Source organism: Merops nubicus, unplaced genomic scaffold, assembly GCF_000691845.1.
Source record: "Merops nubicus isolate BGI_N331 unplaced genomic scaffold, ASM69184v1 scaffold23968, whole genome shotgun sequence".
Classification (NCBI taxonomy): domain Eukaryota; kingdom Metazoa; phylum Chordata; class Aves; order Coraciiformes; family Meropidae; genus Merops; species Merops nubicus.
In genome coordinates, this window is record NW_008624009.1 from 9,981 (window position 1) to 69,734 (window position 59,754).

The 59,754-nt window shown below is 41.9% G+C and overlaps 1 protein-coding gene across 1 annotated transcript; it reads right to left on the reverse strand.

Moving 5' to 3' along the window:
• Positions 1-2,500: 2,500 nt before the first annotated feature.
• On the reverse strand, positions 2,501-54,571 carry HOMER2 (homer homolog 2 (Drosophila)). Its single transcript, XM_008945277.1, has 9 exons — positions 54,546-54,571; positions 36,584-36,740; positions 19,286-19,417; positions 12,365-12,457; positions 10,910-11,049; positions 9,486-9,642; positions 7,130-7,240; positions 4,198-4,278; positions 2,501-2,784 (listed from the first exon to the last, which is right to left on the reverse strand). Exons 1-9 carry the CDS (start codon positions 54,569-54,571, stop codon positions 2,596-2,598), a joined length of 1,086 nt encoding a protein of 361 aa, XP_008943525.1. The 3' UTR covers positions 2,501-2,595.
• Between the last annotated feature and the right edge of the window lie 5,183 nt (positions 54,572-59,754).

Genomic DNA, 59,754 nt, shown 5'->3' on the forward strand with positions numbered 1-59,754 from the left:
CTCAACATCAGAGCAACAGCAGGCAAGAAAAACACACATTTGGGGCAAGACTAGAAGAGACAGAGCAGGGATTTCTCTAAGGACACCCCCATCATTCCCCTGGTGGGCATGGAGCACACAGAAATAACCACCCATGTCAGAACGATACTCTGGTTTAATGCACCAGCATTAAACTCCATCTGTTAAGTCAATGCAATCCCACAGAAACACTTTTCTCTCAATTTAAGAGTGGCTTAATACATTCCTAATGAACTGGATCTGAGATAGAACTGACTAAAGTGGAAAGAAAGATCTGGATTAACTCCAAAAAAATAATTTGTTCACAGTGTCTTTTGCATGCCAACACCCAGAATTATGCTAAATCTTATTTTATATCAAAACGAAGAAGGAAGCCCTAAGATTGCTCAACAGGAAAAAGGAGACAGATGATAAACAAGGTCCTCAGTGCAAAAGCAATAAACCACTGTGACGAGGAGGGCCCTGCCTACCTGTATTGCTGGCAGCTCTTAGTTGTGTTATCCCCTGGTTCCCAGCTGATGCAGGGACTGGCTGCAATTCTGGAACTCTAAAGGTGAATGAAGCAGGATAAGCCCGTTAGATGATGGTGTCTATCTGACTTGCTATCAAATAAAAAGACTAAAAATTAAGATTCCTTGTGCACAACCGCACACAATTTCTGACATCATTTTCAATTTTGAGAAGTCTGATCTAACCCCACATTATGCAACTGTTGAATCTTCCACATTGGCAAAGTCTCATTTTCACACGCCTACAGGCTATGTACCTGATTTTGATTTTTATTTTTAAATATCAACAGCCTACAGCAATTTTTCTTAAAAAGATACTTAAATGGCCATAACGGTCTTTATGAAAGGGCCCAGCTTCACATCCATTGTTTAAAAGGAGTAAATGCAAAAAACCCACAAAGTCCAGCAAGAAAACCAGGCAATGAAGATAATACAACAGCAACTGATGAAATGAAAATTTAAGGGATAACTGCATATAGACCCTATCTCCAGCACAGCAATTATATATCCATGTGCAAAAAGTATTCGATGCCTGTTTCGTCTATAACCCACCTTTATCCCCTAAGTAAACAACAAAAGCACAGTCATTTTATATCAGTCACTGCTGGAATGCACTAACACAGTGCTTAACCAAGCTTTAACCAACATTTTGCCTGAATTAAACAAATAATAATGTCACACAAAGAAGAGTTCTCTCTTGAATTAATTCAGGTCCCCTGTAAAGAGACTCTGAAACCAGGTTATGGAGAAAGAAGAGAAAGAAGCTAAAGGCAGTCGTCAGGGCAAGTGCAAAACTTGGGCTGAATTCTCCTCTCTGGCCCCTCTTACATCTCTGTCTGTGATGAAGTGAACTTGCCTCTCACTGGAGCCCAAAATCTTGAATTTCTCAAAACCTATTTAGAGCTGCTGAATAATCAGTTTGAGACACCATTTCTGCCTTTCAGGTTGGGGTTTTGTTTGGACAGTTCAACTTGATAGATTATTTCCCACCCTACTGTCAAAGACACACAAGGCGAGAATGCAGAAACCATAGGAAAGGATTTTGATTTCATGTGCTCATGACCCTGCTGGTCTCCCGGGCAGAAACTTGCTTCTGAGCAACACCTTCAAGTAACTTTATATTGCTTTTCAGATCAGCATCCCTTCTTCACTACTGCAGAAGTTAAACAACAGAGATCAAGTTGCACAAAGGTGCATGTGCCTTGGGTACAAACCAGCAACATATCACTGTTTAAAATAAATACCTGGTCCCAAGACTCAAACTGGGCATTTTTCTGACATGCACATAATGACAAAAATATATGGTTTCAAAACTGAAGGCCAAAGAGAGATGATCTTGCTAAGCAAGAGAAGCTGTCCTCATCTGCTGGGTAGGATGCATGACCTGAAGAGCTGAAATTAATTTCTGCATCATTGACTTTGTGCTGTATGGGTCCAGGCAAGCACATGCAGCCTGTATCAGGGGTTATAGGAAATCCACTGGATTTTTTTCGGTGAATTGGGCCTGATCGACATGGTCCCTATAGATACTGGCATCTGTGTGAAGTGATTCACTTGACTGCAGCTCATCACAGGCACATTTTACAAACTCCAGGAGCTCCAGCTAATCTTCTCTCTGCTCCACCAAGGAATAAAAGTGGATGTTGCTAGGAGTGCTGATAGTCCGGACAAGAAAAAGACTTGTTTTCTGTTTCTATGGTTGCAACAGCCCTTAAGAAAGATATAAATTTCCCTGCAACAACTAACTGCATATTCATTTTAAGGTAGATCTAGTTCCAGATTCCTGAGACAGAACCCTCTACCTGTTCCCAACCCCACGAAGCCAGAGCAGCAATATAGAAAGTTTCTAATCTCAACAGAATTCAGTGAGCAGCACGATTGGTTTGGAAAATAAACAACAACAACAAAAAAATCCCAGCCCCCTCCCCCCCAGCAAATTTTCAGCCTCTATGTACAAAACCAATGCAAACAAGTGGAACATTCTAGTTGTATTTTGTAAAACACATTTGGGATCAACAAAACATCGAACATCCAGACCCTAGATTACAAAAAAAAAATCTATTGCCATCTAATTGTCAACCCCAAGTTTAGACAGTCCTTGTCGGAAATCATGTAACTCATCTATCTTGCCATCCAGTACATCTAAAAAATTCTTTAATTCAGTTTTAAGGTTGGTCTGCCTATGTTTGCTCTCTTCAACTTCTGTCCTTAGTGTTCTGACTTTCTCTTCAAGATCTTTGTTCTTTTTCTCAGCATCCTTAAAGACAAAAGAGACAATCAGATGACTCATAGAGAAGAAGGATAAACAGCATTTAGTAGGTAAAGCAACAAATGGCAGCTGGGCTGTAAAAGTTTGCTTTGACTTCTGCAAACCGATTAACACAAGCACCTCTGAGAGCAAGTGACATGTGCCAGTCAGATTAAAAGGAAAGAAAGCCCACGCAGGAAAGGACACAGATTAACTGGAAAAGATGCTTTGCATCAGATTTTGTCATTTGGTTGGTATCTTAAAATTCAGCTGGATTTAAACCGTGCACTGTGCATATATTTCTGTCACTGCTACAGTTGCAGAATTAGACACTATGCCACCAATTACACAGGGAATTATCTATGCTGGTTTAACCTTGAAAAACAAGCTTAGGAAATACTGCCTGAGGAGTAATATTGCTTTATTCAGCACTTTTGGATTTATTGGTATTTTTTTAAAGTTCTACTTTGCATGCACTCAGGCAAGGAATGAGGCAGCCACGTAACACCTTCCCTGCTGCAGTTTGTTCTGTTTTCCCCCTCTCATTACTTCTTCTGCCTGTTCTCTGCTCCATGCATGTAAGCACATGCATGTTCTCACCAAAAGCCACAGATGACACACTTTACCATACTGAATCAAACAAAATTAATAATTCAACCATTTTCAGCATCTGCACTCCTCACCAGCCTTCTAAATGATTTAAGAACATTTAGATTACCAGAAAGGTGGCTTATTTGGTCGACTGGATTTTATTTCACTGATGAGACTGCTTATATTTGATCTCCCTTCACGTTTTAGTTTATTCCATTTACAGAAGCCCTGACTTGAAGAAGTGATGCCCAAAGCCCCACCACTGGCTTGGGCAGGGCTCTCACAGCCCAGCTGGCTCCACCCTGAGTGAGGACCTCCCAGCAGAGGAGCCCCATGTGCAAACCTGAGCCACAAGCGAGCCACGTGCTGCTGCAAAGGAATGACACAGCATGCAAAGGCATCCGCAGGTGAACTTTTTGTCCCCTGGTGGTGTGCAGCTACACTCATCTGTTTCTTCCCAAAAAGCCTTCCCTGGTGCCACTGCGGCATCTCGGAGCGCTACTTAACACACATGGCTGTGGTGCTGCTCCACAAGCCCAGAGCAGCAGAAATAGATACAGGATAGCCTGGAATCTGCAGGAGATAGATGAAACATGATTCCAGGCAAAACAAGTCCTGCAAACAGCCAGGCAAGGAAATGGAGCTATCTAAATTGCTCCTGTGCTGAGAAGGGCATGGTGTATTTTGCATGTTATTAGCATTTTTTGTTTATACAAACTGGAGCTCTTTTGCCTTCAAACACTGCAGTCTGACCAGAGAAAAGCATACAGTTATGAGAAAGAAAGTGAATGTATCAACTATTTTAAAATTAAATTCATTGCTAAACTGTACCTGTAATTGCTGGGATACAGATTCACATTCTGACATTAGCTGTGGTATAACTTCACCCTGCTTTCGGAGATCCTCCAGTTCCTTTGAAAACATAAAAGAAAAAAAATCAGCACAAGCTTCAATTTAAAACATAATGAAAATTTGAGAATATGAAATGGCTTAGCATATTTTATTGCATTCTGCACAGTATTTGGATATAAAATAACCAAAATAGCGTGCCTGAATCCCAAAACACATGCTAATTTTCTGCTAGAATACATTTTTTCACTACTTCTTTTACTGTGTATTTCTAAAACAGTGTAATCCAATCTCTAGCATGAATGCCATTAATTATATTAATGAAATCTTAACCTGAAATGCATACCTATGCAAAAGAGACATTCAATAAGAGAGAAATCTGAAGGACTGTAATGCTACAAGCAATTTATAGATGGTAGCAAAGAGCAAATTAGACATGAATTTTCAATGATATATGGCAGCGAAAAAAGGCCAGTTGCATTATGAGCTGCATATATAGAGGCAGCATTACAGAGCACAGCTGTAATCAACTCTCCTCCACAGCACAGCTCTGAGAGCCCTGCCTCTGAGATCTGTATTCAGTTCTGGCATCACCGTCCAAACGGAGAGGACTAGCTGAAAGGAGTTCATGAAAAGAGCAACATGACTTGATAGGAGTTCACATCTCTGATGGAAATTGAGACAACTTGAATACATTAACACCACAAATGAACACAGTAGGGAAAGACTCAAAGAAAGCCTGTATGTTTTGCAGAAGGATTCTCAGGGCATCTGAAAAGCACATTTGCAGGTCCGAGAGAATCTCTGACTTGAAGAGAGTGCAAGATCCTCCTCCACAAACTGCCCACGTAGGTGACTGTCTCTAGAGTAAACGGGTATATCCTCTGTGAGCTGTACTGCCACAGGACAGCAAAACCAGTCCTGTCAGAAAGGCAGATTTCTTGGCTACAAAAGGTGATTTCTTCCCTAACAGGTGAACTTATGGCATAATAGGAGTGTACCAGAATCCGTAAGTCAAGCGCTTCCATAAAACCAGACAACAAGGCTTTTCCTCAGGTCCGACCGATTACCCTGTTCTAAGTGCCTCAATACACAGTGCTTCCAGTCTCACCCAAAATTCACAAGCCTCCAGTGTACCCTGGAAAACATGTTGCTTTCTTCCAAGGTTTGCAAAAAGCAGCATTACATTAATAATTGTGGTGGTTTGTTTTGTTTTTTTACAAATTCTGTATTCCTGTGACAACTCTAACTGCTTTTATTGTTCCCTTCCATTTTGCAGCAATAGTTTACATTAATATCATAATACTACAAATCATAATACTACAGATTTTTTTTTTTTCTGTGAACTTCACTGAAGAATTTAACTATCATAAGAGTAACTATAACCAGGCAACGTCCCAGCTGCTGATACAGGGGAAAGAAAGGGTAAGCTGCCCTTTGTTTTGAGATATGAGCTCCCATGCATATATATCTGTATGTACATAAATAATGCCTATTAGCTCACATCTCAGCATATAAATACATATTATATACACTTACTATATACATAATTACTATATGCTTACTATATATAGTATAATACAGTGTGTATACATATACACACACTATATATGGTATATCGCATATGACATGTCTATAAAGATATAATATTTCACTAGATAGATCTGTCCTGATTCCCATGTTTTTACATCTCTCTCTCTCCTCATTTCCTGCACGAAGAGGATATCTGCAGCTCCTCTTCCATGGCAATGCCCATGAGCAGGCCACATGCTGCTTTGAATTGCAAACCTCAAAAAGGTTACTTATGGGTGGTTTAGACCTAATCAAGAACCTGCTAATATAGGTATGCAGTTTGAAAACAAGTTAGTATATTGTCAGTGCAAATGGAAGACAGGCATGTAATATTCACAAGTCAATCAATTTTCTGGTTCATTTGGTACCATAAAAATGTGAATCTTGAGGCGAAAAGCTATCAGAGAATAAGGGTTATTATACATGCTATTACCACAGAAAGGTTGGGAAGAAAGCATGACATTTTCCTTTGAAATATGGGGCTGAAAAACGTATTATAACAGTGCATCAGAATTTATCTCTTTATACTGTTTCCTTGTGCCATCTTAAAACCCCTTAACAACACTGCTTTTAAGATCACCAGCAGAGATGCTGTAATGGCACATGGCAAACTTTACTGCACCTGCTGACAGCTTTTTCTCTTCAGGCAGCAAAGAGCATTTGGTCAATGTAATGAAGGAAAAAACCAAGGATCCCATTATTTTCCCCACTGTTCAGGGTCTCCGAGCCATCAATATCATTCTCCTTGGAAAATGAACTCCCTGTATGCCAAAAATGACAAATTGAAGTATTCTGAATGAATGTGAATTTCTCACCCTTAGCATTAGTCCTGAGATCAGAGGGAGACCATAAAAGAGCAAAGCTGAAGACTACAAACCTTCCAGATTTAGGAACAGGACTTGTTAAGCAAACATCAAATTATTTCATCCATTGTACCTTTTTAATGGTGGTCCTGATGTCTGTGGGAATCGAGGCCATGAGGACTGGTAAACTAAGCAGTTCTCAGCATACATCTGTCTGGCTTTGGGCAACAAGTTTCACCTCTCCAGCTCTTCTATTAGGAGTAAAGTGTTACATATATAGAAGTATCATGTTTATTACCTACTGCCAAATTAAAGCATGCTGTCACAGTGCATGACACATCATGAAACTGAGACTGAGGAACTCTATCAGACTGTTGCTAAAGAGCCGTACATGGAAAATCTAGAAACGGGCAACGCCTTGAGACTTTGGTGTGCTTCTGGTTGGAGGTGAGCCAGTCCATAAATCCATAAGTCCAAGTGAGAAGCAGACAGACCTCCTCAAACTCTAAAGTGTGCCATTCTGTGTTCAGGGCACTTACCAGCTCTTTATCCTGAAGTTCTGTTTCCAGTTCCTGGAGACGTCTACTCAGCTGTGCATTTCTTTCCTTCTCTTTATTTATCTCATTGCACTGTTCCTCCAGTTCTTCAATCTTTAAGAAATGTCAAAAATTAGGTGAAATTTTTCACATTTCTGAAAGTATGGGACAGAACACAGCTGATGTAAAGAGGCATTGCTCCACTGAGCAGAGGGCAGCATGGATAATTTCAATTTGTCAGGGACCTGTTTCCTAAATCATAGTACTTGATTCACTGCAACCAAATTATTGCTTCTTGCCTTACATAGAGCCAATTTACACACCCAATAGGAAGCCCCTGGACTGTGTTTATTCTCCCTTGCACAGTATCTCATATAAGTACTCGGGAATATACAAAACACTGAGCTGCTAAAATAAGAGGGGCTGGCGATAAAATCTGCACTTCACTTCCACAGAACCAACACAAGACTACAAGGGACGGATTTTCTTGATGCAACAAGGAGAAGAAATCTCTCCAGAGCTTCCAGGTTTGCCTCCTCAGGGGCTGCTTATTGTTCTAGCTGGAGTATGAGGGACACAACATCAAAACTTTGAGGGGAGAACCAGTTCAGAGCAACGTATGCTGCTTTGTTCTCTCGCCTAGGGATGTGCTTTGCTCTCTCCGCACCTGCTCCTGTCAGCTCTGGATTTGGTTCCCAGGAGATGCACTTCCCACAGGCTGACAGGCCAGCTCAATAAAGTATGTACTTTAATTCTCAGCTTCGTGTTGCTTTGGGATTATAACTCCTCTCATTTGAAGGTAGAGCAATATGCAAAAAAGTCTGACCCAATTAATAAAGGAGAAGGAGCTTCCCAGGGTGCTTGCAGTGGTGCAGCGTGAGCGCCGAGCAAGGAACCTCCTTGGGGAAAAGCTCAGAAAAGCTCGTTGTACAGGAGAAGTGCATTACACCCACAGCATGGCTGCAGTCTGGCTAGTCACTGGTATGATGACTCCGCAGCTGGAGTAAGGCAGTGTTTTGATAATCTCTTCATATCTAGGCTACAGCTACTGAGATGTGGCATGTTTCACCAGTTAACTTCAATGGAAACAACTTCTCTCTGCCAGAGTATAGAAACGTAAAAAAGCTACACTGCAAATTATGCTATTTTTTCATAACAGACTGTTCTAGTCTCTCAGTTCTCCCCTATCTAAAAGAGACTGGAAAGAGAGACCCAAATCATGTAACAACTAATGTTAATTTATGAATGTAATATCAGTTAATACAGCTCTGGTTTGATGTCTGAATTATCACTGTGCACTCCTAAAGTACTTGTGAATAGATAGAGAGCATCTATCCTGGGAAAAGGTTGCTCCATGTGGATTTTCAGCACAGACAGGCAAACCAGGCCACCTCCAATGCCAAAATACTATTTGCAGCCTACTGACATACAAAAAGATAGGAAATTCCTTCCCTCTTTCAAAGCACATACTCATCAGACTGATACAATCTGATCTCTACTACAAATGTCCCAGGGAACCATTTAAGTGAGTAGGAAAAGGATGAAGCTTTTCCAAAGACATTTAGGATGATTAGGGTGACATTGTCTCTGCAAGCAGTGCTTACAGAAACCAGGCTCCCCTGTGCCCAGGTGGGTGCCAACCCCATGTTGGGTTGTTACAGACACACAGTATTTGAGGAACAGTATCAATGACTACTCTAAAATGGGCTTTAAAAATTTAAACTTCTGAATTGTTCTCTGCTGTAGCTGCTGCTCACCCTTGGTCTTGCACTACTGAGAAATGTCGTGGTCAGTAACAGAGAAGAAAAGACTTTTGATGATGCCTCTAGGCAGGTCTCTGGGTGAGATGTGCCCAGTGTTAGCACTGGAGGACCCGGCTTTGAGCCTGCAGTGCTGAGGACATAACTCATGTCCTCATTCCCGTGCCTACCATTGGGATTTGCTTCCAACACTGAGTGGTTCCCAGCTTTGTTTCCCATGGGTAAACAGGCCATAGCCATGCCTTCTGCTCATTCATCATCTGGCAGCATTTAAGTGAGCTTTAAAACGGATATGCAATAATAATCCCACTTATAAAACCTTTCTGGTTTACCACCCCAGCCAGCAACCCCTGTTGACACCAAGTCTCCCAAAGTGAGAGGCAGGGAGCTTCCCGTGACGCAGCAGCACCAGTCCTCCCACTGATCCACAGCCCTGTGAACATCCTGCCTGCTGTGTGCAGAGGGAAGCAGCTGCCTTTCAAAGACAAGGTCTGCCTCCTAACACACACAAAGATCAAGCAACAGAAATCCAAGAGAAAGAGCAATGGCAGGAGCAGCTGACTGGAAGAGACGGCTCTCCTGTGGGTGTGCTCTGCTACCTTGCTCCTGAGCTGGTCGTTTTCCTCCTTGCAGGCTGAGAACTGCTTCTTCCAGTGCTCGATGCTGGCCGTGGACTCCTGCAGCGCTGTGCTCAGCCGGGCGTTGCTCTCCCGCAGCGTCTGCAGCTCCGTCTCCCACTTCTTCACGTTGGATGAACTGAGAAAAACAGGGTGCCTGGCATTAGGTGGCTTCACCTTATAACCCTGCACATCACTACTCTTCACCTGACTGCAAACTCAGGTAAACTGTGGTGTGTGCTTACCACACCACGGGTACCTGTGCGACGAAGCGACTCTACAAATTTACTCTACATGGTACAATAATTCAGAACAGAGGATCTCAGGGGGGTGACACTATCTGTATTTGAATTTTTTTTAATGCTCAGCCTTAAATATAGAAGTGTTACATAATGCTGAAGAATTAAGCTACTCATTTCCCAAAGCTTCAAGCTGCAGTGTAGAGCACAAGATTAGAGAGTGAATGGAAGGAAGGCTGTGAAACTCCCTACAATGCTAGTTGCTACTTGCCTGTGGAGGTGTCTTCAGCAGAAGGAATGAGTAAACCTTATGATTTCAAATAGGTTACACTGTTGAAATGTCAATAAAGAGATATGATGTGCTTCAAATATAATACATGCAACCTTAGAATCGCTCACTGGGTAACACTGCTCATGATGCTGCTGCCTTATTTTTTGAACAGCTTTTTAGGAGCAGCTTGATCCTGTCAGATTTTCCTTCCATTCACAGATATGTTCACATGCAAGAGGCAGAAAAGGCAAGATCCCAGTAGAGAATCATTCTATTTTAATGCTGTAACTTTGCATATTCCAACGCCTGTATTTCCACTACAGCTGCAAATTACTCTCCTTGGCATTTTCAAATACTTTATCAAAGCAAATAGCAGAAACTGTGACTTCGAGGGGCACTGTCCACAGCTTTAGAAACATCCCCTTCAGACTTCTAAGCTGCCCAGTGAAATTATATTTCTCGTTTCAACTTTTTATGGCTGAGTTCATTCCCTTTTGTAATTTTAAATATCTATATCTATTTTCATCAAAATAAATGCAGCAAACACAAAGAGGAAGAGAGACTGGCTTCATATATTATCAGTAGCAATTGCTCCCCCATGGCTCTAACATTATTTCTGTAGCTCTAAAACTTCACAAACGAAGGTGGTTATAAGAGGTGGCATCAGCAGAATAAGAGTTCTTATCTCATTATGAACTAGATCAGGAAAAAAATAAATCGTAAGCATCTCTCAACTGGATACCAGAAGGGACTTGCTAAAATCTGCTCATTGATCCATTCTGCTGCATCACTTAAAATTAATGCAATTACATTTGAATAATTTCTGTTAATATCATTAGCCGTCAGGTAATTACAGCACACTATTCCAATGCAGTTTAGGTATTAAAGAAATTCACCTTTGGGCTAGAGCAATTTTTAATTTATCATTCTCAGACTTGAGCTGTGCCTCAGCAGGACCACTGTGTGACGCCTTCTCATCATCTGTCCCGTTCACGCTAGATGCTCGAGTTGAACACGGTGTTTCACGTCCAGATTCCTGCAGCACAACACACAAATGAACACTGGGTGTCCCCTGCAACTCCTGCAACACCACAACACCAATTTCTCTGTAATCTCAATCCCACACCACCCACTCTGCCTAGACCTAGGCTGTGTACAATCTCTTGGTTGAACTCTGGTTTGTAACCTTCAGATCTTGGTTGCAAAGCTGGTCTGTTTTAAAAAAATGAAGAAATTATAATGAGACACAAAATGGAAGTTTAAAGTGTTCCAAAATATTTTAAAGTGTTTTGACTGACAAAGCTTGTGTTTTCTAAAGGTTGTTCCATTTTTTTAAGATAATGGAACAACACAGTGCACACAAAGTCCAAACCAAAAATGAAAAGAAGGGAAGATATTGCTCCTCCAAAGAGATACCATTCATACACTGCTTGCTGCTGATCACCAACAGAGAACAGGGTGAACCATAAAGACAATGACCAACGTCTTTAAAAAATGAGAATCCAAAGTCAGCCACTCAGGCTGATATTTATGGACAAAGGGGGTTAGTTGCAAGACTAAGAGTGTTCGGCAGCCTTCTTCTGATCACGCATCTGAATTCTTCTCCAACCAAAATCTGTCAAACTTTCTTCCAAACATTAGCCCAGGCCAAGAATGCCTGCTGTACAGGGTTCATTCTTGCCTAATACAATGTGTATGAAATTACAGCCAAAGACAGAGTGGGGCAACACTCAGTTTCTTCACTGTGTAAGAAACCCAGATCTTGCTGGACATGGAGATTTATAGAGAGAGGTTATTATGTAGAGGGATGCTGGCCTAGAAAAGTGTGTTGTACAAATAAACAACACAAGCTTCTTCCAAGCACTCACTAAAGCACTGCCTCTGTTCCCACACCACAGCTTCCCATTAGTCACAGCTAGGCAGTGAAACACTATGGACACAGTCCATCTCTCCAGTGGCAAACTGAAGGCCCTCAAAAGTAGATTAGACAGATGACAAAATGAAGTATCTTGATTAATCTCATTTACTGTCTGCTGAAACTCTACACTGATTTACCTTCCAGTGACCCAAACTATGACCAACAGTACAAAGCAAAGGATGTATAGCTGTCCTCATAATATAACAGCTCAAGAAATGATGCAAAAAAGATTTAAATGAAGGCCAAGAGCATGGATGGATGAAAAATATTCCTCTGACAATGTTAATGTCCAGCAGCTGACAATTACCTTTGGCAATCTTCATTTCATATACTTTAAACTTGCTGCCAGAAGCTGGTACAGTCCATTAGAAAATTTAACTTTATTAAAATATTTATCCTGTATGCATACAGATATTAAAGCTAAACTACAAACCTGGGAATGATTGCTTGAGGTCTCAATTTTCTCTTGAGATCTGTCTCTTGCTAGTTTGGCAGCTTCTTTCACTTCTTGGAATTTCTCTGCAAACTGGGAAAAAACATGAAAGATCATTACTAAAATGATTTATGATTTATCATCTATTAAACCATTCAGATTACTGTCTTTATATGGCTCATAGATCTCTAAAAGTGGACAACTAATTCTACTAATTGAAATTTTTTTTGGCAAGAAAAAACATCTTAATTCTTTGGTAGGAAGATTCTTTAAAAAGGAATAGAGGTGTTTCTAATAGAGGGACATTTCTGTAGCTCCACAGATCACAGTAAAAACCCAGGGAGAAAAAGGAGCTATTAGTGTCTCTTGGTTTGATTTGGTTTTGTTTATTTCCTCCCTCTCCTGTGTCACATTGTGTTGACAGTCTGTTAAAGTTGAAAGTATAAAAGACATATGTTTGGATAAAAAAATTATCCATATCTTGTATTCCTAAGAGCAAGTCAATTAAATTAAAGAATGCAAATGAGCTGATCTGCAGGATGCAACCAAGGGATTATCAAGACATTAAAAAATAAGAATAAAGTACATCTGAATATACGATGAGGCCATATGAAAACACAGATTTTCTGATCTACATTTCTTATTACTGGCAAAAAATAAAGGTAGAAGACTTCAGGGAAAGGTTTGAATGCTTCCTGTAAGAGGGTTATATCAAACTGGGGGAGGCAGGGGAAATGAAAGATAAAGATGAAAAGTAACGATTCCAGTCTTTACAAGTTGCTGTAGGACATCTGCTCCGAAGTCAGTCTGGCACTTCTCAAATACAAGTATTATCACAACCAGTCAGGGTTCCAGGGCTTTAAACACTTTAAAGAGTGTTTAAAGTTTTAAATAGAGGATTGAAAAGACAGAATAGAAGGCAAGATAGAGAATTTATTTTAAAAATTAAGATATATATCCAGTATAAGAATGGGTAATTTTGTCTTTCTGCTAAAGCAGTTTGGTCTTGCTTCCCTGTGTTTTGAGTAACTTGAAATGCTACAAAGGAAAGACATATTAAAAGTAAAAATATAAACAGATGTATTTTATTGCACAGTTTGTGAATGAAAGGATTGTCATTATATCTTTGGATAATTCAGAACACTTATGACAAAGTTGTAAACAAAAGCATGACAAAAACCCGTCTCATTTTATAGGCAAGGAGTGGGAAAAATCATCATCCACTTCCTAATCTTATGTTCTAAGTTTTAGATTTGGAGCAGGTATTTAGCATGTTCTGTCTCAGTAAAATACTAGCACTATGAAGACAGATAAATCTTCAACTGGTTTAAGAGAAATCTGGATTTATATGTGGAGGTACCTGTGCTTTGTGTAACACACAAATGTACACTTCCAACAAATACATACACATAATTCTTAAACCCCACAGACAAGCACATTCCCAAAGCCAAGTGAAATTTCAGGTGTAGACTACGTCCTGTGATGATGCTTAGGAGTGAAGATCAAGCCCTTGAATCCAGATGTCTTCCATACAACAGATTAAACTGCATATGTAAAGTACGTGCTCTCAGATGGCTGTAGTTGCTATCTGATGGCATGTGCAGTCACTACACACAAATTACTTGATTACTTTTGTAGTACTATAACGATCATTAGGAACAACTACATCACATTTTCACCTTAACTCCAGCTTTACACAAAATGTATCTGCTGCTGTGACAAAACAACTATAACAAACTATTTTCTAAATTATTGTGTCAACAGCAAGTTCTACACTTTTCTTGCAAATAGTAAAGGGCTGGTTTGAGTCTCTCTTGTACAATAAATCTTTATGGCCAAGTATGAAAAATTTATGAGGGCTCTTCACAGACTGTATGAAATATGAAAAGACAAAAAGAACTGAAGGTGATCCATCAGATTTTTATTTTTGCAGCTATCTTCATAAAGTACACAGGAAACTGCTGTGAAAAATTATGTCAGCTGAGAAAAAAGGATCTTTTTCCACATTTCCATAAAAAAAAAAAAAACAAAAAAATGTGTATGACTGAGTAAAGCTTCAATATAAAACCAATACTGATCTCATTGCACAATAGATTTCAGTCATGTCTCAAATTTACCAACCCATGTATTTAGCACATTTGCTTTTAGAAACAAGTACAAATAACTGATTTTTTCACCATCTTAGGGGCAGAGCTTCAGCTTTAAGAGTTAAAATATTACCTTTCATTCTTATCGTTGTTACAAGCATGAAGATGGCTGTTACAGAAACACCAGTGAATGACTGTCTCTGGTTCTTCTTTACTCCATGCACTTGGAAACAGTCATATAAGCAGTCCATAGAGTTCTGCTGCTGCTTCTTTTTCTTTCTTAGCTAATTACTGCGTGCTAGATTTTACTAACAGTCTATTTTTGAAAGCTACAGAGTATCTCTTGGCTTGTTATGAAACTAAAGCCTTTCACTTGATTACTCTTCTGAGTACAGCAACACAGTGGTGACAGCCCAAACTTGTGTAGCATTACCAACGCTAATTGCTACAGCAGCAGACCAGGCGTTTTGAAGCTACCCAGATCCTGAGGCTGTCTCTGAGAGTGATGGCATGGCCACACTGTATAATCACTGGCAGACATTACAGAGATGCTTTCTCTCCAGTAACTCATTTCTATTGTCCCAAACATAAATAATAGACAAGTAATAGACACTACAAAATCGTGTGCCACCTCCAGGATCTAAGTTGACTATGAGCTGTCAAACCATTGCAACAACAGGGAGTGCTTTTTAAACATGAAATTCCTATTTAAAAAGTGAAACAACCTGTTTAGTAAATGAAAACTTGGTAAATGTGGTCTCAATGGGCCATGCTTGGATAAACACCCAACACCAACTAAAAAAATCATCATGAACCTTCTGCTTCCATCTCTATTCCCTTCATTTTCCCTTTCTTCCACCTTCGTCCACGGGCAAAGATCCTCAAAATTAACAACAAAAAAAAAAAGTCTAGAGTAGGAGAAACATCATCTAAACACCACTCCAACAGTCCATCATAGATTATATGCTGTGTCTTCCCATGCCCCAGGAAGCCATGAGACTAAGCTCCAATACAGAGATTTGCTGCTAACAACACTTCAAAAGCCTTTCTAAGTCAAAAGCCTAGTCTAAGGCAACTGCAGCCCATGAGCGCTGTTTGATTTTGAGTCTTGACCAGTGAAGTTTAATGGGGACTCAGGGCTGCTGCTGTTGGTTGTGCAAATTATTTAAAGGCTGTTCAAATTTGCAGCCGGCTTGTCACTGGGAGAAACAGATATATACACTTAAATAGACCTTCTTTACATTCTATACATTAAAACCCATTATTTTGTGTGCGTAAATTTTAAGCTCCTAATCTGGCATTATATTTTACATCTCCTGCTGACAAATTGTGCCAGTGTCAGATGAAACAGCTGCTCCCACCCAAAGCAGTCTCATAAATACTGCCGCGTCCTCTCGGTTTGCAGAAGGCTGGGTGATGGGTGGTCCCCATGGGGGAGCAGCACCACGCTGTGACCCACGAAGCACGTGCCGCTGTGCCCGTGTTTTTCTGGGGACAAGTCCTCAGTACGATGCAGACTGGCAGCAAACAAGACTTTACTCCAGCAAAGGGCTGGTAATTTGCTCTGGCACAGCCAGCACGCTGCCAGCACCGATGCCGGTTGGAGGGGGGGCTGCGCTGTGTGCTGGGGGCAGGCTCTGCTCCAAGCCCTCTGCCCTGCGACACAGAGCCTGGCAAACACCGTACACAGGGCGGGCACACATGCATAGAAATAAAGTCCAGTGCTTCCCAGATGCTGGAAGCAGTTGCTTTATGATGCACAAAGTCTGGGTTTATTTGGTTTCTCACCTGTATAAATCTTTGTCCCTATGCCCTTGACAACCTACAGCTCCTCAGACAGCACATCTACATTGAAGCAGCCTGAACGGTAGCAAAAATTTAACTTAACTGCTTCATGTGCAAAATACATCACCCCCTTTACAGCCCCAGCCCTGCCTCTTCATCACACCAGGCACACCGTTAATTCTCTTCTCATTCCGGTTTCGATTTGGCTGTAGCAATGCCTGAAAAATGTCTCGAGACCTTTTTGAGGCACAGGGTGAGAAGCAGTGAAAGGAGGGTCAGCAAGTCCTGCAAGAGGGGAAAAGGACGCTGAGTAGGACATCAACTTTAAGCCCTGGGATTCTCCCAATCAATGTGAGTGGTAATGAGGTTACTAGGTCACTGAATGCAGTTTTCATTAATGGCTCATGGTTAATTTAAATTCCTTTTCCCTATAGGTATGGATTAGTGCTTAAGTATCTCAAGAGAAGAAAGGCATTAGACGGAGGCAATCTCTTTTATTAGGCCAACCAATATGCTTAAAAATGCAGCTTTTAGAAGTGCTAACCCCTTCTCCTGTCTCATTACTATTCCTTGTTTTTAGCAGACATTTTTCTGCTTTATTTATTTATTTAAAGCCATGCTATTGATCTCTGGTTTAGCGGAGTTTTAGTGTGTCCTTCCAATTCCTGACTAAAAGCTTCAATTATTTCCAGTAAAACTGGCAAGCTTAAGTTATATCTTTTATAAGAGCATAATGATATCAGCATAAAATGAAACTTGATTTTAGTATTCCCAGTACACTCGTACATCTGTAATCTCTCCACCATCTCTGATCTTTCTTACTAATGGTTCAATAATTAAACTGAGGAGCATGGATGATAAGGGATATCTTTGTCCCATTGCTTTGCATAGTGGCAATAAACCACGTTTTCTTACACTTTCCAGCTCTGTCAGATTTTTTTTTTTTTAAATAGATCATCACAAGCCATTTTCAGAGGTGCCCCCCTTCAATATTTTCATATATTTTCAATATAAAGAAAAGTCTTTCTGCTGATTTGGAAAGCTCTTTCTGAAAGTAGGCTGTGTTATCACAGAAGCTGCCCATCTACAGTGGGCTCCTTTGCAAATCATGCTGTGCAAACAGATGTGCAAACTGATCTGGAGAGAAACACAGCTGGTGCTGAGGCCCCTGTGCCCACATGACACGTCTTTCAGGCTGGATCTGTCTTGTCACGTGCACATTGAAGAAATGCTTTCTGATACCACCATTAAACTTATTCTATGTACATGTTTAGACAGTTTTGAAGAATATGGCAAAATCTCTCAAATTAGGGTTCAAGGACTTCCAAACGTACCTCATGCCTGGTTATACCTCTCACCTCCTGAGTCAGCCTCAGCACCACCTGCTCCACGCAGTGCATGGTGTGTGTTTAAACCCCTCCAGCACTGGGGTACTATGTGGCCACCTGTCATGTTGCAGAGGCTTGACTTCAGTAACCTAGGATTAAATTTACTATCCAACGGTGCTACTTCTTTCATTTGGTGTCCAAAGGTTGCATTGTATCATGTTTTATCTGTTACTCAAAATAAACTATTCCCCTAGATTCACCTTAATCCTCCCACGTTCCCATACCACCTACTAGCTACCCTGCAGCTCTTTGCTGCAGGAGTGGTGGATATGCATAGGTGAAATGAGCTGTCCTCCACAGCTGAGTAAGCATCATGAAACATAACCTTCACCAGCACCTCGTTTTTAAAAAACAGTTTTGCATGTGATCGACTGGGTGGCCTTAGCACCCTAGAAGAGCAGATTATTGCCGTGACACCTTTATGGACATCCCAGGGCCAAAAATAATTTACCATGAAAGGTAAAATATGCTTTACCTTTCAGAAATATTTGCAAAAAAATGCAGATGCAGTTTTCTGGAAATTGTGAAAAGTCAGTAAGACAGACAGTAAAATAAATTCCTATAACAATTCAGTTGATGGAAAAGTCCTCCTATTGCAATGGTCTGCCTTTGTTATTTTAAACACTACAAGAAACATCTTGTTCTCCTGACTCCTTTCTTATCAAGGCATGCAAGAGGAGAGCAAGGCGAGAGACTGTGTGCCATGGGCAAGGACACCATGTTGGGTTACTGACAAAACCTAGTGCCAAGTAGCCATGCTTCAGGTGTAAACTGTGTGTTAGATAAATAGGGGCTTTTTTTACTACATATACAAACAAATATTTCAGCTGCTTGATGAGCACTTAGCAAGATCACTGATCTAATGACAAAGGATGTATTTTAAACTGCTGGTTATTCATTACAAGAGGCAGCTCTAGACTTTACAAGCCTGCTGTTGTAGCCAGTGCCTGGTCCAGGGAGGTTTTGCATTAACACCAAGCCCACGGCCAGGTCTGCCCTCCAAGAGAGGCACCTCTGCCAGCAAACCTGGTGTCAGACCTCCCCGGCTACTCAGCCTCCAGTCACTGCCACAACTCACTGCAACCTCCTCAGGTCTGTGATAAAGCAAGTTTGGGTCAGGGCTGCAAACCACACCACTGAGCTGCAATGCCAAAAATGCAGTATCATATTAATCCAGATCAGTTTACTGAGCCTCCTGAGAACACAGCTTCATCAACAGTGGTATCCGCAAAACAGGGGCACCAGCAAGCCCTGGGGGCTGGCAACTCCTTCACCTCAGCTACCAATACCCTAATGCCAGCAATCCTGGCATATCAGTGGTTCCCTCTGCTTTTGGTGCCACTTTCAGCTGAAAGGAGCACATAGACCAGGGAGATGAAAACACAAGTACTTCCAGCTATGCTGGGCAAGATACCATGAAGATCACCTCACTAGTACCATCGTCAGTGGTCATATTTCATTTATAATTTTTGACTACAAGGTTTGCAATACTGCCTGCTTCTGTATATACAGACATTGGGTAACTGTAGTAGATGGGCAGCTTGCACAGATGAAGAGGCCTTGCAGAAGCATGCAGCTCAGAAGAGGTCAGATTGGTACATGGAATTCTTCACTAAAAAGAAGCAAGACAGCCTTTGCTGAAATTCAATGAGCCCCATTACCTTCGTCAGCTGCTGCTCGGAGGGAAAGCCCAAACCAAACACAGTATTTGCTCTGCTGTCCGCCCACTGGCCAAACTTCTGCGATGTCTTAGTGAAGGTCATGTTAGGTGTGATTGTGCTGTTTATGATCACCTGTTTAAACACAGATCAAAAAATAATTAAAAAGTAGAAGCCACATGGGAAATGCATATCCTTGCAACAATATCATCCAAAGCAATTAGCAGTCTAAATTGGGAAATCGCTGTATTCAGAAGACTTTGTTCCCCAAACCAAAACAGTTTCTATCTTCTCTTACTTCATACGTAAACTTTGATGTTTTGTCTTCTTTTTTCAAAGTACTATCCCAGTCCTGCAGCTAAACACGGCTGCAGGAATATCACCGAACTCAAGGCAACGGCAGGGACAGCAGCTATAAAATTAGCCTGGCAGAACTGCAGATGCAAAATCCTCTTTTCTCAGCTTTACAAAGGCACACAGCTACTCCCACCACCCCACCAGGCACCCAGGATGGCCTGAGGTCTCCAAGCAGGGTCTCCACCAGCAATACCTGCTCTCAGACTGGAGGAGCAAAGAGATATTTCTGCGTTTCTCCATTTGGCCTCAGGCCTCCACAAGTAGGATGTCTGACAGAGACATGTCAGAAATTAAAAAACAAAAAAACAAACACACAACAAACCATCAAAAACAAGATAAGGAGAAACTGATAGCTTAATAGTGAGTGTAACTTGGGAGGGCAGTGAAGTACATCACTGCCAACACACACGCAGCGTCAAATGTGGGCCTCAAGACAAATACCCTGCCACTTTACACAAGTTAATATCTGCTTCACTACCAGCAACCCTGCAAGCAACAGAGGTTCTTGTAATTAAAGAAATCGCCAACAAGAAGGCGGCTGTTGGGATGAGGTCTCCAAGGAACTTCGTGTCACAAGCATAAAATGTAATCTTGCAAAAAGGAATGAGATGTATGTCAGTTCATTATCAAAAATCTTAACTATATTTCCAAGATACATCATTATATGAGTCTAGAGACTCCTTCCCCTGGAAATTAATTCTTGTGCAATGTTCTTTCTGCAACAAAATAGGAGCTCTCTTTAGTAACGTGTACCATCATCTCCAATATGCAAATTATGCACTAATTAAGCCAAATCTTTGGGACAGTTTAATTAACATGATCAGGAAGCATCCTGGCAACATCATTTGCTATGTATTCCAAGCAGTTTTTCTCCTAAGCTATCATTTACTTTTAGTCAAAATTGTGAATTAAATTTACCGGAGGAAGATCTTTATTTGCCTCTGTTCCCTTCCTAACTTCTGACCTCTGTGCTGAGGCTTTTGCTTTCTCAGAAACTGCTCACCTCCAGCGGTTCCCTCTCTTTGCACCATCACTTTCAAATAAACACAGGAGTTCCCGCCACTTCCCACCACCGAAATTTTCACCAAAATGATCAAACCAGAGGAGGGCCAAGTGGCTGGTACCCCTGAAATATTTTTTTTTGCATGGGGATAAACAGGGCAAGAAAAAGGGAGAGGTGACTAGGTAACTAGTGCTGGCCAACACACATCATACAGATATCAGGTTTTGGGGTCAAAACATCTTTTTAAATAGTCAGTTGACAGGCAGAGGTATAAGCAAAGCTGTCCAAACATGTTCTGCTCTGGCTAAGTCACACAACAGAAATGCAACCAATATTAAATTTAAGCATGATTTCAGAGGTTTAAATTAAAAGAAAATCAAAGATTTTATGTAGGGTTTTGACAGTGCAAAGGGAGCATGACGACAGGAGTATTGCATGACCTAGAGAGTCACAGGAACAGGAGGGAGAGCTTCCACCAACCCAGAAAAACCAGAATGCTTTCCGAAAACTTTAAGAAAAGTGCTATACGTTCATTTGTTTAAAAATCTTACATCAGACAGATGAACTACTTGCAAATGTTTAGCTTCTCAAGTTACAGAATTATTTTAGAAGCTATGAAATATCCACAATTTCAAGTGATAAAAATTATTATATCAGTCCTACTGTGCCTATCAAATTAGACATCTATGGGGAAAAACTAATAAAATGGCCTGTTTTATTGAAAGGCAATAGCTTCACTGACTGGAAGCAGACTCTGAGACGAATAAAATTGTTCCATACTTCCTACAACAATAATTGAATAAAAACAAATCTATTTTAAAAACACACCGAAGGTATCTTTTATACCACAGCCAAATATCTCAAAGATGTGATAACAAGAATAATGAAGCCTGCAAATTATAAACCAAGGAACACTACTGAGTGATGAAATGACCTGTATTAGCTTAGCATCTTAGAGGTTAATTTTTCCTATGGCCAGTGCAGAATCCAAGAAAAGGTTGTGGTGATCAACCCCCTTCAAGAAACTGACAGTTCATCTGTTAAATTTATAATAAGCTATAATTAGTGAAACTGCCTGGAAGACAGCTCTCCCTTTTTTTTTTTTTTCCTAAATCCTAGTCTGTCAGTCAGGCAGTTCAGAAACACTGCATTGCAACAGAAAAGTGAAAATCTAAGTAGGAGCTTAGGAGATTAAATCAGAGCTCATGGAAACAGTTCAAAGGAGCTGGATGGGTCTATCACACTTGTCCACCCTGTCTTCCTCCCCATCCTCACCCCATCACCCTGTCATGCTCACAGGAAGGCAACGTAACATTAAACTTTGGGAGCATCTGCCTGTACATTCACTTCCCATGTAAATCTGGTCATCGCTTCACAGCAGAGACACTACATTGGCCATGGAACAATAATGTTGGTTGTGTTTAAGAGAAAGAAAAGTTTTTATGATTTCAAAGATCAATGAAAAGCAAGATTTGCAAGCATTACTTCCAGGTAACCCAGTGTATCCCTCTTCCCAAAGCTGGCTCACCCTGGGCTACATGAGACCAGACAGAAAGTACTACCAACCACTCCTCCATCTCCCCAGCAGGAGGTCTCCAGATGGGACAGAAGGCAGGGGAAGCATTTATGGCCATCACAACAGGAAAGCTCAACCAAACCAGAAAAATTCTTTTTTTGTTGAAGGATGAGCCAGAATTTTCAAGTTTCAAAGGAAGAGGGAGCTGAGAGGAAGGATGCAGAAGGGAAAGGGCACTATTTGAAAGTTGCTATGGGCAAGATGCGCCTGCAGGCTCTTTTCCACCCCTACCTGCAATCCAGTATTGGAATTCTGTAAGAAAAGGCCACTCAGCGACTCAAATGGGCTCTTACAAAATAACCACATTTGGTTCTCATTCGTATAATACACACACAGGGCAATTCTGGCTGCATCAGAAAATTGAATAAACTTGTGGACTTTCATCCAGGATAATGGATTCAAAAGACAAACTACTCTCTAATCAAATGCAATCAATCCCTGAAGTGGTTAAAGAGTTCTCCCTAAAGACAAAGGCAAAGATGGGCATAATATAATAAGCACCTTACAGAATAATAAACTCATTCATCATACTGACTGAGTTGTCTACATGTGGTTAAAAAAAAAAAAAAACAAACTGTCTTTGCTCTCATCTACATGCAAGTGTATCAGAAGGCAAACATTCCTGATACAGCTGCATAAGCCAAACAAAATCGCATACTAATTTAACTTCCTCTGGGAGAAAAACAATCCTGACAGATCCAAATTCTTATGTGAAGATGACACAAGAACGTTCACAGTACAAGGTAGCGCTACATCAACCAGAAATGACTCCAGACATTTAGAAACACATTAAGTATATTCATCAGATAAAAGTGAATGCAAATAAGCTGGTGTAGAGCAGAACATTCACAGGCTGTAACACACCCATCCTGCTGCCTTCCCATGGAGAAAAACTGCCAAATAAATCAAGCAGAGAGAGGTCACAAGATGACCTGAGTGTGTAGAAGGGAAAAAAAAATGTACTGGCAGCTCATGCTGCTTGTAATGTATGAGCAGTGCCCATATATACAGCTGCCACTTCTTTTAGGAGATGCTTCAAGTATTTAAAGCGTTCCTCTCCCATGCTCCCCATATCACAACAGCGTACTAAAAGGGAGAAGCCAACGTGGCTCCTGAAAATACATTTTCCCAAGCCACTGCTTCATTAACACAAGGTGATCGTGCATGTCAGCTGGCTGGAGTACAGAGGGAGCAGAGATGGAGCCACACACAGGGGCTGGTGGGCTTGGCTCGCAGCGCCTGCTCCGGTCGCATCCCCCCGCTTGCCAGATTCACGAGGGAAAAGCAACGAGGAGCGAGCTCAGCTCGAGGGGAGGAGAGCAGCAACCCCAGCGGGCAGCTGGCAGAGCCACTGGCACGGCCCTGAGGAGCAGGGCCAATGCACTGGCTGGAATCGGCCAGAACGTTTCCTCTGGAGAGACACCCACCAAAGGGGATGATGAGCCAATTCAGCCAGCCCTGTCACGAACTTCCCTACCTGGGAAAAGACCGAAATAATAGCTAGGAAATAGCTAATGAATATATTAGTCAATACATTTTGGAACTGCATTAAATTATATCAGCAAAGGGCGCCTTATTCTGAGACAAGACAGACAGATCAGGAAGTACTCTGGAATTTACCTTTTAAATTCATATCACCTATTCCTCTGAAGTAACCTCACCTCCAGAAAGGCCCCAGGGCTGGAGAACATAGGATCTACTCATTAAGAAGTCACTAAATTAAAGCCTCCTCATTCACACCTCTGAATATGTCTTTCTGGTTTGCAGCCCTTTTGAAATTTAATTTCCCCAATCCACCAGGCTGCTAATCTTTAGTGTAGCTATATCCCAGTCTAAACACAGAACTGAAGAGGGAAAGAAGCTGCTAATCCTCTAGCCACAGCTATCACAGGCTCAGCAGGTTCTTCCAGCTCGTCAAGTCAAAATGAATCAGAAGGGCTTGTGACACTGGATATGAAGATGAGGAGACAGATTTGCAGAGAAATTCTCCCTCTACCCCAAATGTTTAGCAATTACCTTCCGTAATTTAACGCACCTACGTTTCCTTGATTTGCATTATCCTTTGTTATCTACCACCCTCCCTACCTCTGCTGAGAGCTTCTAGACTGAGATGTAACATCTTTTCACCACTATGTCACTGGGGATAAACTGATCATCTCATTTCTAGTCCTACAAAGACAGCACACCCACACATTGTTAATCAGGACAGTGCTATTAAGGGGAAGAAAGAGTCCCTTGCTAAGGCCACCTAACCAAGTAAGGCAGGAGCAGCAAAAAGAGCAGTGTTAAGAACTTGGGAATGAAAGAAGAAACAGCCTTTGGCCAAAACAGGGAACTTGTAACGCAGGAGGATTAATCATAGTTGTTTTACAAATCAGGCCCAGCAGATGTGATCAAATCTTTTTCCCCACCCTTCCTGCTAAGTCTTTGTAGAAGGTTCTTAAAAAAAAAAAAAAAAAAAAAAAAAAGCCTGGAAAAACTGCAAGTAGGAACGGTGCTTTTCTAGCTTTGCTTCAGCTGCTGCACCAAACACGTACACGGCGCTTTACCCAGGACAGGCTGCAGCTATGGACTAATTAGATAGAGGAGCACTGTAAATATATGATAAGGAGAGCACTGGGTTTCTCCACTTTGACGTTCCTCCTGCTCTGCTCCATCATTTGTGCACAACAGTGGGGGCAGAACACAATGTAGACAACAGTTGGCAGGATATCTACTGCCAGACTCTTGCTCTGCTTACCCATCATTTCATCCCTGCAGTCTGAAGCATTTACTTCTCAACCTGAGCTCCCTCTGCAGAGAGGATACTCACCTTTTATGCATAAAGTATCTCACAGGCTGCTGCTGCTTGCTGTATGGGGAAAAGGGCCATTTCTACTGTTGCACACAGCTTTTTTTAATAAATCTTGTATCACCTTGAATCCCCAGGAAAATTCAATGAATGATTAGGTTAATTTTTAGCCCCAAAAGCCAACAAATCAAACAAAACCCATACAGTTCTTGTCCTCCTTCATGAAAAGTGATGTAAAAATAGTCATCCTCCCCTCCCCCAATAAAAAGACTAATAACTGTTTTTCCTCTGGTAAAATATTTCTGTTGTAAAGCCCTACTGAGAACCTGTCTAAATGCAACAAAAGGGGGTTCATGATGATGTGAATTCTATTAAGTAAATCTCCTGCTACACCTACTCCATTGCACTCTTTTTCTTCCAAAGTAATTAACATCTCTGCAGAGTTGGCTTCCCACCTCCTCCACCCAGTCTAAATCTCTAAAAATCTCCTATTTTTGCTTTGACATCTGACGAGAATTTTTTTTTCCTTTTAGGCACAGCACACACATCCACCCACCCACACAATTCAAAGCACCAGCAGCTGTTTCATGAAGAAAATATACAGCAAGGGTTCTCAAACCCTCTACGTTGGAACAAATTGTTACCCAGGAATTTCATGCAACGCTCTACAAAATATATAAATGAAAATGCTTGTGTGTTATTTTCACATGAGAAGTAAGATCTCTGACTTACCAGAGACAGTGAGAAGAATGGAGTGGAGGCTCTTTATTTTTTTCCTAGTGAATAAAATTGAGGTGAGGGGAGAAAGTGGCATAATGTACTATTAGATACAATTAAAAAATACCCCATAATTATATCACATACATGCTTTGGAGGATTTAATAAAAGCATATAGTCTTTGTGTAGGGTATAACCACATCCCTATACGAATCATTAAACCACTAATAGTTTTCTGCATCACTGACAACAGCTTCATATAAGCCTGAAGGTCCCTTCACAGAGGTCAGAAATGGCATGACCACATGGCATCATTAAAGATTCCTCTACTCTTCAACAACCTACACACCTCAGGGAGTGGTCAGCAACAGGATAGCTTACCACTCGCTCTCTAAAAATCTAGAAAGACTCCCCCTTGGCATGAGGAATGGCCAAGAGGGGCAGGTACGTTATTTTTAGAAGATTATAGGAAGTACTTGGCATCGTCTAAAGCACCTCAAGGCGGTCACCGTTAGCTGACAATCAAGGACAATCAGGTCTAGCAACACCTAGAAGCAATACACTAACACACCCGATGACACAAAGCATCTAAGAGATAGTATAAAATACCAATAAATGTCTCATACTTTATTTTGCTAGGGCTCGTGTGATCATCTTGATCGCTCTCAGGGAGAATCAGCTTCAGACTCCTGACAGTATTTCATGGTTGACAGTCATTTATATTATACCATATTATTCCTCCTTTTCCATCTGACAACCCCAGTGTCATTGGATGCAAGTTCACAATCAAGAAAGAAGTGGTGTATGGTTTGTTTCGTAAAAAGAAAAATATAAAATAGGAAAATATTGCCTTAAATGATGTTTGATCCTCAAATTTTAAGAATACACAGTGCAGTGTGGTTTATTTATAAACTCCATCTGGCATGTCTTGATTAGCATGGCTGATATATTAACTCTCTGAATAGGGATTTCCAAGTATTACATACTTCTGCCACTACAGACCGGGGCGGGGGGGCGGGATTGGAACAAATAATTTATAGAGCTGTTTCAGCAGACAAGCAATCCTTAGGGTTTCATAAACTACAGCTTACAGGAATTATTCTTTATTACTTTTAGTAGCTGAACTTAAAAAAGGAGGGAGTTAAAATCCTAGCTTAGGAAACCAGCGGCTCATCAGTGCTGGATCTATCGCAATTCTTGACAGAAGTCCCCAATACCCTGGGAGAAGGCTGTAGAAAGCTTGATGGGATGGAGCATGTGCTCAATTCACCTTCGTGCACAAGATTCCTCAGTCTTCTTATAATTTCTTTTGGAAGAAAAATGCAGCAGGATGCAAAACCTGCAAGCAAGTTGAGCACCACTGTGGTTTTGCCATCTATAAATCTGCCTATTCCGGTCTTATCCCACAGGTTTTGCTTTGATCAGCTAGGGAAAACAGAAAGATGAGGCAAAGCATCTGTAAACTATGTTGTGCCTGTGTTGATGATGTCACCAAAATTTTGAATTTTCTTCTCAGCTTTTACCTAACTACAAGTATGGATTATTTTAATCAAAAATTCGTTCAAGATTCTTCTAGAATCTAGATCTTCTTGACCTTCTAGATCTTCATGATCTAGAATCAAGATTCTTCTAGATAGTTCTCTACTAAATTCAAAGACCATAACCTAAACCAGGCATCCTTTTCTTGTTTCCAGGTTTCCTTATAAAAGCATCACATGGTTTAATTAACCTCTCTGACATGTTCAGATACTCAAGTAGGGTGATCAGAAACAACTCTGTGAGGCAGTTACATGCTGAAACACTTTATTTTACAAAGCTTGTCTGAGAAAATTTATGGGGAGGTTTTAAAAAGGAAAAACCTACCCTGGCCAAAGTTTCCCTACTTGCTGGTGAGTGGAGGTGCAAGAAATCCTCTAGCACAGGTTTTTGTCTTTTCACTTTTTTACTTCCAAGAGTAACAAATTGCATTTCTGACAAGGTTTCTGCAGTCTCCTGGATTCAGTTGTGTGTGGTCTTTCCAGAGCCAGTGACACATGCACACACTGTACATACAAGCAGCAAAATGAGCCAGATAGGATCAAACAGTGGCAGATGTGCTTCTGTTCTTCTGTCAAGGATACAGCTGTTGCCAACACTTTGTTATCTTTCCTCCTAAGCTCACTAACCGGCTTCTGAAGGATTTACTTCCAGAAATAATCCAGACAACGAACAGAGGATTTTTCACATTTCAAAGCTAATAATGTGGACAGAGATTAACATAAAAACAGTTAAATCATATGAGTTCCACTGATCTAGATCGATTTGGTTTTCTTAAACCAAAACACATCCTCAGCAGATGATCATGATTTCTGCTTGATGCGGTCTCAAGGGACCCACCAAATTTCCTGCCATTTATTTTGCTCCATTTCTCAGCTTTCGCCAAGCTCTCCTCCACCTGAAGCTCCAGGTCTTGTTTGTGCAAACATTTTTAATTTCTCCTTCCATTCCCAGCTCATCTCAACTAGTAGCAGTGATTCTGACACCACCATTGCAGTTGAGCCCTAACGGTACATTACCTGTATCCTCTGAACATTCAAGGTCCTGTCCACACAAGCACACCCACTGTTACTAGTAATACTTATCCAAACCAGTGTTGGCAACTGTTGAAAATTCTCCTGCAGACAGAACTCCAGGCAATGTACTATCCTCCCAGTTATTAAGTCCTGTACCTCCCCTCAGCCTGAATTTCTGAATACTTGATATCACCTTAAGCAAATAAAGGATGAAGCAAGTGGGTAGTGTCATTGCTGGCTGACAGCTCTGCTCCTCCTTTATGCTGTATTTCTTCATCTCCAAATTCCAAAGAAAATATTCTCAAGTTATTTTAATATCTAGAGAAAAGCAAAAACTCAAGTAACTTTAGTCAAGCTGAGTACACCACAAACACAGAAAACACAAATATTTTACCACCATCCAGGACTCTTATTTTACTTAACTTCATTCACTCTTATTTCAAATACATTTTTGAGAGGAATGTGAAGTCCTGGTCTATGTAGTTGAAGTATCCAGTGCACACCTCAGTGAGCTCACACCACATAGATGCTGATCCTCATTTTAAAATGTGCATTTCGTTTTCTATTTCCATCTGTCCTGCTTTGGCTTCCATTAACCCCAACATTCACATTCAGCTCACAGGCTGTATGATTTATGTCTCCACAGGACTGCTTTCGGATGTGACATTGGGTACACCCCACACATTCAAGGTGCCCAACCTGCCACCCCACACAGACACTCTCCTGCCGTTACACCCACAGCCTGGCTGCAGGACTGCTGCTGCCCCAGTGCCTGCACCCCAACCTGCCCCAGAGCAGCAGCCTTTGCCTAGAAGGCACCAGCATCAGTCACTGATGGCAAGTTTCCCTAAACTGAGAGCTCCCCCTCAATAATTCAACCCGATGCTAAAAAATCTGGAATTTGCATCACCACAAGTCTTAACAACTTTAAGGGAAATCAGGAAACAGCTATTAAAAACATCAATTATTTACTGCAAGTTGTTTCACTGTCTGAGAGGCCAGTTCTAGCTTAGGTTAGGCTGGTGCGTTATGACTCAGGGCAGGACAGATGTTCTCCTGCTCCTTACTCTGCTCATCATACAAAACAAAGGAGAACTCTATAAAAGGAGCCGCTGCCTCACAGACAGCAGCTCAATCCCTTTTCCCTATTTACAGCAACAACAAGCCAAAAAGGAACTGCAAAAAAAGCAGCCAGAGATGCTTCAAGCATCTTTTACAAATGCCTTTGTTTAATACAGTTGGTACCAGAACATGTCTCTGGTTCCTAAGCGTCATTCTCCTGCATGGGCTGGGAAATCTGAACCAGCAAAAGTCCACACTGCAGCTGCCTTAGGAAGCAAACTCATCTGATGAGACTGATTAAGTGGCATCAAATTATTTTAAAGGCTCTGGCATGGATTCACAGTATATAAACTCTGATATTATTTCAGTTGCTCTGCCTCAAGAGTAAAGGATGTATCTGTTATATAATGTATATATAAAGATAACACCACAACTAATGTTTTTACTTCACAGTCATTTTGCTAGCATAAACACAATGAGAAGTTTATTATATACACACAAATTATGCACACTACAAGACAGGATTATGCATTAAAATTACATTTTTTACCATGTTTTTGTATTTCAAAAGATGGTCTTCCTTTTATGTGGGGGGTTAATTAGTTTCATTTGTTAGAATTACTCTTTTATGGCCCCAATAACCTCCAGTACTAGCAATCATGTTGAAATTAGCTGCAATAGTTCATGAAATACTTAACATACTGTAATAAAGTGAAGAAAAAGGCCATCAAATACTCTAAAATATCTGTACTACAGGAATCAGCCAGACCAGTAGTAGAGATCTTTTCTTATGGCATATGAAGGTTTCTTTTGCAGACAGGTATGGACAAGAATGCAGGAATACTGCTCCAGTGAACTCAGACCTCCAGAGGTCAAAACCTGGTCACCTTTCCACCAGCTTACCCTAATGCAGTCTCACCCTTAAGCTAGGATATGTCTTTTAGGCTCTTTAAGCAGTAATAAGTCCCATACATTGCCTTTTTTGAGGAAAGATCCTTTTTGTGCTGGTTCTCAGTGTCAGAAGTATAAGTAATATTGAGTTTATGCTCCTCCCACAGCTCTGTTTCATGATTGGCACTCTTTCTGGGACAATCAGAAAAGAAGAGATTGCCCACACAGCCTGGAAGAAATGGCATGAAGGGCAAAAAAAGAGCATGGCAGAAAGTTGTTTGTTTTTTTTTAAAAAAAGAAATATGCATCTCAGTTAACAAGCAGTGAAAAAAAAGCTTTGAGAAGGTGAAATACAAAATATTTTTTTGCTAATTTAATCATATTTTACCAGCAGGTACCTTCTGGAAATCATAGTCCTGCCAGTGCTGCAGTCAGCAAAATAATCTTCAGGGTGAGGAGCAGGATTTCCTGGCACTTCAGCAGGCACGGGGCAGCCGGCTCAGACCCCAGCAGCACCATGCTCCTCTGAGATGCTCACAGCATCCCTGACAAGCAATGGCCATAAATAAAACTAGGGCAGGCAAAACTGGAAATAAAAGAATCTTCGTCCCTTTGACAAAACACACATATATGCTCACCCACACCTTTCAAAACCATAGCACTCAGCTCAGGATTTCTCTATACACGTTAAAAGAAAAGGCAGGCAGCACACCACTTTGTCAGGTCACTTTTCATGTACTTTTACATCCCTTTATCTTTTACTACCCAAGGCTGTAAAATATCTTCTGATCATTTTACTACAAAATTATTAAACCTGAAAATTTAGGTAGTTAAAAAACATAGGTATTTTTAAAAACATAGGCACTTTAAAAATATAAGCCACGGTACATCATTCTACCTAATTCATCAAACGTGGGGTCAGGCAAACACACAGTGATATTCTGAATGCCAAGAGGGAAGGTGATGTTATTGCTTCTGCCACATGTTATCACAAATCAGATCCATGAGGTCTTAGAGGCACAGTGAAATGCTGCCACACCAACACAGGCCCTTGGCAAGATACACATTTGGCACTTTTTAAATTCAGTGCCAAAATTTTTGAAATAGCTAAATTACTTGGTAGGTTTTTCCTGAGAGAAGTTGTGATTAGTTCAATGGCTAAATCTATGTCAATGAAAGAAAAAAAAAAAAAAAAAAAAAAAAAAAAAAAAAAAAAAAACCAAAACATAAAGAACTAGTCAGATGAAGGAATTTCATCCATGTTACCACACCCTGCAATTTTTTCCCTTTGAAAGGCAAGCTTCTTGAATCTAAGAGTCACCTTTTGGCAAAACGCTCTAGGATATTTTTAACAACTATGTCTTAAAATAATTCCATTTCTATGGGCAAACCAAATTATTTGAGTCTTTGAACACAGCACTGCAAGAACTCCAAATTTCCTCCCTGTGTGCCAAGGACGCCTGCCTCCAGTTGTGAGAACAAAAAAAAGCCTGGTCATAAACAGGTGGGCAGCTATTAAACTAGGTAGCAATTAAGACTGGTACAGGAACTGAGAAAGCCAGAAATACATCAAATATTAGCAGATTTATACATCAATCCCCTCTTACCTCCCTAAATATCTGCTACCACATGCTGCTGGGGCTCTGCCTCTGCCAGCTTTGTTCTGCTCTGGAAATCACCCTGCCTGTTCTTCCCGTGACACTGGGTGACAGCTCCCGTTGTAAGGGCATACATGCCCCTTAATCAAACAGCTTCATCATACTATACAATGCACTGCATTCACGTTAGGGAACACTATGTGAATGCTGATTGGCAAGATCTGGCCCATATTCTTATTCTTACTAATTGCAATTTACTTGAGAAATAAACCCACTGATTTTGCTTTCCCAGCACAGCAATTTTTCTGCTTCTCTCTTCCATACTTTCACACAGCCCAACTTAGCTGCCGCCACTGTTCAATATTCAAGGTAATTGCTAGCTAATAAACTCTCCTAAATGATCTAGCAACTGGGAATGAGTGTCAGCCGACTGTTTTCTTTGTTCTCTGAAACACGAAGTCTTTGTGTCTGTATCATGTATTTACCAAAATTACTCTTACAATCTATTAATCTTTTTAACCCTGGTTTGATTTTTCTTCTAGTCATGTGTTTAAGTGTCTCACAGAGACAACTTAGGACTAGCACCTGAGATGACTCTTGCTGTGTCACTCAGCTGCTGCCGCCATCTCAGAATGTCTCAGTATACACTGTACTGCTGGCTATTAATTTTTAAGACAGCTCTGTGTTCCCTATTAACAACTTATTTCTCAAGAGCTAAAAACTATGCTGTTGTAATCACAGGTTCTGTAGAAATATAACATCCAAGCATTTGAAAATGAGGACAAAAGCTTGTTTCTGAGGGATTCTATTTTCTTCTCAACTTGTATACAGAAACAAGTTTCCCATCCTTTCCCCTTTGTCTATATTTTCTGGATAACACATTTCCAATTTATAAAAAGTAAACCCACCTAACAGGGCAGTCAGACACATTATTCCAGAAGATGATGGAGGGTATCAGTCTGAGTAATCTTGATGCTTTCAAACTTTTTCACCTCTAAAAGGCAGCATAATGTAGGTCACTTTTAATGAGGAGCCCTGTGTGTGGCTTTCCCCACACATACACAGTAACCGGGCGCTGAGATGTTCATGTTCGCCGTGCATCAACGCTGTATTTTGTAATTTTTCAACTAGGTTGACTTTTGCCCACAACACTGGGCACTTCCCTATGGTGAAGTCTCTTAGCTGCCTCATTAACTCTGAATCAGTGTGTGCCCTTGCATTTTACTGTATCATTTCCTCCAGCATTCATTATGCTGCAGTTTCAACAGCCTCTGGCTAGAAACTTCTTAAAACATCATGATGAAATTACTTTCTTAACAACATACAAGTAAATTATAATGTAATTAAAAGACATACTAACCTATTGCCTTGTTTGGTAATGGTATCTTGGTTAATATCATCCAGTGCACACTAGTAGAATATCTGAGAAATCTTTTGCTATAAATTGTAAGCTATTGTCTACAGCACCTGCTTTTCTGTGAAAGACAGAGGAATTAGAATACCTGTTCTCTTCTAGCTTTACAAACACAAGGCATTGAAGTGGTATGAGTTGTTTCGACTCTAGGGTCTCCCCGTTTCAGTGCTTGACTCCCGAGGCATTCAGTGGGGTTTTTTCTTGCTTCTGGGCTGGGAGGATTTGGAAGAAACCTGGCGTCTGGAAGGTAAATGCTCCTGCCTGGCTACCCTCCACCATAGAGACTCCTGGTTTTCAGCATTAGCCGCTTGCATGCTCCTCTGCAAGGGAAGAGTTAACCTCCCTTGACTTCACTCTGCTCCCTACCTTTAGCCTACTCCTTTTCTGTCCCATTTTCCTCTTTGCTGCAATGTCAGTCTTTGACACCTCTGCATGTACCTGCCAGGCCCTTCTGTGCTTCCTCACCACTTGGCAAATGATGAGGACCCGAGGGCAGCATCCCACTGTTCCAGAGAGCAGAGTCAAGCAACTCTCCTGCCTCTCTGCCAGTCATGCTCACAAAATGAGTTCCCAATATTTACACCTTTAAACACACGGGGTCATTACTTTAATTCCCCCCTTCACCCCACTCTTAAATCCCCCCGCCCCCCTCTGGCCTGCAGCACCCCTCCTCACTTTCCTGTACCTCAGGGGCTTGGGGACAAGGGACAGGAAGGAGAAGGGAACGGGCTATGCCTGCTGGGAGAAGAGAGGATGGGGCTGAAGAACAGGAGTCTGCAGGGAGTCCAGACCTTTGGGGACAGCACCAGCTGCCTGAGGAGGCCACTGCTGTGAGAGCCACAGCCCATCGGGTTGGGGGGGTGTCAGGAGGACACTCCTCATCAGGCTGTCAACACGCAGCCTGCCCCGTTCCGCACGACAGCAGAGCTAATGGTTTCAGCAGCCCTGTGCTGCTCCACACACCTGCAACTCAACGTGCTGCCCAGAGCGACTCCTCAAATCCCAAAAGTGAAATAAAGCTTATGCAACTGGGTAACGGTGTTTAAGTGAAGTGCCCTTTATTCTTGATCACTTTAAAATAATTTTATTGTTACTATGTAGTGACAACGTAAGGTAAAATAGCCAACAAATTATTCCAACAGCTGCATACAACTTGGATTCAAGTGAGATTTTTTTGCAAGCCACTGTGCATAATATATGCTTACCTAAAATAAACTGTTAGAACAGCCCCTCTGCAGTTCAGACAAGGATGGAATTGTAAGAGATATGTGTCCCTTGCCACCACCTTACTTCTAGGGCCAAGTCCCCTAATTTACTTGAGCTTCAGCTTTTTTGTCTCTAAAACAGAGATAACTTCTGCCTGCAGTGATGCCATGATGCTAATCCACCTGGTATTTGCCAGCACATGGAAGACTTTATTCTGATAAATAAGACATACAGAAAGCAGGACAACACTAACCAAAGCCATCTATATTCTTCCTCGGAGTCCTATCCAGTTTCATTTTTAGTTAGAAAAGTAGGTCAAAACACGAAGCAATAGATGTTTGAGGGAGAAAAGCAACTTTTAACTTATCTGGGTATAAACACACTTCTTTTTCCAAATCAGCACTCTTAAAAGGGACAGACAAATTAACTGGGGACTCTCCAGAGGCGAGCATAAAGGCACCATCTCTTCTCAACCCATTCCTTAATCAGCAAAGGTTCAATACGAGAGGAATAATTCATGTGGCCAGCAACTGATTCTTGCCTGTGGAGCCCTGGGGGAGAATTTTAATAATGGAAAGCTCACCTTCTTCTGGGACATGCTAAAATGGCGGGGTGCTTCCCTCTGAATATGTTTTGGGCAGATTACAGAGCAAAGCTTGGATGCCCATCTTGTTCTCAGCAAACACTTTGCAGTTCTAGGCAGGACCTTTGGCTGTAGGCATACACTGCCCCTGAAGCTTCCCCCTGTCACATACAGTAATTACTTTCTTTTCATTAATTGGTCTTAACGCATGCATGCACATCCACAAATCAAGCGACCCACTGCTGCAAGTACAGCAAGTTTGGCTTGGAAGTCACACTTCCCTCAGTTTGTAAAGCCAAGAATCCACTACCACCAGCACCAGCTTCACCCAAGCAGGAGCAGGAGTACCCATATGGTGTAAGCAAATTTAGGGGGCCTCAGCTTTCCCCAGCAAGTTGCAGGGGCTCTGTAGGGTGACTGCAAACCAGGGCAACTGGGGTGGTTAGTGAGCATTTCTGGAAATGAACACACCAGCACGAACAGCATAACAATGGTGATGTATTAATGCTGTACCGATGTCAGTGAAACATTACCATCAATTTAAGCAGGCAGTATGTCTGATTTATAAGCCAATATATACCCAAATATAGCATAGGAGATGTTTGGAATAACAAGCATATGAAATAAGCATGACAAATAGAAAGGCTTTATTAAGGGATGATTTCTGTGATCTCTCTCTCCCAGGATGGTCGTATTTTAACATCCTCATCCAAACAGGAACACAGATAAACAGGCTGTAAGCTTGTCTCGTTCCCCTGTGGTTTGTGCTTTGGTAGAAATGACCAATGATTTTTGCATGAGTGAAATGTTTTAACTTATACCTCTGGCTGGGGTTTGCTAGGGGAAAGCAGTCACCTTACAAGTTAGTTTGGAGAGACTAATCAGAGGGGTAAGTCCAGTATGTAATGAAAACAGTTGTCTGAGCAACCTGTTCCATCTGACAGATTTGGATTCTTACAGGAAATACTGAAGCACACTAGCTGGTAATGCAACATAAAAAGAAAAAATAATTTAAAAAACAAGAATGAGGAGAGGAAAATCTTCATGCCTAATGTGTCACCTAAGACTGATGAACTCCAGTGCAAAAGCTGAAGAAAATTAAGTGCTAACCTATAAACAGTTCAACCAGGCAAAAGTAAATACGTAGTTGGCATTTACATTAAAGCTCTAGTCTGCACGTATCTGTCTTCTCATTCCCTTCAAAAAGAATTTTTCTTTTCCTACAAAAAAGGCCTCAGAATTATCTACTTAATACAGGTGGTAGTTTCAGATACCGTGCTACAGACTCAATTTGTGCACTTAGAGCTCTTGGCTCATTAAGATTGTGAAGTCAAACGAGTCAGATAAAATTAATTAAGTTGGGCAAAATCACTTTTAAGGTGCCTTGTGTTTTTCCAGTTATCACTAGAACTGTCTGTAATGGATGACATAAAATGAGTATTTATGAACTTAAGTGCTTAACGTAGCCCCTCCGTGCCTGTCTTCGGCCAGGGCTGACAGTCACGACCCTCTCCGCACAGCAAACACGCCAGGGTACCACCGGCCTCCTACCTTGGCTCCATCCACACTGATAATCCGATAGCTGTTTCTCGTGCTGTCATAGAAGTAGGAAACAGTTACAGCCTGCTTGCTTGCGGGAACCCAGTTCTTCTTCGTGCTGGGGTCAATTTGGAAGACATGGGCTCTGGTGGTGAAGATGGGCTGTTCTCTGGAATAGGGAGGGACAGGAGAAATGGATGCATGAGTCTGTGGAAGATGAAATGTCCCAGAAGCCCAGCCTTGACCAGGCATGTTGAAGGCACAAAGAGAGAGCGCCTGGAAATCCCCCAAGTGAAAAAGCGGAGCAGTGACACTGCCAAGCCACAATCCAGCCTTGGGTGCCTCTCCTTGGCATTGCTGAGTGACCTAAAGTTACTGCTGTAGTCCAGGAAGCAATTGGCTTTTTTCTCCCCACGTTACACTAACTCAGTACCCATCTTTGCTTCAAAATACTCATTTCCAGGAAAGGACATCACATGCATTCTTTTTTTTCCCACCCCCACATTTTGCAGAAAGCAACAAAGCCCCCCACTGCCAAGCTGGATCTCCTCCTGCTGCACATTCCACCAGGGTTCCTCCGTGGATGCACCAAGGACTCCAGCAACCTACAGGCACAGTATAATTACTTAAATATTAATGTCTATCCTTAGAATCCCACTGTTCGGAGGATGTGCATGAAAATTTCATCAGATGCAAAACCAGTCAATCATCCCAGGGAGCAAGAGGGAAAACAAACACAGCCAAAACCCTGTGTTGATATATATATTACCTTTCAGTTCAACTTTCAGTGGAGGATGTACTGCCCTTGACACCCTGTTCCTAAACACCAGCCCTCTTCAGATGCTTTTTCTCATTAGGAAAATTGATCACACAGTGGAGGGGTTTTATTTTACCTTCCATATGTGACAATGCAAATCACATGTAAAAGAAGAGAAGACGCAGGACCAAAAGAACAAAATGTGTTACAAGGTCATCTAGGTCGAAGATCAGAATGAAGACTTAAATCAAGGCCAAAAAACAAAATTCACTTCCAACTATACCTTTGATCTAAGTTTAGTTGAAGTAAACTGCAAATCAAGCTCTACTGTGGTTTTATATATGTTTTTATGCTCTTAGTTCTTAAAAGCTAGTGTAAAACAGTCTACATTAAGTGTACCAGTCCATATATTCTTATCACATACAAAATATTATATCATGAATAGTTACACTTGGCAGAATTACGGCAGGATTCAAAAACAATTGTATTACAATAGAGTTACCACTGAAAAATGTTTACCACATGGAAACTGAAAAGGCTGCCAGGCTGAATTTTGCACAAAGCAAATGAAAAGAGGTAGGTGAAAGGCCATAGAGGTCTCACTCTCATATGCTATTCTGTCCTTCTCAGATAAATAATTTTCCTCTATTATTCTCAGTCCGCAAGTTTTGGAAATATGTTTTTATTAAGATTTCTATAGTCTTCAGCTCCTTGTATACCCACCTGTGTGCATTTTTAGAACAGAACAACTTCAGGTTCTGTATGTAAGAACATGATCTTAACCACTGCAGTTAAATTAAATTTGAGGGGAGTAAATTTATGAATATCAAACAGATGAAGCAATTTAAGTGTAGAATTAGCTCAGGAGTGAGCTTGCCCAGGAAGGCCTCAGGAGGGAGAAAATGAACAATGGGTTTCTCCTTGCATGACATATGCAAAGTTTTACATTTTTCCAGGAGCTGCCATGCAGTTTTCCAGATGGACACCTGTGCTAATCCCTGTAAAATACTTATATGAAATAAACTGAAATGACAATGGGACTGTTATGTTACAGCTATGAAAGAGCAGCATTTGCTTCAGCTCTTCCTTATCAGCAACTCACTGAACCTGACATTCATTGCACCCACTAAAATCTATGCCGTCCTCAGCTGGGAGGAAAGAAGGGGTAGGTCTCCTTAATATTTTTAAAGTATTTCCATCATCCATTACACAGGATTAGCAGCTTAATGCTCAGAAAGGTCATGGAGTTTGTTTACAATAAGGAATGCAGGGAAGGTAAGTTTCCCCCAAGCTGCTTACTCTTTTACTCTAAAAATGCATACTTATGTACTTCTTGAGTGAAGAATAATTTTGAATTAATTTCACCTTTTACTCAGCTGTATATTTTTAGTGGATTCTACTAATAATTGGTTTTGCTAATGGTAATATGACGTATATATTGGAGTCTAAACTTTCAGATGTTTCCTCCAAACAAACCTATTCCACAAACAACTTTGGCTGTGTTATCTTAGCAATACCAGAAAACATTGTTAAAACTATGCCTGGCCTCTCTGCAGCAGAAGCCGTAAGCATATAGAGAAAATCTGGAGATAATCAAAGTAGAGTGAACGGAAAAAACTATCTCAATTTTTTCAGGAATCCTGTAGCAGCTACTGTTGTCAATGGGAGCTGTATACATGTATCCAAGCACATAAATTAATGCATAATGAAGCTCAGGGCTTGAGATAGCCATTTATCCATTCAAATGGGACTTTCATTAAAAAGTAAAGGCAGTACCTGACTATGCTTCTAATCCTTAAGTTTATCAAAGAAAAAAGTGCATTTTGCCTTTCTAGGTACAAACAGTAACTCTATCACAGATGGAGTGTCAGTTGATAAATTATTAAAAAAAAAAGTGCAATGTGTAAACTTAAGCATTGTAACTCATTAAAGATAAGTGAACTGCTGACCTTTCATTAAGACTTGGAAGGGTCAGTTAGTTGCTCTCACTGGAAGCTGGTGCCACTGCAGTTTCCCTTCACCATGGCAGGTCAGCAAAGCCAACAGCACTGACAAACTCCAGTGGAGGAGCTTTTAACAAGGGGGGGAATATCCTCCCTCACTGCACCCCAAGCTCCTTTGCCCAGTGGAGCACACACAGGCAACTATAAAACTGTGGCGCTCAATTTTCAAACGAAACATGGAGTTAGAGGCTTTAAAAATGCTTACCACTGCCTTACAGAGCCCCAGACTGAGCAGGACTGCTCTGCATTACTCACTTGCAACTTCTGACGTTCAAGAAAGTACCTTACTGATACAGGAATTACTTTGTCTTCCAGAATGTCCTTCCTTTTAATTTTATCAGAGATGTACCAAGTTTTGAGCTTAACTCAGCAGCAGTGCTCACTTGAAATTCCCATAGCACATCCCCTGTTGTTCGAGGCCTAGCAAGCTGGCTCTGAGGTGAGACTGCCAGTTTGCCCAGGAGGCAGGGAGCAGTGGCACTGCCAGACACGCTGCAGACTCGTAAATCAGAACACAAGGAGAATTTATGAATGTTTAAAATCCCATGAATTTTAACTGAAGTTGTTAATTGTTGATTAAATAATTTTTAAAAAAAAAAAAGTTTAAAAATCAATTTGCCAGTAACATTCACTGTTTGGAGTAAAGCTGCTTGAAAAAAAGCAAACGGAGACGTAAATTATAGTGAATAGTTCTTTGTTTAGTAATGTAGATTGAGACACAAAATGCACTTTGATAAGTTTTTAAAATTATTAAATATGGCCACCATGTTTTATAAGTGTGACTCCAGGTTTCAAGTTATGGTTTTATGCATTTTAACTGACTTTTTATTTCTGTCCTTGTGTCACATGAGACAAACCCCAACTAAGAAGCAATCGTTCTCCATTGATGTAGAAATATGTCATAAGCCTTTTCTGAAGAATTTAAAAAGCCCAAACCAGAACTCCAGAGCTAACAAACTGCCTCCACAGCTGTGTGAGATACAGTAGCACTTTCTGGTTAATATACAACCATGCCAACCTACAAGTGTGAGACTAGCTGCAAGCTGTGTGTTTTATGTTACTCTTCCTAATCAAGGGGAATGAGCTCTCACTTAGGAAAAGTTCAAATTATTTAATTCAAAGTTCCTTGTTTATCATTTGAATCATGAGCACAACCAGTGATTTAAATCACTCCAGCTGTAAAGAGGCTTTGCTGACTGGCAGCTAGCAGGGGAAGGGCTGTGGGATACTGGTGGCTGATGGAGCAGCAGCACAGCGAGCCCCGGCTGGGCGGCCAGCAGGCATCTGGGAGAGCCCTGCCCCCGGATCCCAGCGTGCACAGGGCTGCCCGCAGCCAGCTCTGAACAAGGCACTGAGGAGGGGAACACTCCTGTACTGAAGCAATCTGTTTTGGTAGTAAATGTAACACTGTGACTCTTGTGGGTGCCTGCAGGATCAGCACCCAAGCTCTTCTAAATGTGCGAAGTGTCCAGTGGACATCGGGTGGACGCACTGAGCAGTAAATAGGACAAAACAGCTCCTTTACTTTTGTAGCATCTGGAACATCACAGCTATTTGTGACAGCAGCACTGGGACCCTACCAGAGGCAAACCCACTAGTTGCACATTTTCCTGAAACTTTCATTAGCATGTCACATAAAATTTCTGGGATAAGGATTCTTAGCTTACAGGACAAGATTATTTCTCCTCTCCCCACACTAATAGCAGACAGCTTTGCAAACTGCCTAATTTACCAATTAGAATAAATATATTTTTCCAAAGAACACGTCCTCATATAGCTCCAGAGAGTGCGCCAGCGTAGAGTTTTTGGAATGTGGTGCTTTCTGCTACAGGCCAGCATCACACACACATTGAGGTTTATACTGCCTGACAGCACCAGCAGATCCACAGTGATTAGCTGTAACAAGTATTAGATAAGAATCTTTCAAGAAAGAAGAATAGGTGAGAATGCAAATTCCTACACTGTGACATACACTGGTCGTGATACAAAAAATTTTATTTGCTACATGGAACATGATAAATCTGGTGCCAATAGTTACTTGGATTGAGCATCACTACTACTGCCTGACTGCAACAAAAAGATCTAAGCTTTTATGTACATCTTCACAGGTAATGTAACTTGGAGTGCCATTTGGTTTTATTTACGATAATTCAAGAAGCAGCAACACTGTTCAAAAGAGCAGCGTTGCTCCTGCAGCACCCTCCCCTCAACGCCTGTGTGAAAGCAGGATGGCAATGACACCAGCTCCCGAGGCCACCAGGCACTGTCCATGACTCCAGCTTCTCAAAAACCCATGCACAGCTCAAAAGGCTAAGAGCACATTAGCAAGGCAAAGTCATGCCTTCAGTCCCAAACAAAACTGAGTAAATATATCCTGCCCCTTGAAAGCAGGAAGCCCTCCAGGAGCCCAGAAGTCACCAAATGTCCCCCTTCAGCTGGCAGCAGGGCTGGCACCAGGTGTCCCCGTGCCTTGGGGGGTGCGGCTGCTGATGCTTTGCCTTTCTAAATTTTGATGTCACATGATTCCCCTTCAGCTCACAGATAGAGATTTTTCTCTTGTCCAGGTAAGTAATGCTGCCTAAAAATTACCTGTGAAAATATTGTTTCATTGACCCATTATGCTTCTCTCTTGTTCATACACACACCTCAAACTTTTAAAAACAACCAACTTCTGTACCCGAGACACCAAAGATCCAGCTGAAGGCAGACCTCTGATGAAGGCTATAACTGCTGTGCAGAGAGGTTACAGCTATGGAGTCGCACACAGTGAATTAGCACATTGGCTGCAGTTTATACACAAAATTAATCTTTGCTCCAAGCAAAAGGGAGAGTCTGTTATCCTCCAGCCTGTTACCTCTACCTATTGAAGGCTCATGTCATCTTGTGTCAAATCTTTCCAGGAAGTGGAAAACCACACAAGTTAGTTTCTTTATGATGACTGGGGATGAAGTTTGGAGGATGCCTCTTCACCCTCACTCTAGACAAGAAAAGTGCCCCCCCCTTCTGCTCACCACAAAGAAAGCAAATTCAGCTGTCTCAGCCCAGCTCCTTGAGGAACCGTAACCTCAACATCCAGCACTGCCCGGTTCATGGCTAAGGTGAGGGACCAGGACAGCAGGCTGGGACCAGTCCCCGTGGGCAGTACACAGAGCTGGGGAGAGGCAGAAGCTAAACCTCTGCATTTTACAGACGTGGTAGCTGCAAACCAGCATTATGAAAGCAGGCAGCCTGCTCCCTTCCCAAACTGGCATACACTAATTAATCAAGGTCATTCGGATCGCATCAGCTGCAACAGGCAGGTTCTGGTGCTGGCTGCCAAGCATGCACAACTAGTAGAAGGGCCTGTTTCAACTTGCAAGGGTGCAAAACACATAGCATGAAGGAAGCAGGTGGGTAACGTCTCCATTTGACACCTGAGGAAACAGCCATCAAGAGTGAGATGGCATCCTGGGATAACTGGAAATAAAACTAAATCACCTCATTTCCTTTCTGTAGCTTTGCTGTTGCCATCATTGCAGGGCACTTATATACCAGATCTACCCAGGGAAGTTCTTGACTACTTGAATTTAAAAGGCTAAATCAACAGCTGAATATTCACACTCAGCAAAAGAGACTATTGCAAAAATTAACAGTCTTTACAGACCAGGGAGAAGCTGTCAGAGGTTTTAACAATGACTCCCACACAATGCAGATGATGGTGGGACAGGATGCCAGCCATGCAAACCACCTGCCTGCAACCAAGCACTGGCGGCCAAAAAAAGGGTCTGCCCGGAGCTGCTTGGCTCCACAAACCCAGGCAGCTCCCATTTGTCCTGCAAGGCAAACAGTCCTCCTCACACAGGTGTTTCCACAGCAAAAGTTACTTATAAGGATGGAAAAGCAACTCTTTTTGCAACCCTAAGCAACTCTTTTTGCAACCCTAAGCAACAGAGGGCAGGAGGGGTGAATGCAGGGAGAAGGAGGCTTTAATATCTGTTGTACACAAGGGATGGCAGAACTGGTCCAGAGCAGTAGGCTGGACTAGCAGGGAACAATTGCATTTGGTTTTTGATGTTCTTTTTTAACTCTCCATACTAAAAAAAAAACCCAAAACAACCAACAAAACACAAACCCCAAAAACGCTGGCATCCCTTAAACTGCATTTGTCAGTACACTGCTAGCGCAGCCATGGGCTCCTGGCTGGTGCTCTCTGCCACAAGGTGAAACTGCAGGTACAGGGAACAACTTCTGAAAAACTGAAGACTAGTAGAACAGAAATTACACTGTCCTTAAAAGAAAACAAGAAACAGCTTTTTTAAAAAATATAATTTACTCAAAGTCCTTTTCAGTCTTTCTGTTGCTGAAATTTGTTTTGTAGGCAAACTTATCCCCTTGCAATGAGGTTGAGAAGAAGTGCTGAATCTGTCAGCAGCACTAATTGAGAGCAAGGTTGTGCAACTCATTCCAATAACCAGAGTCACGATTCTCTGGTGATCACTTTATACTAGATTTGCTATCAACTCACCTGCAGAAATATATGAAATACATTTAAAAATCCATCTTTTTAGCTCTCTTCTTTTACAGGCATTATTATTCTAACAGACAGAATGTAATTAGCAAAAGTGCTTCTTCCACTGGTAGTTCCAGTCACTTTAGACAGAAAAATTAAGGAAAAAAAATGCTAGCAAGGTAAAGAGGAATTTTCTGTTAAAAGCACAGATGTTAATTAAGCTCATTTTTGATTTGTGGCTGAGTAAGTCCAAGAGAATAAAGCTTGAGGACAAAAGTTCTCAGTATGAAAACCACAGTAACATCTGTGAGGTCTAACAATACCATTCTGACTTTATGAAGTCAATATACAAATCAAAAGGCTTAACTTTAGCAGTGAAGAAGCTCACGCTTCTTTTTTTTGGGGGGGACTATCTTCAGACAGCTATTAACCTTTCAAGACACTGGGAATAAACACACCCAAGTGACAGGAATTGAGAGGACCCTAAACTAATCTTCCTCAGGTAAGTTTGTTTATTAGGAAAAAAAAAAAACAAGTTGAGGCACATGTGTTTGAAACTGGTTGTGTTACTCCAATTACTTCGGAGATTTTTCCTGAGAAGACATTGAAAGGGGATCCATAAATTTCCAACCTTGGTTATGTTTACTCAGCCTCTCATTTGCATGGGGATAAATTCAAACCCTATTAAAGTGAAAAAAATACTTGTACTCTCTTTACCCCCAGCACTTCTCCTACCCTTGTTGACAAATATAGCTGCATCAGCACACAGATTCCCTGAGCCTTCCTATTTCCTTGGATCTGTTAAAAATTACATCCTCTGGGTTTGTCCCAGCTCCAGTAGAGTTAATGCTTTTAGCACGGCCTCCTCTGTGGCACAGTTGCATTGTAATATTTCAGCAAGAGATCACCACTGTAAATTGAAAGTGTAAATCTTGGAGTAGAGAGCCCGAGTCTGTAGGAGAGGGAGAGCCTCCCTCTGCACAGTGCCTGCTGCCAGCAGTCCCCACCCAGGGAACACCAGGTCTGTTACAGCTCCCTGTGCTCTGGCTCACAGACCTGCTCACACACCAAAATTTACCCCATGCAGCTGGGGTTAGGAAGGATGAAGCGTGGGCACACACTAGACTTGCAGTTGACACATTGGAGGTTGCTCTGGAAAGCTCTCAGGCAGACCCTCTGCCACAGCACAGGGAGGCTCGAGCAGGGGAGACCCCACAGGAGCTCACAACAGGTGTGTGTGCAGGGCTGAGCCAGCCTGGGGTACCCCACGTGCAGGAAACAGCTCACCCCAACAGGGCACACATTGGCCACTGCTGCTGTCAGAGCAGCCCAACCAAACCTGATCAAAACCACAGCTCTGTGCTACCGTGAATTTTCTCATGCACAGGTAAAACACCAAAGGGGTTGGATGGCTTGAAGGAGAAATAAGGAGCCAGTGAACTGCATCAAGCTCCTCAAGCACCATCCAAAACCAAGAAGCAGCATTTCTCAGAGCCCTCAACCACCCCAGAAGTGCTGCCCAGGAGCCTCCAAGCACTGGCCTTACTGGAGGAGATGTGCCAGTGCTTCAGTTGCTCCCAGGCCTCTTCACCCTACATCAGACACTATAGGCATCTAGAGTTAGCATTGGTGAGATATGATCAAAGAGGAGAAAAATAACATAGTCACCATTTGGGAGGAAGAGAGCTATTTATTTTGCATTTGTAAAGCAGCAGGAAAATCCTTCAGCATGCCAGTGGAGTCTTTATTTTATTATTAATCCTTTTCACTATGTTTTCTCTGTGGCAGAAGGCCGGGGATACTTTGCAGTTCTGTGTGTTATTTGGTGTTCATTTAAAACAATGAAGATTAAATGGCAGAGGATATATGATCAAAATACATTGTACCTACAAACAGAAGATTGAGGTGAAAGACCGTGTATGTCTGTGCATGTAAAATCCAGACACCATCAGGGCACTATCTTTATGTTTAGGACTTTTTCTTCTCCCATGCTGTAAGAATTTGCATGGCAGATGAGGTTATCTTCACACAAAGAAATCTGAAAAGTTGGTTTTAATCAGTAGCGTAATCAAAGCCTCACTATCGCAAAATAATATGATTAAACACTCCATTATTTCAAATGCCACAGAACTAAGCAGATCCTTGGAGGGGAGTACTTTTGTGCACTAATCCATGCATGTAATTATCGATATGCTTTCCCATGCCCTATTCAAATGCTCTCCCCTGAGGCTTTTCTTCCACTTACACTAGGGAAAAAAAGAGCCAATCAGTTCAGTTTAAAGAACAAGTTGTATAACTCTTTTTGATCTACTGCCTAAAGGATCAAATAAGGAATTCTACCAACCGTAGCGTCAGAAGAAAACGATAGGGCTGTGCTTGCCCTGGTGGCCAGCACCACGTGCAGGCAGGGCAGGCAGGGCACGGCGTGTGCCCTGTGCTGGGATATGCTGTGGCCAGAGATGCTGCCAGAGCACCTGGCCCCATAAACACTCAGGTCCGAGTGCACTATTAGACTGCAAGTAAAAGGGTACCAGCAGATGGTTTAGGATGCATGCCTTTAATGAAACTTAAGCATGTAAAAATTAAAAGCAATTAAAGAATAAGTGATTTGCTCTGTAAGCGATTAGAAAGATGCAAGCCAATGCCTGCACTGGGTTTTTGGTATATGTATTGACTCACCCGTGCTGAGAACAGCACCAGGCTGGCAACAGCACTGCCACGTTTAAAGAGATCTCTCCCTACGTGCCTCCTTCTAGGGCAAGCCACTGAGGAGACAAAAGCCACCAAATGTAGTGAAGGGCACCAAAGATGGAGTATAAAAAACCAGCAAAGAGATGTTCCAGCACAAGCCCATCCCCAGCCCTGGCAGCCAGGAAGCCCACAGCTGCTGTAGGAAAGGGCAAGGCGTCAGGCACACACAGGCACAGCTAAAGCCAGCACCATTCCCCACCCAACGCAGTTTTAAGTTAGACCATCTGGAAAAAAGCAGGTTTCCATTTTCTGGTGATTTTAATAGACTAATAGAATCAACAACCAGAGTATTTTGCTTGCTGCTAGCACAGAAGCAGCACCTCTTTAATGAACTGGGGGACACGGTTCCTGGAACTAATGTATTCACTAGCAGCCAATAAGATCACAGAATGACACATTTCTTCTGCTTCAAGTTAAAAATACAAAAGAAATTTCAAGCATTTAGAAGCTAATGTTATTCACTTTAATCTTTAAAAATATAACACCATCTGTTGCCATCAGATTTACAGTACAGATCTCAGATATGTACATTTATTTGTTGGTATAAAAAAAGCTGTCAGCAACCTCAGTGCAAAAGTGGAGATCCTCTGGTAGTCTCCTGAGCTGAAGAGAGAAAAACTACTAGATCTGAAAAACTTAACCTAAAGGTTATTCATAAGAAGCACAGTATCCACAAGACAAAAAAATACTACTCCCCTTGCCACAAAAAACTCATACCCATAAAAACACAAAACTAGACTCCACAACTCGCTAACACCACAAACCGTGCATGCATGCAGGTAATATTTGGACAAATTTATCCCAGAAATTCCTGAACCTCAACAGCCACATGCTTCTGATCCCCACAGTCCTGCTCCCTTGGCACTTCAAATTTCTGCATGCCAATGCCTCCAACTTAGTGGGTTATGTGAGGTACAGGTTATACAAGGTGTGGGCTATGGTAGGATTCAATTTCAAATATCAGATTTTTTCATGCAATACATGTTACATAACTACAGGTTATAATGAAATTTGTGAAAAAAAAAAAAATACATTCCCATATCAGCACAGTCTCAAAAATTAGTGTGGGCTGGCTGAAAATTTGTAGCATAAACAAAACATAGAACACATTCTTATTGTAAGCTTATTATGCAAGATGAGTCTCAGTAATACATAAAAACCAAATAAAAAGTTCAAGTTATTTTCTGGATATGCATTAGCCAATACAAATCTGACCCAAGGGAACAGTCCTGGGTGGCCAGGCTAGGAAACCTGGCAGGAGCTAGATTTGCAGGAGTGGTCAGAAGTCAGACCTCTTACAGTGTCACATCATTAGTAATTTTAAAATAAGACTGCTTTGGCCATTTTTAAAAATATTATTCACTCTGCTTAACGCCATCTTTTCACTTTTCTGAAGTCAAACAAGAAACCTTGGAAAAATAAAATCTTACCTGCATGGTGCTAATGATCACATCTCTCATGTTTTTAACATTTAGCTTTTTGTGCCTTGGAAGTTAATACACTAGGAGAGGATTCAATAATATTTTTTTCCTCCCAGTGACCTACTCTGTCCTGCTGCTATTTCTTGATTGAAAGACTGCAAGTAAGTCTGGCTTTGCTTTATGAAATTAACGTCTACTAGACATAAAAATCCAATTAGTGCTATGAAAATTAAGCCACAACATTTCCTCAGTCTCATTTACACCAATAGAGACTTTTTTCTTTGTCAGCGGTGAAGGACACAGCTGAATGATGGGATTTTTTCTGTCTCATTTATATATTGACCGTAATAAGGCCAGACAGGTAGGCCTGTACAAGTGCTGATTCTGTCAGCAGCCAAAGTTGCCAGGCCTGTGAATACTGTCACTTATAGATTGATAAATGGACTACATGGGCTAATTGTATTTCAGCATCTCTGGACAGATGGCAAATCTTACAGCCATATGGTGATTATTTCCACCGTGCTGAAAGTATATTAACACTTACCAAAATGTTTAAAGTGATGAGATGATCTAAAATAATTTTTCCATGAACGTGTATAAAAATGAGGGGCTTGGCTGGGCTGGCACGCCGGGGCTGGGCTCTCTGAGCCTGCAGCACAGGGCAGTCCTGGGGAGGGCCTGCGGGTAGTGCAGAGTTATCGACAAGCTGGCTGCGTGCTGGGCCTCGGCTGGAGCGCAGCGGCGCCTGACAGCCAGGGGAGAACACGCCTCATTTTAGCTATTCTGCCGTGCCCTCATTTAGTTGCCACTATTTGCTGCTTGATATGTCAGCTGCCCTGGGAGCTGGCATCACTGATACATACACTTTCTTCTCCTGGCATTTTTTTTCCTAAATCCTTCTCTGTTCTCTGGTTAAAAATGCACTGAAGTTATTGTCCTGTTTTAGAGGTAGCCACATACACAGCTCTGGCCCATTCAAATGCAGTAGAAGATTGCCCAGATTGCAGACCGTAGGGTTTCTGACACAGGACTATACATGCACTAGGTGCATTTATCTGTCCCCATCTCTGCTCCCAACAGAGGAGTCAATTGGGAGAGGACAGAACTACGACCCAGCAATCCTGTGAAACAAAACAAACCGGCTGCCTGGTGACCAGAGGCTCATCCTCTGGTCGGCCCACTGCCGACTGGATAAGCCACGGCTAAGTTCTGCAGTGCTACTTCAGCACAGAGCTGGGAGCTCATCGTATTTACCAAATGCAAACAAAGCACTTGATGGATAATACGTCAGGCTGATACCAGTCCCAGATGACACAACCCGCTTATTGCTGCGTCCTTTACTAACACTTTTCCTGTGGGGCTTTGAACCTTCTATGAGATTTATGCAGCAGTGAATTCACCCTTCAAAACAAGAGGAGTACATGCAGGAGACCTGATCCCCTTCTGCTCTAAGTTACAGCTTATTTATAGCAAAAGATGTGCACAAAATCAGCTTGTCAATTCCACGCAGACTTTTATGTTTGGATAATAACCCATATTACACAATTTAAATTATTTTTTCTTCATTTTCAGAACAAAATTCTGAATATTCATTTGTTTTAAAATAGGTTTTTAAATCATATCTTGTGTTCCATAGTAATTTGTTTTGAGTCCACTCTCATGAGAAGAGATTTCTAGCTAGTGGAAGCACACACCTCCCTTGCTGGGGGAGAAAAAAGTTTATGTACCAGCTTCACCTATTTGCTCTAAGTAAATTATAGCAAGTCAGGAGCTAGAAACTGCACTCTTCGTAGTCCCCATGATCTAAAATTAGTGCCTGGTGTTAGTATGCAGAATGGATCAAGTACTCACTCAGCCACTGAGGATAAGGTGCCAACTGGTGCGAAATTCTTACTATGCTTTTTGCACGTTCACACTTTAGCACCCTAAGAATTAAATTGACTTGACTTGTAAGGCCTCTATTAGAGATCTCTCTAAACGTGGTTTTCTTTTAGGAAGCTTCACTACCCCTGAAAGACAGCAAAAGAGCATTTCAACAGCCCATTTCTCCCTAGACAACCCAGCCCCGTGTTTTTCCATGTGCATCCCCAGCCAACACTTTGACCCGTGCTCGGAGCTGCTGCCGCCCCGGGCACTGGCCGGGCTGTTCTCCCCATGGGGAGCCACGGCAGCTCCCACATCACCCCAGGGCAAGGACAAGTGCCAAAAAAGGTGACATAAAAAGAAAAGAAAGGGAGGAAAAGTAACTTAGGTCTTAGAGGTGCAAAGTTTGGACCACTCTGTTTAAGTCAGAGAAATCAGCCATCCTTTTAAGGAATAACAGGCAGCATTGAACCATCTCGAATTGTTCCCAGCGGTCGTGTGTCTATTTTCTCTTCTGGCCAATAATTCAGAGGTCATCCTGTAAAGCAGTTGATGAGCATAAACTCTTTCCAGTACAACCTCATGTCACTTATGCTAATTTAACAGTTATTGGAAAGTGTGTTGCAAATCAGTGCAATGTTACTTTGATACTACAAGGCAGAAGCCTTACAGAGTTGCACAACATTGCTCTACCTCCTAAGGATAAGGATGCCAATTCATCAAGCTGGGAGGAAAGACCAAGCATGGAATGCAAAGTGGATTAGATGTTTTGATTGCGTTCCAAAATCTAAGCTTAAAATATAAAAACTTTGGCAACTTCTCCTCCATAGAATTTGAAATGCTAATATCTAACTCAGTGGAGAAAAGCTCTTGCAAAGATTTCAACAATACATATGCTGAATTCATGCTCTCCAAGACTGAAAAATTCAGAACAGACCTTCTCTGTAGAGGGAAAAGCAGGTAAGCATAAACACAGGAGAGGTGTTTACCCCAGGCTTCACAAGGAGCTTGGTCCACCTGAAGAAGGAAGCCGTCCCCACAGCGCTCTGCAAAACCTCTGACTTTGCAGAGAAGTCTGGGAAGGCAAAGCAGAGCAATAGAGATTGATGGGAGAATCAGGCTGCACACGACTAAGTCCTTGAAAGCTGGTTCCATAATATGCAGTTTTGAAGGTCTCAAAAAACAGATGCTCAGAACTTTCTGTCCAGGGAATGTCTTTGAGGATCACACAGAAACTTTAAAGATATTATTTGTCCTTTGGATCTCTCAAAAGACAAAGTGGAATTTCTCAGTATGCACAAACACCTATTTCCCTGCTCCAAAGCACAGAAGAAGGTAGAAGCGGCACAGAGGGGAAAGGAAAGTTCCCCAAGGAAGCACGGACACATGTATATACTTCTGGATCTGCCTGGGAGGAGGCGAGCAGCCTCCCAGTCTACCCCAAATAACTCCCAAAGCAACAGCTCCTTTTCTGGAATGTGGGATTTGATCATTGCTCCACAGCTATTGTGCTTCATTGTAACTGAGATTAGAGACTCAAGCTTTTAATTGCATTTCGTTGAATTTGGGTGGGTGTAGTGAAGTGACAAATCCCTGTTCTCTCAGTCAGGCCAGTTTCTATTCATCTTGAAAAGGACCATAAACCAAATTAGACTCATTTTTATGTATTAGCATTTTTAGAACATACCTTAAATACAAGTTTCTACAGAGCACCTCTACAAACAACAGACAACAGAAAATTAGCTATCTCCTGTAATGGACTACATGTGTAACAAACAGCTGTCAAACACAAAATTTTAAAAAAAAAATCATTAAAAGAGAGAGTTCTCATTCACCTGCACACTCAAAACTTTTAGGCAACTAAATCTCCTTTATTGTTTAAAAAAAAAAAAAATTTTCTCCCCATTGCAGCTGAAAGAGAGGGAATTATTAGGATGATCATTGGATTATATATGTACATCAATAAAAGTCTCGTCCTTGTATACCCAAGGGCAATGTTGTGCCTGTGAGCGTCTCAGAGCTGCCCTGTCTGGGCAGAAACTTCCTGGCAGGTCAGGAAGTATTTCAGCTTTAGGACTGCCAGGGAGTTAGACTACATGAAAGTGAGGCTTTACCTGGAGGGGCAGTTCACAGGTACATCCTGGTTAAAGACAGAGCAATGTCAAGGCAGAGACATGCTGACCACTACACTGCTGCCATCTTCATGCCCGCATCTGAGCTACCTACCAGAACAGAGCTCCTGACCTGTCTTTAGCCATCACCTTCTCTGAAGTAAACAATAAGGTGCCTCTATGCTTCCCCACACATCTCTCATGCAGCCTGGAGCTCCAGCACAGCCCCAAGTGCTGTCTAGGGCCATTCTGCACATCCTGGCTCAGAATTTCTCCTGGTTTGTTGTGGGTTTTTTGGGGGGGCCAGGGGTTGGGGTTTTTTTTTTTGTTTGTTTTTAAATACTCTCATTGACAATTTTCAGTACCACAAAACAAATCACATGTTCCCACTTAAACAACTGCAGGGAGACATTTTTAGATGTGTGCAACAGATTTATGGTGGAAAGCCAGAATACAAAAGCCTGATGAAATCGGGGAATGAAACAAAAGCAACAACCAAGTGTTGCTGTTAAGAGATTACTGAACAACTCAGCAAAAGCAAAGAACTTGAGTCAGTCACTGCAACACAATTAACATGAGGAAAGACAGTCTGTATCCTGAAGTAGTAGGTTTTCAAAAGAGAAAGCCTTCCTGAGTATTCCCAGCTCTTGCTATATCACCTGCCCTTCTTCTAGAGATGAAACAGTAAGTAATGAATACTGAAAACAAGGTGCTCACATCTCCACATAATAAAATTACCATTTCCCTTCAGAGGCATGCAAGATTTTTTTTTCCCCAAAAAATACAGTCTTCCATATCTGTGGAGAATCCACTTCAAAGCGTGAAGCAGAGGCAAAGAGCAAGTATGTATACAGTAAGTACTCAAACACCATTTTACAGACGACACGGAAGGATCCTCAATACAATTAGAAGCAGCTTTAGGAAAAAACATTGTATGAGCTGGCTATATATCTTTAAACATATTCCATAGAGGCCTTTGCTGTCTTGCTGCATTGGTGTACTAAAACTCGCCTGATAAGAATGCATTTGAAGGACTACTATTATAATAATGCAAATGCTAATGGAGAACAACACCTAGCAGCTCCCAGAGGGCTCTCTCAGGCCCCTTGATGTGCAGGCAGAAAAGTGCAACTTCTACAGAAAATTTCTTTTTGAATTGCAGCAGGGTTTGAGTTTCTAAATCCTTTAGGCTGCAGTGAAACTTCTAGATGGAAAGAAAACATTTTGTCACTTCAGAAATTCATACAATCTTGCATTTTGATAAGCCACATCAAATAAATAAAATCAGACTAGTCTGTGGGGGAGGCAAGAGTGGAGGATGCATTCCCACTGAAGTGAACAAGCTTTGCACAGTAACCAGCAGTCACTTCGACTCACACCTCCACTGCCAGGCCCTCTTTCCCCTGTGTCAAATCTGCTCATTCCTCTCCTTGATAAAGCCACAGTTGCTTTGCAGCTAAAGCTCCCAGTCCTGCCAGCCTTCAACATGAAGCCCACAAATCCTAAAACACCTACACAGCAGAGCCTCCTGCTCCCCTATGAGTCATTAAGTAGGCTGTCCCACTTGGTGATGTCATCCAGCAATATCCCTTTTTTTTCCCCCAAACAAATCCTAAAGCGCCTTAAGCATCAATTATTTAAAATATTATCGTCATTTTAATCCTGACCCCAGTGGCAAAATTACCATTATGAAACACTTCCAAGTGATGCAAGAGGGTCCAATAGCCTCTAATAGTTGCTACGTCAATAACGAGTAAGCAGCCAGCTACCCCTGTCACACGTGAGCTAAGCACAGAGCATCCAAGCCAGCAGCAGCAGACAGATTTCTCTCTTACAAACAGGCAGAGAGCAGCTAGGATGTGTCATCAAAAATATAATCAAAGATCAACTGCATCATCCAATCTCTTCTTGTACATTTTGCCTGAGTACATATTACACAACCCGTACTCACACCATCTCTAACCTGTGCTGGGTGATGTGTAGCTACGGCTCAGCAATAACCTTCCCTGATACTAATGGCCTATTCCCTGCTTAATTGCTCTTGCCATTAAGTGTTTCTTTAATGCCCAAGCTTAAACACTTCCTGTCTTCGTTTGAAGGCAGTGCCCTTGTCACATTCTGAGATTTAATAACAGCATTGTCAGCTATTCGCAGTGTACAGCTGAATTCTCAGAGAAACATGGTTGAAATGTGTTTCCCTAAGCACATTTACATCCTACGGGGCCACAACCAAAACACAGTATACACAAGTCACACGCTGTATTTGCAGTGCACAAAGTGTACAAATGCAGTGGACAGTACCCAGGGTGAAAGCAGGCTGAGATCTGGCCATGCAGTAACCTTCAGAACTGAGGTCCTTCCCACTCTGCACACACCCTATCACAAAGTCAACAGGAAAACCAACAGCTGGCTCAAAATGCTTACGCATCCTTAAATACATGCTCATGGGTGAAGCTATTTATTGTAGGCACTGCATTAACAGAGCCAAATGAACAAATAAAATGAATACACAGCACTGCAGAAAATCTAGATGCAAAACTAGGCTGATGCCCTTGCTCTTGGGTTCTCAGCAAACTCACTGCTCCTCTCCGCATGGTTCGGTCATGCCGGGAATATGCTCAAACAGTTTAAGACACTGTCAGATCTTGAACCAGTTTAAAACTACTTTCAGTTTAAAGGAACTGAACATCAAATAATTCTTTTTAACATTTCAAATGATGCCTTTGTTACCAGGGGACCTACTCATCATCCTCTTTTCAAATATAAAGAAGGGCTTGAGGGACATCCCAACTTTATGAAGGATATTTTATTTATAAGTTTTTCCTCAAGTGATAATTCAGTTAACAGTGGTAATTAATTAGGTTAGTAACTGAAAGCAACTTGACTAGGATCACTCTCTTAACATTAAGTTTTCTCTCTGTTCATTCTTTCTACAGCATTGTAGAAAGTAATTTTGGTGAAATTTGCACCAAGGCATCCAACTAGTAGTGGCAGATTTTTCCTGCTGTAATTTGCTGAACTTATCTCTGCCAGACCCTAAGATTTTTTTCTTAACTCACTGTGGCTTTTGTGCCAGTCATTCCCTTCATCGTCTTTTTTTCTGGTACTCTTTTGTTAACTGGCTTTGTGATTTCTCCCAACCCCATGTTTTCCTTGGATTTCATTCTAACAGGAGGTTTTTGCCCAAATTCCATGACGTCCATCTATCAGCACTGTTACAAACACCTATCATAATTGTGTGAGAGGTGACAAGGTCTCTCACTTGACAGCAGACTTGGATGAAATACTCCAATATTACAGGTTTGTTCAGTCACTGAAATGCAACCATACCAAAATGCTAGACATACAAAAACCCTATGATGATCTATCTATTTGTTTGGTGCTTTGGTTTTGTTTTTCTTCCCCCAACCCTCCAAGCTCCCTGCCTTTCTAACCTTACTTAAATTATGTTAAAAACAAGGAAGGAACTACATATAACAGGTTTTATACATACCATTGAGGTCCATGGAGTTTTCCCATCTATTTCAGTGAATCCAGCATACTGCTCCAGAATTCAAAGTTCTCTGGACCTTACTTTTCCACTTGATTTTGTAAAGACACCTGTATCTGTACACAGAGATACTGAATCCTCCAAACCAGGACAGCAGCCTTTTATAACCACTCTGCAAAATGGGAATAGATACCCAAGGAACCAAGGCCGTGAAGAATCAAGGATCCCCAGCCAGCTGCTCCAAAATTCATGAGATTAACAGCCTCAGCATCTATCAAATTCCAGCCCCTTTCCTTGAACACCATCACCAGCAGGATGATGCCCGATATAATCTGCACCCCTGAGCTCTGCTAGGAACCAAAGTTGCAGAGCTTAAAACCTCAAAAAGAGTTCCTGAGCTCACAGTACCAATCACTTGTCCCAGTCCTGCTTTGAGGGACAGCAGCTTTGTAGTGAAAGCTGGGTAATGCTACCTGCCCATCACTCCCAGGGTCCCAGGATGCCACTTTCTCATGGACAGATGGGCTGGCCAAACTTTGGAGGGAGCCAGCACGAGACTCCCACGGATTTTGTGTGGAGCTGGAGGACAGCCAAGGTGAATTTCCTCTGCAACGCGCTATTCCCTGCTACGGAGTTTCTTAGGCGAAGCTTATCACCATGGTATCTAAAGTACTGCTGCTACTGAGAGGGCTAGCTTGAACACCATCCAAAAATGTCTTCCTATAACACTAGTTTCCCCACATCTTCTGCTTCCTTCACCTGCTACCTTCCTCGTCTTCCCATTTGTTTGCCTTTTACTCCCCAAATAAAGCTGCACGTTGGCCGACAGATGTTACTATTGCTAACAGCAGAAGGGAAGAGTGTGAGGCAGATTTTCTTGATGCTCTTAAATGTCACTGCATAATAAAAACATTACATACGACTGCTCTCAGAAATATAGGCCCCCAATTGCACCTTTTCATGAAAATACTACAGGAGGGACAGTTTTGTTCATGAGTCCAGTCTTCCTAAAATAAGGTTACTTCACTGCTTGATCCAGGCTTGGAAACTCGCCTTTGCCCACCTTCCTGGAGGAAGGGGTGGACTCTAAGCCCACCTGGGGGAGGTATGGATGGATTCCAGCCGGACGGGACTGATTTACCACATTAGCCCCTGTGGAAGCAGCACAGAGAAGCCATCTCGTATCAGCCAAAAGAAATGTGTGCTATGAGCTAGTTCATCATTAACCTGCACAGCACACACTTCCACACTGTCGTACAGATTTCTGCAATAATTTCTAACACTCAGAGGCCTGATTTTCATTTTGATATGACTTATAAAACTGGTATAAAATTCGGTTTTATTGCTAGAGGGTTTTTAAATTAGTTGAATTTTAATCCAACAGATAATATAAATAACAGCTTCAGCAGCTGTAAAGTGATTTACAGGTCTACTCCAAACTGGATACTTGTCACACGCCACATAAAAAATATTTTGTAATAGACTGGTAAAGAAAAGAAAAGATACTGAAGAAAATAGTAGAAGAATGTAAGCACAGAAGAAGCGGCCACAGAAGAAGCAATATCTCTTTAAATCTTCTAATAAGTAAATCTGAAGCATCTTTATAACAGGAAAGTTAACTTAGACTGCTTAAATTGAGGTCAAATTCAATCAGACCACAGCTATTGGATAAGCAGGTACAGTTCACTGAAGTCAGAGCCATAGGTAAGAGAGCCACTTTCCCGGCTGTGTTAGCCCTTGGCTTGCAATACCGAGACAAACCAGGTGGTAGTTTCAGACAAAGACTTCTACAGCTGGAAACGCATTACGCTGTGGCATTCATATAGCTAAAGTTTAAGCTCTAGGACTATTGAGGTAACAGCAGTTATCAGATACTTTGGGTAGAGGTAAGTAATGATTTAGGAAAAGATTCGTTCCCTCTAAAGTAAACATTTGTCCAGTGAGATCCTCAACAATGGCTTGACCCAAAGACAGTGATTTTCAGCCAGCATGAACCCTTACATTGACTTGAACGACCACTGAAGCAGATTTTTTTCTTTTTTGCTTGGACACTTTTTTTTAACAACATTGTTTTCACATCCCCTGAATCACATGTATTAATTTTTTTAAAAGCATGTAAATCACTTTTGTAAAACTTGACACTACCTTGCCACACAGTAACTTGAACTAAAACAACAGTTTAAATAGTTCAGCTCACAGCTAATAAGCAATTTAAATAGCTTTGCTAAGCTTGAGTAGCTATATCACATTTCATAGCACCATCAGTCACTGCCAGATCCATAGGCAGCATTTAAATGAATCATTACCAATAGTCACTCCCAAGGAAAAAAAAGGAAACGGGAAAAAATGTAAGAGCTACGAGTCAGGTTGTTGCCACAATTTCTGTGAGAACATGCCCCATACGTGACAAAATGTGCCCAGGAAGCAAATCCCACTGGAATGCCTGGGACAAAATATATTCTTTCAAGTAAAAAAGACTGAGCTCTGCTCTGATCACAACATGCTCCACAAAAATAAGTACAGAGGTGCCCATTTCACAGAAGGAAAAGCTGAAGCATGCAGAGGTGCAGGATTTCCCAGCAGAGACAGCACAGGGAGGAACCTGGGGGGTTTGCTCCTGTGCCTCGTGTGCTAAGCCACAGCTACAGTAACACTATCACAAACGCACTTCCACAGTCTCTGTATCAGAAAGGTGAATGGCAAGAGAATGATGTGAGATGCTGTCAAAATGTATATCCCAAAACCACCTCGCCTGCACCCTGCACGGCGTGTACGAGCGTGTACGACCCACGCTGAAAGCCTGGGAATGAATGACGCCGGGAGCTTGATCTCACGTGCACTGGTGTAAGACTGAAATAGCTTACTTGAAGTGAAACACATTAAATCAGGATATTGAACTAGACGGGTGAACGTGCCTCATCCCTCAACAAGCCTGCACGACCCCCCCCAGCACACGCAGCAGCGCAGACACAGGCGCAGCCAGAGCACTCGGAAGCCTCCAAGCCACCCGCAGCTTGAACAGCTCTGGAGGGAGAGCAGGACCATGCCAAGCCCACAGCTACGACTGACTAACAGAAGAGGGTGGGGGACCACTGCGACCTTCCCCCGAGTCCTCCCCAAGCCACAGCTAAACTGGCTAAACTGATCTACCAGAATGGAAACGGTTAAGAATTACAACAACAGAAATATTTGCCTTTAGAGACACCCAGGTAAAATGAAGGAGGCAAGTTTCCCTGGGATGGATGTTTCTGACCATTCTGGACTCAGCGGGGCAGCGCTGCTCCAGCCAGGTTTTGATGCCTCTTTCTCCAAACCCAAGGGCAGTTTCTGTTTTATTTTCCACTGGAAGCAGACAAGCCCCTTGTAATCCTGAAGTAAAACACCAGGAGATGCTTACTCAGATCTTATTTCTACCTATGACCCTGTACTTCTATTCTGTACTCCTGGGTATCAAATTCAGACACAGGCATGGCATTTTAATTCATTATTTATCCATATTGTCTCAAATTATATCACTTTGACAATAATAAACAATTCTATACTAGGAGTTTGCATAGTTGGAAGCAGCATGAGGAAGCTCAGAAACTGGAGAACGGTTCCTTCCCACAGGGGGGTGAGGAGAGGCAAGGAAGAGAAAAGGTGTAAGAGAACATAATAGGATAAAAATAAAGCAAATTAAATGTGTGGGTTTGGAATCCCCCTAGACACTCTGGTCGAGAGGATCTCAAACCTATATATAGCTCAATCCAAAAGCACGACGTTAACCTCTGTTTCCCGATATTTAGTTTGCAAACTGCTCTGATGCCAGCATTTGGCTTTTGTTCCCTCGTTAAAGTTAGAGGATACGAAAAACGCAGGGCTGATTTTTAGAAAGGTCAAGACAAATTCTCCAAGAGGCCATCGCGTGTGATCAGCGACTTCTGGCATGTTAAAAAAACAACGGGGAGGGGGGGGCAATATTTGCACAAATTAGCGAACAGCCGGGACAGTTCAGGCAAGTTTCCCATGTGCCTGCAGCAGCCGGGAGCTCTCGCTGAACCTCAGCGTGAACCCTCGGGCAACGAACTCGCTGCTCAGCCCCGCAGCCTCTCGCCGAGGGACCGAAGCCCTGCTCCGCACCATCGGCTCCTCCGCGCCTATTCCAGCGCGGATTTTGCCTCCGGTAACGTGCCGGGGGCGGTTTTCCTCCGCCGCGTGCCCGCTCTGCCGGTGGCCCGGGCGGGAGCGGCCGCTCCGGGCGGGCGGTAAATGATTAATTGCGTTACAAAACGCCGGTTTCGGGGAGCGCTCACGGGGCA

Coding starts and splice junctions, on each gene's coding strand:
- HOMER2 (XM_008945277.1), bottom strand. CDS start 54,571: ATGACCGAACCATGCGGAGAGGAGCA. Junction 11,050..12,364: donor CCTCAAGCAATCATTCCCAG/GTTTGTAGTTTA, acceptor GTTGTGCTGCAG/GAATCTGGACGTGAAACACC. Junction 4,279..7,129: donor AACTTCAGGATAAAGAGCTG/GTAAGTGCCCTG, acceptor ATGTTTTCAAAG/GAACTGGAGGATCTCCGAAA.